Genomic DNA, 65,794 nt, shown 5'->3' on the forward strand with positions numbered 1-65,794 from the left:
AGACCTAGTTCTTCAGTTTACAAACAGCAGTCAGCAACCGCCAACCTTTTGACTAAGCTTGCTTTGTTATTTTGGGGGAAAATATTTCCTGAGCTGTACCTTCGATACTGCAACGAGTGATTTACCTTCAGGAAGAAGACTGTAAAATCTCGCCCAGGGTGAACACGTGTGCTTCCAGGTTCATCTTCTCCCAACACCTGTCTGCGACTCCTCCCACCAGAGTCTGAGAGGTGGTCCTGCATCCCCTTGGCCAGGGCCTCAGCAGTGGTCATTGCAGCTGCCATGCCAAGCCTCCCCAGCCGCTCTGGCCGCAACAAAAGTGACCTGTCCCGTCCTAGCTTTAACCACGGATCCTTGGGCCAAACAGGGAAACATAAAAAATGAATCTAATTAAGGGCAGGCATATCATAAACTCTATTTTTCCCTCTCACTGATAAAATTATCCAGGAAGATAAAATATAGAGTACATATAGTTCCAGTATTACCTACATGTCTTTGTCCTTACTACTGGAAAAAAAAAAAAAGAGATTTTTTCACTGCAGAATTTCACTAGTTGGTATTTAAGTATTAATAAAAGCAATATATAATTATAGCAAGAAAAGATGTGAAAGTATAAAACACACATTATTTAATTCTATTTAAAACAATTCTTTTAAGTTTAAAATTTTATGATAAATTGAAATTTCTCATTAATTGCTAATCACAAACTTTCATGTTTTGGACTATATAATATATTGGGGCTATTGATTATTGCTCCCTTTCTTTACAGGTACTATTAATTATCATTCAAATAAAAATTCTATTTCTTTCTGTTCCTATATAAATCTGACATTTACATTTGGTGAAAAGAGGGAAAAAAGGTCTCTTAAAATCTTCAAGTAAAACTTCAAAAACTTTTTCAGAAGCACGTTTAACACATCACAGTTTGCTCATAAGCACAAAATTTACAGTCAAAAGTTGCACATAAAGGGTTTATTTTAAATGTTTTAAGGATAGGATAGAGTTACATCATAATTATAAAAATTACTTACAGAATGAACAGATTTATATTGTTTATACTTCTAAATGCAGAGAACAGGGAACTGTCTACACATTGTATAAAATAAAATTAAAATTAAAAATGAATTCAAGCTTGAAAGATGAGGTCATTTACCTAATATTAAAATGCGAACACGAAGACCTCTGAACTATACACATTCGTTCGAACTGCACTAATGATGGAAAATACAAAAAGCGCAGCATTTCCAAGGAACCACAGACATTTTGACCATAATTATTTTCTGTTACAATAATTCCTGTTTTGTCTTTGGAGAACTGTCTTTTTTTTTTTTTTTTTTTAAGACAATCAGCTTCAACAATGTCTTCAGGCACTACAATTTGTGACAATCAAAACAGTCTTCTAATGGGTCCACAGCGTTCAGAGATTCAAGCCCAATGCACTTCAGGGTTTGGCACGTAAAACAATAATAGAAATGAAATCTGGTTTAGAAGCAACTGTGATTGTTTTAAGAATGCACAGTCCCTTCAAATGCTGCATGACATACACAACTGGAAAATCACCTTCGGTTGGCACTACATTTGCTTCACCAGTGCATCTTTATCCTACAACCACTGAAACAGCACAGTTAAGCAAATATACAGAAACTGAAACCAAATAAAAACAAAGATAGAAAACAAAAAACCTAAATATATTTAACATGCAATTTTAGTTAGTTACATTGAACATTCTACTTAGAATAGAGCATGCAAAAAAGGATGGTCTGCTTTTAAGGTTTTCCCTTGAAGCTTTACATGGCAGCCAGACATCACGCACGCACACACACACGACACAATAATACTATAGCAGGTCAATGAGAAAGGCCAATACATTTTATACAGAGATTCATGTCTTGTGTTGTCACAAGTCCCATGATAATTTTGGAAATTAATGTTGTATTCCTAGAACAAGGAACCAACATTCCGATACCAGGAAAATGCAAGCAATGCATGCAGATCTGAAACATGAGCCTAGACGAAGCCTGAAATACTCGGCTGGGGAGCAGAGTTAGTCATGGCATCAGGAAGTGTGGTTTAAGCCACCAAAAGAAAAAAGAATGGGAAAAAAAAAAGGAAAAAACAACAAAAAAAAGACCCCTTCCCCTTCCTTCAACCCTAAAGGCAATAAATGGAACAATGATTAAAATAATGATGATAATAAATCACGTCACATTCATCTAGAGAGATCATGTGGTATTAAAAGTTGCTAAAGGTACTTGCAGAAAAACCACAATGCAAGTCATTAAGTAATGCCAGAAATGTTTCAACTCAACTGACCCAACCCTCAGGATACCTCCAAAGGACTTTGTTTTTCAGTCTGAAGTCACTGTGTCCTGTTCATGCAGTGCACGCTGGACAACACACTCTCTGGGCCACATGTGTCCACTTGGGCACAGGGAGCTGGGCTCAACCTTGAGATTCACATGCAGGAACTCTTACAAGAGCCTCCAGGAGAACAGATGACAGATCTGTAGCATGACACTTGTTTCAAGCACAGGAGGAACATCTAAGACCTGGGTACCCACTACATGGAGAAGCTCACCCCTGGCTGCCCTCAGTGAGGCACTGGGCACGCTGGAGAGAACTGGGGTGCTGTATTTACATGGTGCGTGAGGTTACCACCCACCAGCACAACAAGGCACAGCCTTCCTGAAGGCAAAAATGGGCATCACACAAACCATGCAGAGCGCAGCCTTGAAACTACAGAATCTCTTAACATCAAGAACAGCCATGACAGACGTCACACAGACCTGGTGTTTGACTGAGATTCATATGCATTTAAGCTTTCTGCCCAAATCAGAGGTAAGATTTTCAATCTCCACAAGACTGGTTTCACATATCATCTTTCTCCTAGCTTTCAAACTGCCAGGGATCATCAAAAACAAAGTGATAGACTGATGTTCTGCTGCTAAATGAACCACTTTTGCAGTTCTATTTTAGTTAAAACAACCTTGCAGGAAAGGATTCAATGGCTAAGGGCTGCTATCAGTCACACCCACAAGCCTGTGCAGGTGACTGACCCTGATGTGGTAGGATCCACCAAATGGAATGAATCCACATCAACAGCATACCATGAGTAAGAACATACAGCACCACAAGAGGTGTCAGGAATTTAAGCTGTTATTTGTCTAGACATTCTTTGAGGGGAAAAGCCAAGGGGGAAAAGCCTTCTGACCATAATCATATATCAGTAATAACAGTAATAAAAATAAAGGTATCCCAGAGAACTTGTTAAAAGGCAACAACGTCATTCTTAAACTTACATTTCTAATATAAAAGCACTACGTTCTTCCAGGAACTTACCAAATACACATAAACCGCTGATATACTGTTGCCTTTTAAATCCATGTACTAAAATTCCAGATTACTAATTTGTACAAATAATGGACCAAATGTGCCATCCAAAATACACCTGCATTACACTATGTGGACCAAGTACCTGGGCTTTGCTTAAAAAGAAGTATTTATGATAAAAAATGTAAACAAATAATATACAAAGCTTAGAATTAAAGGCAGCCTTTTACCCAGATTTCTGTTTTGTAAAATTGTAATGTGGGTCATTAAATGTTCACAGGTGATTCATATTTGAATTTACAGTTTAAAGCCTCCAGACTGAAATGGTGCTCTGAACTTGACTTTCAAAATAAGCTGAATGTCCCAATGTGCTTCCTGTGCCCAAATTTAATTTTAAATAAACAGCAGTAATACACTGAATACACTAAATACAAATGGCTTGGGTCAGCACTCCTGTTAAACTGGAGAAAATTATGTAACCCCCACTCCAATCCACAAAGAAAGGACTGCCCATGAAGTGTGTGTGTGTGTGTCTGTGTGTCTGTGTATGTGTGTGTGTGCGCGTGCACACACATCTATGTGTATGTATATATACATTATATATGTATACACACAGATATAGATAGATAGGTAGATATAGATACATATATATCTCAAAAAAAGGCAATAACAAAAATACCAAACTATGCTTGCATTGTGGCAGCAGAATAACAGTGTTAAGCGTGAAGGGGAAAGTGGATAAGATCTACTACAGTTTTAAATGACTATGATACTAGCTTAACTTTTACCAGACTTGCCTGTAACTCCCTTCCAAACAGACAGACTTCTTTTAAGAGGAAGGAGTTCCTTACACAAAATGCTTTGTGTTCACATAAATCTGTACTATTCAGAACAAAACCAGTTCTGCTGGCAGAGATTGTGGGTTCGCAGGGACATTTAAGCTTTCATTAAACTGGAAAGCAATCAAGTCTTTATGTCTACAAATTATACATTTAATAGTTCCACAAATTTGGCAAAGTTCGTGATGACATCTAGGATGTTTTCACCAAATCGTAGACATAAATATGGAAATCATCATCAAACTTGATGAAATAGACAGACGGTTTGGCTTCTACTTGATGAATGACCATGCCAGTCCTTTTAGAGCCATCTTCTTTGGCATATTCCACTTGTTTGCCTACCAGGCTGTCCACAACTTCTCCTGGTTCCCTTTCTGCTGGAGGTGAATCATCTGTATTTAAAAGGGGGAGAAAAGAGAATTTAGAGTCAATTTTTAGATACACACCAACTCACATATCTATTTTAATAATTAAAAAAATTTTTTTTAATATCCTGAATTCATCTTGATTTTCTAGACCAAGAGTCAGCAAACTTTTCCTTCAAAGGCCAGACAATACATATGTTAGGCCTGAAGCCATACGGTCTCTGTACCAACTACTCAGCTGTATTGTTGTCACATGAGAGCAGCCACAGATGATATATAAATGAATGGTGTGGTTGTGTGCCAACAAAACTTTATTTACAAAAACAGTGTGCTGATCCCCAAGAGCTAGACATGTAAATGATTTTGAAAATCATAACCAGAAATTCCTTTGGCTTATATTTAGTTATAGCTATAATTACCTAAAGAGGGATGGACTAAAAGAAGGAAAGGGTCAAGAAAAGAACTAAATACAGTTGACCCTTGAACAACAGGGGTTTGAACTGCATGGGTCCACTTATACAGGGATTTTTTCCAATAGTAAATACACGATCTGCAGTTAGTTGAATCCACAGATGCAGAGGAACTGCAGAAACGAAGGGCTGCCCATAAGTCATATGCAGATTTTCAACTGCGCGGAGGATCAGTCTCCCCAACCCCCAAGCTTTCAAGAATCAACTGTAATTATACAACTTCTTTCTTTTTTAAAAAAATTTTATTGAAGTATAGTTGATTTACAATGTTGTGTTCTATAGCTTCTTAAAAATAAGGCTGTTTTACTTTGAAATAATTTCAAAGCAGATAATACCTACTGGGATTACTGAGAATGTGCCTAACTAAGTATTCCTGTCTTATCCTGTGAATCCTTAAAGCTTTTTTTCCCTCAACTTCATTTCATCACACATGGTCCTCTTAACCCAGTTTCAAAATAAAAGAGATTTCCTGTGCTATAAAAATAGGTGCTAAGTGAACTCCATCCTCAGACCAATTACAACTGAATCTCAGAGGATGGCTGAGGCACCTGAACTTTTTGAGAAGCCCCCAAGAAAATCTGAGTGTTGGAAAACACTGCCCGCCCTATGACCTAGCAAGAACTCTGTAAATTCTAGGAATACACATAAAATGAGAACAAATCACCACTGCCAACAATAAAGAAACAAAGTACAAAAAAGGGGAGCCAGGGGAAGGAGCTAGGCAGTTACAATTCTATTTTAAGAAACCCCTAACAGGTCCTGAATAACTCAAGCTCTTATCCATGTAGTAACAGAGAGCCTTCAAGTACGACAACCAGGTATCCTGGTTTGCCCAAGACAGTCAGTGCTTATGCCTGTAGTCCTGACACAATGGTTAGCAGTGCACCTTTTTATTTTCACATGTATCCTGGTTTGGATCATATCATGTATCTGTATTAACAGTAGTTTGCCTCTGTGATTATAATAAATTCTCTCATCGAATGGCATAATGTGAAACCTGCTATTCTGATCTCACACAACACAAACAAACCACCTGAGCATAGTGTTATCAGTTCTTTAAAAAAAGGAAGTAAAGAGGAAATCTAAGCTGAACTCTTCTTCAACAGTGCTCTTCCATCAAGCAGCAACATCATACCACACCACACTTTTGTGGCACCTCATGTGTACAAAGAAATTACAAACACATGATCGCCATACGTTTTACAGTAACCATAAGTGAAGAAGCCAAGGACTCAGAGGCCACTGCAGAGCTCTTTGTATCAGAACATCACAACAGCAACTAACAGCAAATAAACTTCCATACCACTCGAAAGAAAGGAGTGAGAGGATAAAGACGTGGTTGGTACAGGCAATGATTTAATCTGCAAATGACCTCATACTTTCTATTATCAAGTCAACAGTACTTGTTTTGGACATTTCTCTACAAAAAAGTTTAAAACTTCATATAGGTTGGAGGAAATGTTTTTATGGTATGCTCTCATATTTAAATTCCCGCCTATATAACACTTTCCATTACACATTTATAACAAATATACACGCACTTAAAAAAAAAAAATCTAAGAAGGCAGAAGTCAGGGCCAGATGAGCACATGAGTAGATTCAATGAGTGGCTTGTTCACAGGAAGAACCTTAAAAAAAAAAAAAAAAAAAAAAAAAAGGAACAGAGATGGTGTTACATTGCTAATATATCCAGTGTCTGTCAGTCGGCCATATCTGTCTAGGGCCAAGAATTCATGTGTTTGAGGAAAAGCTATTGAGTAGTTTAAAGAAAAAAAAAAAGGCTTATGCAAAAGTGAAATTAAGAAAATAATTTTATTCACAATAGCATCAAAAAGAATAAAATACTTAGGGCTATAAGAAATGCAAAAACGTATACTCTGAAAACTACAAAACGTTGATAGAAATGGAAAAAACTCAATAAATGAAAAAACATCCCATGCGCATGGGTCAATGGCTTAACTTAAGATGGCAATACGCCCCCGCCAAACTGATCTAGAGATTCAACGCAATACCTAACAGAATCCCAGCTGACTTTTTTGCAGAAATTGACAAGCTGATTCTAAAATTCATACGAAATTGCAAAGAACAGCCAAAACAATTCTGAAAAAGGAGGATTCACACTTCTTGATTTTAAAACTTATTATGAAGCAGTGTAATCAAGTGTGACACTGGCATAACTATAGACATATGGACAAATGGAATAGAACTCAAAGTCCAGAAATATCTCCATACCTCCATAGTCAAGTAATTTTTACCAAGGGTGCCAAAACCATTCAGTAGGAAAAAGAATAGTCTTTTCAAAAAGTGGTTTTCAGACAACTGGATTGCCACATGCAAAACAAAGAAGTTGGACATGACACATCATAAACAAATATTGACTCAAAATGTATCAAAGATCCAAGTAAGACCTACATGTAAGAGCTAAAACTGTAAGACTCTTAGAAGAAAACATAGGGGCAAATCTTCATAACCTTTGATTTGGCAAGGGTTTATTAGATATGACACCAAAAGCATGAGCAATAAAAGGAAAACTAGAAAAATAGGACTTCATCAAAATTTAAAACTTTTGTACTTCAAAGAATACTATCAAGAAACTGAAAAGACAACTCAGAGAATAAGAGAAAGTATCTGCAAGTCACATATCTGACAAGAGACTTATACCTATTGACTGTTACGACTCAATAACAGAAAGACAATGCAATTGAAAAACAGGCAAAGGATGTGAATAGATATTTCTCCAACAAGACACAAAAATGGCCAATAACACACGAAAAGATACTTGACATCTTTAGTCATCAAAAAAAATGAAAACCAAAACCACAATGAGATACCATTTCACTACCACTAGGATGGCTAGAATCAAGAAGTCAAGTAACAAGTGTTGGTAAGGATGTGGAGAAATCAGAACCCTCACACACTGTTGGTGAGAATGTAAAATGATGCAACCACTCTGAAAATCAGTCTGGCAGTTGCCTAAATGATTCAACCCAGAGTGATCACTATGCCTCATCAATTCCATTCCAAGGCATATACCCAAGAAAACTGAAAACAAATGTCCACTCAGAAACTTGTACACAATTCTTCATAATAACCAAAAAGAAGCAAAAAAATCCAAATATCCATCAACAGATGAATGAATAAACAAAATACAGTATATCCATACAATCGAGTTGTATTTGGTTATTAAAAGAAATGAAATACAGACACACGTTACAACATGGATGAGCCTTGAAAACATAAGCTGAGTGAAAGAAGCTAGTCACAAAGGACCCCACATTATATACACCATTCATATGAAAGTCCAAAGTCCAGAACAGGGAAAGTAAATTATTCTTGGCAAAAGGGTAAAAATTTCACAACCTATGCTTTGTGCATGACTAAAAGAATAACCACTTAACCCTAATAATTAAAATTGTTAAATGTATCTGCACAAGAGTTAATCAAATATCTTGCTCTAAAGATATCTGATTTATCAAATTATTTTTGAATTATCAAAATTAAAAGTTGTCAATCTATACTTACTAGAATCCGGCATAATGCGAAGGTCGCCTTCTTTATAATCATCTAAGAGCTGGTACATGTACAAGACAGGATCTTTTTCATAGGTGATGTAAAACCATGTGTTCATTATAGGGGCGCGTGCTAAGACCATTCCCCTCCACTCGTCTTTAGAGCCATCCTCGGTCTCAAACATGTGCTCCACTGCTTTGCCAATCATTGTGTCGGCTAGGTGTGCATCACTGATTCGAGATGTTGCTGGGGACAAAAAAGCAAACAATCGTTTACGTGAAAGAATCTGCTTTTTTCTTTTTTTTTTCTGAATTCATCTGTTCTTGGTACTGTACCTAATTAAAACTTTTAGTTTATTCAAGGTATAAAGTGTTTTTTTGTTATTGTTTAATAGATAATTATTTTTAAATTATGAGATAGAATTAGACTTACAGAAGAGTTCCAAAAATAATATTGTTCCCATATACCCTTTACCCACCTTGCCTTTTAAATATCTTATATAACCATTGACCATTTATGAAAACCAAGGTATTAACCTATTCAAGGCATAGGTTTTTACTCTTGCCCCTACAATCTATTTTTTACAGTAATCAGAGTAATATTTGTGGCCGTTATACCAGATTGTGTTGGTCATTTGCTTAAAATACTCCAGCACTTTCCTTTCATAATTTGAATAACGAACTGCTTCTCCAGATCCACAGCACATTGGCCATCATCCCCTGGCAGCCCTCTGCCCTCCTGCTCGTCACATACTGCTTGACTGCCTTACACCTCAGCAGCATGGGCATCTTTTCCTGGGATACCCTTGGGCTGACTATGGCCCCCACATCCTCGGGGGCTGGCTCTTCCTGAGCAGATGTCCTCCCAGAGGCTTTCCAGGACCACCCGGTGAAAATAGCCCCAACAATCAGTCACCTAACCAAGCTTGATTTCTTAAAGACATTTACCACTCTCTGCAGTTATCTTGTTTTACATGTTTGTTTACTTGCTTTTAGACTGCACAGTGATGAAAGCAAAGGCCTTTCCCATCTTGTTTCCAATACTGTGATCACAGGGGTTCAACATTTGTTGTATAAATTAATTATTTCAGAGGAAAGCAGGTTGTTCTAGATGGCCTGTGTGATTAGGAACACAGGCCTCCCTACTGGTGTATCAATAGCCCTCTGCAGCCCTGCTCTACATTAAAGACATAGGTGAAAAATTACAAGTTTCATTTTCTTTTTTAATATTGGGAAAATTATGGAGGAACCTACTGATTTTAAGGTTTATCCATTCCTCACATTTTAGACAATTATCTTTAAAAAAATTAGCACTTCTTACTCATGAGTCCTATTTTTGTCAAAGTTCAAAGGAACAAAGATTAGAATTTCTTGGTAAAGATACTGCTATCCAATTTTATCAGGACACTGTAAACACATACGGTAGTTTTCTTTGTTTAAGTATGCAATAATTACCCAAAATAACATAGAATTCCCCACTGTGCATGACACTATAGCAAAATCCCACTAGTTTTCTTCATACCAGAAGTTATCAAACTTTCTCATCTTAGGACTCCTTTACATTCTTAAAAGTTTTTGCGCATTTGTTTATATGGATGATAAATATCAGTACCAACTATTTTAGAAATTATAAATGACATATCTAAAAATATGTTAAAATACCTACAGAAACACATTTTTAATGAAAAATATTTTCTAACAAAAAATTAGTAAGAAATGTCTAGCTTTAAAAATGGACAGCTAGGGGCTTCCCTGGTGCCGCAGTGGTTGAGAGTCCGCCTGCCGATGCAGGGGACATGGGTGCGTGCCCCGGTCTGGGAAGATCCCACATGCCGCGGAGCGGCTGGGCCCGAGAGCCATGGCCGCTGGGCCTGCGCATCCGGAGCCTGTGCTCCACAATGGGAGAGGCCACAGCAGTGAGAGGCCCGTGTACCACCAAAAAAAAAAAAGGACAGCTAGAATCTCATATCTGTTTCAGCATTCAATCTGTTGTATGTACTTTTAGTTGGTGTATAAAATCACAAAGATATGCTGTTGAAAAAATATTTTATTAGTGTTCAGATAATTCTAGGTATTCTTCTATGATACCACATCAAAACTCAACAAGTGGTAGCTTTCCTTAAAGGTTAATTGCAATGTAGAATACGAAATCATTATCAATAAACTTCTGTCACACTATTAAATTAAAATTCATTTGTCTCCAGAATACATAAAGAACGCCTACAACTCTACAACAAACAAAACAAAAAAATCAAGTGACCTGATCAAAAAAGTGGGCAAAGGACTTGAACAGACATTTCTGCAAAAATGACATATGAACGGGCAAAAAGCATATGAAAGATTCTTAACATCACTAATCATCAGAGAAATGCAAATCAAAACCAACAGAAAATAACAAATATTGGTGAGGACGCGGAGAAATTGGAACCCTCGGGCACTGTTGGTGGGACTGTAAAATGTTAACAAACACTATGGAAAATATTACGTATGTAGGCTCCTCAGATAATTAAACACAAAATTACCATATGATTCAGAATTCCTGGTTAAATACTCAAAAGAACTGAAAGAAGGGCTCAAAGAGATATTTGTATACCCATGTTCACAGCAGCAGTATTCACAATAGCCAAAAGGTAGAAGGAACCCAAGTGTCCAATCATGGATGAATGGGGTTTGAAAAAATGTGGTATACACATGCAATGGAATATTATTCAGCCTTAGAAAGAAAGGAAATCCTATCACATGCTACAACATGGATGAATCTTGAGGACATTCTGCTAAAGGAAAGAATCTAGTCACAAAAAGACAAATACTACATGATTCTACTTATGATGTATCTAAAGTAATCAAATTCATAGAAACAGGATGGTGGGTGCCAGGGGCCAGTGGGAGGCAGAAAAGAGTAGCTGTTGTTTTAATGGGGAAAGAATTACAGACTTGCAAAATGAAAAATTTCTGGAAACCTATTCCATAACAATGTGAATATACTTAATGCCTCTGAACTGTACACTTAAAAATAATTATGGTAGTAAATTTAATGTTTTGTGTTTTTACCACAACGTAAAAAATCTGTCGGTCTTTGAATGGATCTTTCACCAATATATGATTTGGTAACATCATGCACTGCTCATATAGAAAATACTGTATTCACTGAGTTATGCAGATCTTCCAAATAGTGGGAAACTCCAGTGTATAACTGTGAAAGGATGAGAGTGAAAAAGGCAAATTATATCTTAAGATTTTTATGAAAATTAATTTTCACCTAATAAGCCTCCTGAATGGGCCTCTGGAAACCTCAAGGGTCCTCAGACTACACTTTGGGAACTGGTACTCTGTGACATCACATGCTTTTGGGTTGACTGACTTACTTTTCTCTCCATCTTTAGCTTAAGGAAAACAAAACTGTAACTTTAATGTACTGCCTTAAGCAAATCAGGAAAGACCATTTTCTTCCTACATGGAACATAAATGAAGTCCAAATAATTTTTCAGACTAAAGTATCATAGGGAATACCATAGTTAACTATTAATTAAATTAGGCATGTAACATATTGCTGCTTTGCACACAGGCCTTTGGATTTCCTTTTTTAAATTGCTTTTCTGTTTACAAAAGCAATCCATATCTACTGTTGGAAACAGAGATGGCCCAGAACTAGAAAGAAAAACATTAAGAAACCCTTAAATCCGATCACCAGAGATACTCATATATCTTCGGATATTTTGGTTTAGTCAAATCACTTTTTTATCAAGATAAAAGGTTTCTTTTGTCCTATGATGACAACAGAGCTAACACAGGTCATGTGGCAGAATGCAGTAAATTTCAAGTAAGCTAGCAGCCTTGCCCTTGAAGGGGTCAGAAACTAAAATTCTGGGTCAGAAAAAGAATGTATGATAATTACTGAGCACAAATAATTGATATAAAGGTGTGGATAATACTTTTTAAGCCCTGAAGGGAAGATTCTTCATTGTTAATTTCTAATGTGGAAAATGGACTGATGTCAAGATGAGGAGAAAAGAGGATGTGCTTCACGAGGAAGAATGTGTTCAGCTGAACTTAGACTAAAATGCCAAAGATTTACTATTACATAATTAGTTACCTTTGGTTAAAAATACAAATTTAAAGAAAGATTTCTGTGAAAACTGAACTATATTTATACAGGATGAATAAAGACAGTGTTTGCTATCTAAAGCAAGGATTAAAAAAATAACTTGCTGCTCTGGCAAAGTTAACTTGATGAGGAAGCACGTGTTCCAGGAACACAATGGCAAAAACAAAGGGGGAAAGGGGGGCTAGGTAAGCGCCTTCCCTTGACAATTTAATCCCAAATTTCTATCCTCCAAGTGCAGATCTGCTGAGGCTCTATTTGTAAATATATAGGCTTTTAAGGACAATTCCAAAAGCATAAACCAGATTCAAGCAATAGCAGCATCACTGTAGTAATAATAAGAAAACATTTCAAAGTAAATACTCTGAAGAAAGTAACAACTTGGGTGTATTCCGTTGATCTTAAAAATAAAATCATATTTTATTTTATTCTTAAAAATAAAACCAGTCATTATTATTTAACTGACACCTTATGCCTTAAGGAACCTAAGGTATCCAAGGCAAAACTGATTTGTATGACATTAAAAAAGCCATTCATTTCCCACAAACCTTGTACAAACGAACCCCAAAAATGTTGTAATAGAGTTCACATGTTTTGGTTGCTTAAATTTTGGCTGAAGGTACAATTATCACTTATATAATAATACACAATGATAAAAATTAACTTCACATAAAGATCCTAAAATAAATACATGAAATTTTTCTGAGCTATTATAATCTGATGAAATGAGCACATTGAATATTTGAGCTAATGAGAAATACTCTTACTCACCAGAGTCCAGATAAACTGAGCAAAATGTGGGAAATAATCATATTAGAAATTATTAGACTGTCGACTTCTTGGGGAACAATTTTATACATCTTTATATCCTTCACAGTTCCTTGAACTTTGGTTTTAGAACATTTGCTGAGCAGTTTTTGTGGTTTTAGGTGACTGATTTAAATGTGTATCAGAAGTACTTATGCTCCAATTAAAAAAAATACCAGTAATGCTAATAATCAAAAAGCATCCATTTCAATAATCATTTTTAAAGCTTATAACGCACAAACAGTAAAGAGAACTTACCAACTCTATCAGGGAGGACTTCAAGCGCAGAAACTCTTTCATCTTTATTAAGTTCTAGTCCATAAACACAGTCAAATCCATCGTATTTTATAAGATACAAAGAAGGATTTACAGGCACCTGGTCCAGAACGGTTCCTTTCCACTGGGTGATGGGGCCATTCCCCTCTTTCCACCCATGCTGAATCCTGCAGCCTACGATGTTCCGCCGGGGCTGGGAAACAGGTTTGCTCGGCCCCACACTGCTCCGATGTTTTCTGTATTCACACATATACACACGTAAGGTATCATCTCAAAAGTATGCACTCCTACCAACACAACTACTGCTAGCTAGCATGCTCCCATCACAGATGCTCCGGGTCCTATGCTAGCTAATGTTGCCACCACACTCGGGGTTCAGGTGGCTACAGGCAGCCATCTCCCAGTCCCACAGCCGTGCAGTGGTGGCTCGCAGGTGGGGCCTGTCTCTAGCAATAGAAGCTTCTTGTGCACCCTAACTGTGGACACGCAGAAAAACACAACTAGTCAATAGCAACTTAGCCTTAAAATTAAGTATCAGTTTTTCAGCTTTCTGAGTTTCCTTTAATTCAATCAACTCACAATTATCCAAATTAATCAAAGAAAGACAAGGGCTGACTACATGAAATAACCGCACATGCATATGGCTTTATAAAATAGAAATCCATTTCTCGTTAAAAAGAAACTCAATTTCACCCATTCTAATGCCCACATAATTTTGTCCCCACTGGCTTAAACAATAAGAATAAACTAGACATTTAACTTTTTCTTAAACTGGAGTCCAGGCTGGCTTCTATCCATGCATTTATACTATCATTACTTCTCTAGAAAACATAACCTTCAACACTTAAATTTGTAACAAATACTTAATGTAGTATGAAAAATTATTGAAGCAACACCAAACTACATTCTTTCTCAATTACAAACAATCGAAAAATCTACATACAATGTTTACAAGTAATACACCTGGCTCTCAATATCAGGGAAAAAATCTTCATTTCATGTAGAAATCCAGAGACAAGGGACAAGACTTGGCTTGAACGCAAGCTGAAGGCCAAAGCCATGCTGGCACATGGATGCTGCTATATGCCAAGAATGAAAAAATTTAGGGAGCAGAAGAGAACCCACTCATAAGAACCCAGAGCTTATGTGGGCATAAAGCTCTCATCTGGTAAACCACAAATAAAAGTGGTGAACAAATGGCATAAATACAAATAAACTTTTAAAAACAAGCAATTTATTGTAGCCTGTAATATTTAAAACTACAGTTTTATATATTTTAAGTAGACCAGCTTGGTAAACTTAGTGGTTTTGTGAAACAGAGAAACAGGTTACAACAAGATATTAAAGCTGTCTCAAGGAGGCCTAGAATCAGTTGACACAGTCCTTTACCTAAGCAAGATAGGGAACACCATTTGGGGAACACCTCAGAAGGAAAACTTCTCCAGTTGGACTGTAAAAGGGTTCAAAAGGTTATATGCAGGACATGAGACCAGAAAACGCTGTGTCTAACCCAGCCCTTAAGTCTCTGCAAACACCCAGCCAAATGGCCTTCCAGGAAAGGCAGAGCCCTGAACTGAGGACACATACTGAGAATAACATCCTGAGTAGGGTGAGGCCCATGGGTAAAGGAAAGATGAGGTTCAGATGCTTACAGGGTGGGCCCAAAGGAGGCTGACCTCAACAGGTATCACATAGGAGACTATACAGAGAAACTTGAGTATGCCATGGGAATACTGAAGAGCTCTGCAGCAAGGATAGCTGTCCTGGAATACTCTCACCCCTTCTCATGTACAAAAGTCTCGGGAGAGAACCATGGTGGCACCAATGGGCAACGGAGGCAAACCCAAAAATATGCCCACAAGGCAGATGGAAATTACCACCTAACATTATGCACATAACAGAGGCCATGAAAGAGGAACTTACATCAAAAACGTAAGAGCCCAGATGAGAGACAGTTACACAAGAGAAGATGTGAGAAAAATCAGACACAGTCAACAAACAAGCAGCAATTTGAAAACTTTTCAGAAATGAAGGCTAAACTAGAGGAACATGGAAGAAATTGACACCATGGGGCATTTAAGGAAAACAGATAATAAAAAAGAGACAGATGGGAACAGATGTGAAATTCCAACTTCCATGTAACAGAATCACCCAAAAGCTAAAATGAGAGGAACAGAAAGAATACTAAAATAATACAAGAAAAATATCCAGAAATAAAAGACTTAAATGTACACACATGCCCCTGGGAAAACTGACCCAGAACTACTGACACTAAGACAGTCTAGTGAAACAAACAAACTTTAAAGAAAATAACATCTCGTGGGCATCCAAGCAAAAGAACTGCATCATGTGTAAGGATAATCACATGTGTAAGGAAAAGAAAATCACACAGTGACACCGTGCGTGTGCCACCAGATAACCGAGTGACAAACTTAAGGTTCTCAGGAAAGGAAATGTGAGGTGAGGGTTTTACAGGCAGCCAAGAATTCTATACTGACCTCCAAGTAAAAGTATACAGATAAAACTGTGTGAACACATAAGAACGCGGGGAATACTGTTCTCACAAATGCTTCCTGAAGAAGTTAACAGTTGGCCATCCATATCCATGGGTTCCACATCCTCAGATTCAACCAAACATGGATAGAAAAATCCCAAAATTCCAAAAAGCAAAACTTGAATTTGCCATACGCAGGCAACAATTTACCTGTCATTTACATTGTATTTACATAGTGTTTACACTGTATTAGGTATTATGAGTAATCTAGAGATGATGTGAAGTATATGGGAGGACTTATGTGGGTTATGTGCAAATACTATGCCATTTTATATAGGGGACTTGAGCATCCATGGATTTTGGTATGGTGTGAAGGGTCCTGGAACCAATCCCCCTCGGACACCAAGGGACGACTGTACAGGACAGAGTTTCAGATAATCAGGAACGCCTGGGGACTTCCCTCGTGGTCCAGTGGCTAAAACTCCGTGCTTCCAATGCAGCAGGCCGGGGTTCGATTCCTGCTCAGGGAACTAGATCCCACATGCCACACCTAAAGATCCCACATGCCGCAACTAAGGCTTGCTGCAGCCAAATAAATAAATATTAAGAGGGAGAAAAAGAAAGAACACTTAGAAAAGTTTCAGCACAGAGCTGATAGTAAGCAATGAATATCTCTTACTATAGAACAAACACAGGAACAAGAGAAATAGAGTAGTATTTAACTATTACCTGCTCTGAAAATACAGTTAACACTACTCTGAAAAGGGGAATGAAAGAAGAATACGTAAAGTATAAGAAGCTCACCAAGCAAAAGAATATTACTTGGAACAAAGTACCTGATATTAAATGGAGAGAGAAAGGAGAAAAGCAAGAGCTAAATTCAATATTGTTCATAGTAAGGAACCAATCTATATAACCTTAAATGAATTAATAAGATTAATTTTAAAGGACTTCAGTATAAAACTTAGTGGAGAGGAAAAAACCTTAATAACATATTATCGAGTCTGTAACTTGTAACTACTACTAATACTCAAACCCGAAAGAAAGTGAACCTCAAGACCTTTTCATAATCCCTGAAAATGTGCCACTACATCCAACTGGCCCTCTGTAGGGATATGGCTGGTGAAGGTGATTACATTCCTCCTTTAGAATACAAGAATCTTTGCTAGCATTATGTTTTTCTTCAAATAGACAATTACCTATCTTCTTTTGATCTTTAGGCAAAAGTCCTTGTGTTTCATCCTGTGTACAGAATCAGGCTTTCTTCACAGCAAAGGCAGAGGTTGGTTCCCAAAACTCACTGAAGAAAGAATTCAGTCATATGCACCATTTTGTAATTCACACAGACATTCCATTATTACTACCAAAATTATAAGCAAATTCAGCATCTTCACCAGTGTGATGGTTAATTTTAATGTGTCAGGTTGGCTGGGCCACAGTATTCAGGTATCTAAATCAAGCATTAGATGTTTTCTGTGAAGGTATTTTTCTACATGAAACTAAAATGTAAATCAACAGACAGACTGCCTTCCATAACATAGTTGGGCCCCATCCAATCAGTTAAAGGTATTAAGAAAGAGTGTTCGCCCCCCACAAAGAGGCAATTCTACCTTCAGACTCAAGCGGCAACATCAGCTCTTCCCTGGATCTCCAGTCTCTCTATGCACGCACCATTGGTGCTGTTTCTCTGGAAAACACTGACTACAAACAGAAAAGATTCCATCCTAGATTCAGAGGCATGAAATTTTCTACTACTATGATTCTCAACAAAACCAATATAAACTTAGCCATTGATAGCAGGAAAGGGCAACTGGAAGACTCAGAGCAGTGATTTTCTAGTTCAGTCACTCATCCTTTCTATACTCATTAGTGGCATTCTTCTGGAACCGCAACTGCTTCTGAAGAGGGAGACGCTTGATGCTTTCTAATCACATTTCAGAACAAGCAGTTTTTATCCTGGTCACCTCCAGTGGTACAGTACACAAGGCTCTCCTCCATCTTCTGAACAACACAAGGGACTCAAATCTAGCCAGCAAGCATCCCTATTCAAAGTGGCTCCTATATCCTTTAATTCTGAAGAAACACAATCCCTCCTTTTTGCATGGATTTTATTTCCTCACTTTCTTTAAGGGAACTTTAATCATTAATTTTTAAAAATATTTATTTATTTTTGGCTGTATTGGGTCTTCGTTGTTGTGAGCGGGCTTTCCCTACTTGCGGTGAGCGGGAGCTGCTCTTCATTGCGGTGCGCGGGCTTCTCATTGCGGTGGCTTCTCTTGCTGCGGAGCACGGGCTCTAGGCGCACAGGCTGCAGTAGTTGTGGCACGCAGGCTCAGTAGTTGTGGCGCACGGGCTTAGTTGCTCCGCGGCATGTGGGATCTTCCCAGACCAGGGCTCAAACCCATGTCCCCTGCATTGGCAGGTGGGTTCTTAACCACTGCGCCACCAGGGAAGCCCTTAATCATTAACTTTTGCTGTGGTAAATAATATGCTTGGTCTATTCTAACATTTTGCTTTGTGTTTCTGTTTGCAATGCTTTGTCTCATTTCCTCACCCCTTTCTTCGTTTACCTATACAGCTAGGATGAGCAAGGTTTCTTTGCACCAAATAAAGCTTCTAATGGAAGCTGTAGGAATCTATAGATCTTATTTCTAAACTTACAGCAATTACTTCTAACTTCCTAAATATCCTATTTAAATTCCCTGACAGTCCAGTGGTTAGGACTCCATGCTTTCACTGCTGAGGGTGCGGGTTCGATGCCTGGTCAGGGAGCTTCCCACAAGCCACATGGCTCGGCCAAAAAAAAAAAAAAAATCCTATTTAAACTTACAATTTTCTATTAAAATTTACAATTAATCAAAACCTATACTATCCCTTCCCCGGTCCAAGCAAGACTAAAAGTAACAAAAAAATTCTTAGTAAAAGAAGGAAAGAATTTTAAAAACAAACACCTTAGCACCTAGTAACCCCTTCCTGGCCACTTTCACCACACTGCTGAAATTCAGTCTTTTGTTCCAAACTGTTATTTATCTTGCTACTATCTTAAAAATAATTTTAAAAAAACATTTCCTTATTTAGAAGTAAACAAGAGGATTTTTGTTGCTTTCTGCAACATTTATATTTTTCTCACGTACTGGGTTGGCCAGAGAGTTCGTTCGGGTTTTCCCGTAAACCTGAACTTTTTGGCCAACCCAATATATTTGGTCTTTCTAGACATGTCCTCTGGTAAGTCAGATAGGGTTAACAAATGCAAACTCCAAATTCTTGCAAGCCTCAAAATATTATTTTGTTCTCATCCTTGACTTGCTTAGGTATACAAGGCAGGCTCAGATTCCTTTTCCCCTCAGTACCTTTATTGCAAAAAGGTATTTTCATTGTCTTCTACCTTCCAGAGTTGAGAGATACCAGATGCCAATCTGATCCTTGCTCCTTTGAGGGTAACCCATCTTCCTCTTCAAGTTGCTTTTAGAATTTTGTTACTGGATTCTGAAATGTTACCAGGACTTGTGACATATGTTTCTAATTATCCCTCACTAGCACTTGGTCAATCTCTTGAATTAGGTAAAACAGGCTTGAATTTCAGTCTATCTATTGAATACCTTACATAATATTTTTAATTTCTATGAACTGATTATTTCTTTATCTTGAATGATTTTTCTTTTTAATGAACACACCTTCTGATATCTGAGGATAATTTTCACTTTTCCTGATTCCTTGTGAAATTCTGGGTTTAGCCTTGTCTTTGTTGAGTCTGCTGCTGTCTGAGTGGCAGCTTTCTTAACACTTGCAGAATCCTGGTTAGCTGCCCTGTTCCATGTATGACTTTCTTTGGTGCTATCAGTGTTCCTCAGGTGCCTGATGATCCTTGGTGTTCACACTTCAGATGCAAGGAAAGATTAAGTGGTATCTGTAGCTGAGATGTATTTCTTCAGCCAAGTCAGGGTCCCTGGTGTCTGAGTATTAAGTACAGGTTCTGATAAAGCAGCCAGGACCCAGGGAATTGTGAAGCAGCTGAGACTGAGTAGCAACTTCAAGTCAGGGGAGGTAAGGTGAGCATCTACTGCTTAATGGTTTCTCACCCATAATGATTCAGACGACTGCAGCCAGTCTTTGCTCTCCCTGACCTGAATAGATTCTAGGGGTCTAGTTTGAACATTTAACTTTTTCAACTTTTTGGAGGTCTTCCTTTGCAGCTGAAAGTGGTTGGGAGTTCCTTGGCTTAGCTGAGTTTTTATATAAATCTATTCCCATCTGCTGTATATCTTGCAGAGATTTCTCAGTGTTCTGGTCTGCTGGTAGGATGATCTTTCTACACCAATAACAAAAACTGCAAATTTAATGCAAATTACAATGAAGTACTATTTTCTAACTGCTTACAGAATAAATACAACCCTCCTAGTGAACAATCTGGCAATCCACTGTCCCAGTAATTCCAGGTCTAGGAATTTATCAAAAGAAAACAGTGGACAAGCACAAAGCTACAGCTACAGTGAAGTTCTGAGCAGTGTTCATACCAGGGAAAACTGGAAATAAAAAATGTTCAATAGGTCTCACTGAATTAATAAGTAATAGTGTATCTATATGATGAAATAACTACATAGCTATTAAAATCACAGAAAAAACATGACATTTTATTCCTTGGCTTGTAGACACATCACTCCAATCTCTGTCTTCACATAGCCTTTTCCCCTATAAGTCTGTGTCCAAATTTTCTTCTTATAAAGACACCAGTCATTGAATTGGGGGACCTCCGTAATCCAGTATGACCTCATCCTAACTTGATCACATCTGCAAAGACCCTATATCCAAATAAGATTACAGTCAGTTTCCAGGTGGACACGAATTTTGAAGGACATTATTCAACTCAGTACATACACCCCTCAGAGTCGTTGCAAGGAATAAATGAAATAATGTTTCCAAAGCACTTAGTACTGTGCATGGCAGGGCACACAGTAGGACACACAATTATCCATACAGATATGCAGAAAAAACCTTTTAAAACATACATTAAATTATTAACAGGTGTGATCTCTGGATGATGGCATTAAAAATAATTAAGTTTTCTTCCTCTGAATTTACCTGTGTTTTCAAATTTTTCTGACTTAAGTATTTTACTTTCATAGGCAGATAAAACACAATTTTTAATTACTCTTAATGCAATGGATGTCCTAATTCTGCAATAAACTATATATAAAAACAGATTTATACATATTAGTGTTATCAATTCCAAATTTTATTTCTGTTGCCTTTTTTTTACATCATTTCACTAGTTCTAAAAGAAGAATTCAAGGAGATCTAATATAGATATCATTTCTGCCCAATTTATTTAATAAACAACTTAATTTGATCGAAAGGAGGAGGTAAAAAAGAATGAATGGATGGGACTTCCCTGGTGGTCCAGTGATTGGGACTCTGCGCTTCCAAGGCAGGGGGAACGGGTTTGATCGCTGGTGAGGGAACTAGGATCTCACATGCCGCGTGGCGCGGCAAAAAAAAAAAAAAAAAAAAAGAATGGATGCCTCAACGAATACTAAAGACAAAAACAGTAATTAGAATAATATACTACTTTTTAAAATCATCAGTCAAGCTTTCCAATTATTGCACCTTGAATGCCTAAACTGTTCAAATACCCTTGCAGCCGAAGTTTACAAAGAAGAATGTTTAAAAATATTTTTAAACGTATGTTAAAATATTAAATATTATTTAATATTAAGAGTGTAGAAATATGTAAGTTTTTGATAAACTGATTTAAGCTCTTCCAACTATAACATCTACTAGAAGACAAGGTTTAGAACTTCCCTAAATTACAAGAAATATACTAAGAGTATCTAATATTGGGCAAAATGTTGATAATTGCTGAAGCTGGATGATAGGAATTCGGGATTTATTATACTACTTTATTTTTGTGTGTATTTGAAATTTTCCGTACTAGAAAAGTTAAGAATTATATATTAAACAAACTCTAACATTTTACTTTAATTTCTAATTGCTAATTCAGATTCAAAAATCAGTAAGAAAAACTTTAAGGGGGGACTTCCCTGGTGACGCAGTGGTTAAGAATCCGCCTGCCAATGCAGGTGACATGGGTTTGAGCCCGGGGCCACAAAGATCCCACATGCCGCGGAGCAACTAAGCCCGTGCACCACAACTACTGAGCCTGTGCTCTAGAGCCCGTGAGCCATGACTACTGAAGCCCGCGCACCCAGAGCCCATGCTCTGCAACAAGAGAAGCCACCGCAATGAGAAGCCCGCACACCACAACAGAGTAGTCCCTGCTCACCGCCACTTAGAGAAAGCCCACGCGCAGCAACGAAGACCCAACGCAGCCAAAAATAAATAAATAATTATATACATAAAGAAAAAACTTTAATAAAAATTAAAGCTTACTTACATGAGTTGAAATAGTATATATAAAAGCAAACAGTAAGAATATGTCAGATTACTGGAAGAAGATATAAAAAGAACACAAACACACGTGTGTCATCTCTGGACAGTTCAATCTAAGAATAGTACAGGGAATTCCCTGGTGGTCCAGTGGTTAGGACTCCTCACTTCCACTGCTGAGGGCCCGGGTTCAATCCCTGGTTGGAGAATTAAGATCCCACAAGCCACACAGCATGAACAACAACAAAATTTTTTTAATAAATAAATAAGAGCAGTACAAATAAGGATGTGAGATTAATGATTTAAAGCAATGAACTTTTAAAATTTAAAATAACAGTTCCTTTAATATGGTGATGTTGTTTTATGTTCTCCCTGGATATATTATTTTTAACAGCCTTAGTCTCTGGTATTTTCTTTGGGAAAAAAGTCTAAAATGTTTTTAACTATCATTTACTAGGTAGTCAATAAACAGCAATACTGTAAACAAATACCAAGACACTTCATTCAACTGAAGACATATGGAATTACATAGCCAAGGGCAAATAAAAAGCTGCATCCCTTCAAGATCCAAACAATTCAAGGATAAAAGCAGAGAAACAAGAATTAAACATCTATAATCACTTTCCTTGTTTCTTATCTCCAGAAGCTATAAATGGCTTTTCTTGTAGTTTCAATGGGAGAAAATGGTGACCAAGTACACAGCATCCAATCATCCTTCATTGCTGTAATTTTGTGTACTCATTTCCAAACAACTTGACTTAGTTATCTAATGTGCTTTAAGATATCAGCTCTGTTAATGGTCTAGGCCAGTGCTTCTCAAACTTTGGCATGCATTGAATCACCTAGAGAGCTTTTGAAAAAAGATACCCAAGCCCTGCCCCAGAGACTCTGGGCTCCATTCCGCAGGTCTGGAGAGGGACCAAAGACTTTCTAACAAGCTTCCAAGTGCTACTGCTGCTGGCACCAGACCTTTGTTAGTAGAGCTGATCCAGAAAAAACACTAATTTCTATCCATCCATGTGCCCAAAAAAGATAAACTGAGAGTGCAGAAGATATTTCTGTACTTTGCTCAATACTTTAAATAAGTTCTCAATGTACCATTCCAATTACTTGGTCATCAAGAAAAGAATTCCTAAGAACAAACTAGTGGTTACCAATAGGGAAAGGGAAGTGGGAGGGGAAAAATAGGGATAGGAGATTAGGAGGTACAAACTACTATGTATAAAATAAATAAACTACAAGGATATATTGTACAGCACAGGGAATATAGCCAATATTTTATAATAACTATAAATGGAGTATAATCATTAAAAATTGTGAATCACTATGTTGTATACCTAAAGCTCACATAATATAAATCAACTATACCCCAATTAAAAATAAATCTGTTTTAAGACCTTTCATCTTTTATCTAGACTCCCTTATTGACTTAAGTTGACTACTGTTTCTCATCAGTAAATATCTTACTTTTATAGTCAATATTTAAAGGCACCATACTTCTTCAAGTTAAATTTTCAACCATTACAATTCTACTATGAACCAGTAAATGACTGCCACACACCATGTACTTTGCTGTATGAATTAATTACTGACCTCTTTCCTTATTTTATTTAGTATTGTGAGATAAAAGCAGTTTCCTTACTTTATGTTCCAGCAGATTTCAAAAGAAACTATTAAGGCAAATAATTATCTTTCTGCAAAATGCACACCAGCAAGTCGAGAGAGAAAAAACTGCTTCTCTAGTACTTGTTGCTTGATAAAAGTTCTACAGCTGATACGGTCATTCCCAGCTTAAACTGGCAATATAAAAACAAGATGGAGAAAGTCAAGTTTTCCATCCAAATCACTATGGTTTTTTCATTATTTTGTCTACACAGTGTACACCCTGAGGATATCAGAGATGTCCATGGCAAACATCCAAATGCCTCAAGGGTCTTCCAAAGCACTAGTCACTTTCACTGGTGTTAATAACAGTTACTGGCAAATTGATTAAAAAGTATTACATATTTGACCAATTTAAGATTGTCAATACCATGGATCATTTAGATGCTTGCTCCAACTGTTATCTAGTCTGTGTGTTTAGGACAGAAATAATATATTTTTCAGATATGAGACAACAAAACATACAGTTCAGGAAATAGAATGTGGTAGTTAATATGGGCTTTAAAATCAGACTGTCCTATTTCTGAATCCTAGCTCAGTCACTTCTTATATGTATGACCTCAGACAAGTTACTTAATCTCTCTGTGCACGGAAGAATTCATGGTCCCTACCTGACAGGGATGCCATGAACACTAAATGAGACTACACCAGGGACACAAGGAGGAGGATCATAGTGACAGTTTTGGTTGGTGACTAGTATTGGTATCTTATAAAATGAAAGGAAAACATTCCCTGGAAATCCTCAACTTAGCATGTAATAGCTCCTGATCCATTTTCTAAATGTACATTAGTAGGAAATACACCAAAGCCCAGTCATACCTTCCAACAGTACCCTGAAATGTAAATCTATCCACTATTCCAATTAGGAAGAAAAGAGCCAGATTTACATTTGAAAACTAAAACAAAGAATCACTGTAGCTAAATTCACCTTACATGTCCCCCAACTACACTTCCCTTCAAGATGTAACTTCAGTGCAGATTTCCCAAATAACCTCCTGGGAAGCCAGGAAAGGCTTGTCCACCAGCTTGTCCCCCAAACACACCAAGGATCCTAGCCCGCAAGAAGTACAAAAGTTTGTTTCTATTTACTTTAAAAAATGAGAACAAGACTCAGCTACACAACGTTTCTGGGTGCAGAGGTACTGCTCCAAGCACTGGAGACCTGATTACCCGAATCCCCTAGCACCCACGGGGACGGGAGGTGCCGTTCTCAGGACGGTGGCTCTGCCAGCATTTGTTTCCTGGGAGCTCCTGTGACTCTCTCAAGCAAGCAGAGGCGTCTGCACATGGAGTTATTATTGCTCAGTCTCCCTATTCCAACACGGGAAGCGAGAGGAGGCATGACCACGGGTCAGTGGCTGCACATGAGGAGTCCCGAGTGCCTTACTTTCTGGAGAGCCACAATGGGGGCAGGCAAGGAGAGTGAGGCTCCAGTTCTGCTTTCCTATATTTGTTTGCTATAAACACCTCATCTGTAGAAAGGATTCTATGATAAAAAGCTGAAAACCTTGTTGTTCTAGTCCAACACCATGACTTTACATGAGTTAAGCAGAGCACATGAGGGAACTTGGTAAGGCCCACAGCTGAGCCAGTGGGGCTTCCCACTCCAAGGCCAGCCTCTCCAACAGCCATTATTCCCACTCACCCTTCCAAGGACAACTATTAACACCTTTCACTTGTGAAATGTGGAAACTTTTCAGTTTTTTTCCATCCCACCCATCTTCAAATTTGCACTGAGATTAGAAAAAATAGGAAAATGACTGATAACTTTTCCTTTCATTTCAACTTCTCCCTTTTAATATGTTCAAAATGTCTACCCTTTAAGTGAGACAAGCACACCTCATATTAAAGCACTAGATCAAGTTCCCTGCATCATACAACATACAGGATGAGAAACCTTTTAGCTGTACACATATGAACTTCAAAAATTGAACAGGTAGGTATTCAAGCCTTGTGTTTTAGGGGAAAAAAGATGAAGAGTTCTGGTTTTGCAAAGTTAATGTGTAATTTACTTTCATTTCCCACTGTATTTAAGGTTTTTTTCATTACCTTCTATTTGTGCCAAGAGGTGGTGTACCATTTATGGTAATGATATGATAATTAGTGGAGATATATTACATAAATTATCAGATTACTAGATATGGCAGAAGATGTGAAGGTGATGGGCAAATAAATGAAATTTGAGAAACGCTTTATCAAACCTCAGGACTTGCCTTATCTTCATATTTTTACTTTCCAAGTCATTTCTTAAACTGAATATCACAAATATTTACATTACATATACAAGTATTCATTTAAATAGAGACATATTTAGTTTAATCACCAACAATTACTGAAAGGCACCTTTATTCATCCAAACCTTCCACAAAAGCCCAGAGGACTCACACTCTTTGACCACTACAGTGCGGTGACCAAGAGGTACAAGCATTTCAATATGAGTAATTTGAAAATAATTGCTATGGGGAGAGTCTTAGGAGGTGCTAGGGTCAAGGAGAGTCTTCCATATTTAACAATCCATGATTAAGACTCATACAATCATAACTGATTTGTTAGAGAGGGTTCCATGGTGCAGTAGCCGTCACTACTGCACAGTAGTGGATACTGTGGATACTTGTAAAATCTATTAAATAAAATACAGTACCAGTGGATATTGTTATTTAAGATAGTATCTCAATTTTCTTTTTGGACATAACTACATTACACACAAAAGAAGATTTCAGGGAGGAAAAAAGTTGCTTCTACTCTCTAGTACCTATAGAATTTAGGATTTATAACACATTTGTCACTTAAAATTATCTTTCAACATACTTATGCTTTCTCTAAATTACAAGCTCCTCATTCATTTGAAAATCTTATAAAGAAGTGAGTGTGCCTGGCAGAGTGCTAGCCAGGTCCTCAATGCACAGGGATTAGATAGAATACCACTACTCAGCATGCAGCAAGGCTATATGTGACGCTGGCTGCTGTGAGGCAAGACCTGCTTATACAGGGAGAGAGCCTCACATAGATGACCTCATATCTCATGTAACCAAAGGCCACAATTTGCTATCTAAAAAGGCAAGTTTCAGAATTGCTTACTTGTGGGATGTCCGTTTCTTCATCATGCTTGCAGATACACCAGCATGGCCTAAAAGAGAAGTGAGTATGAGTCAACGAAAACTGAATAAAAAATAGTTCAAACTCAGGAAAAAGTTAACTTATGAAAAACTGCTATATAAAGTATGAAGTTAAAATAAACCACAAGAGAATTCCCTGGTGGTTTACGGTTAGGACTCTGCGTTTCCACTGCCGAGGGTCCAGGTTTGATACCTGTTTGGGGAACTAGGATCCCACAAACCACAAGCCGTGGCCAAAAAACCCCACAAACAGCCAACATGTAACAAAACCATTTGTTTACTTATCTTTTAAATAGGAGATATAAGGGATTCTGGGAAGATAAAATGACAGACACAGCAGTTTATCTCCCTAAATCAGCCATAAAACACAAAACCAAAATCACACGGACAAAAACTTCAACAAAAAATGACAATCCTAGTCATAAAGAACTAAAAGGTACAGAACTTGTCTTCCTGCCACAAACAACTAGAAAATGGGACAAGAGATATGACACATCTGGATCCAAATATCAGGACAACAGGCAGCAGAGGACTATGGAACCAGGGAGCAGAAAACCCATGCAGAGGTCCCCACACCAACCAAGTGCATCCCGATAACAACTTGTGGATGGGTGGTTCATGAAGGGAAAACCAAGAACACTGTGGTTCTGCTACACTGAGAGTCAGATGGGAATTGCGGAGGAAGAGGTGGCTGGGAGTTGTGGATCTGAGTGCTGGCAAGGAGAGAGATCTCAGAGGGAGCTCCAAACATCTGGAAGGGGAGGGGTGGTCTTAAGTCTGGCTAGATATTAACCTGCAAAGGCATGAGGGTTGTTCAAAGTCCATCTAGCCACCTCTTTGAACACACAGGGCAGTCAGTAAAAACCATAAAAAGATAATCCGTTAACCAGAAGGATGAAGTAGCCCTAAGAATAAAAGCTGCTATAGACCTATCCTAGCACCTGCTTGCCAAAACAAACTCCAATATTCATTAAAGGACATCAATAAAACCCAGTGCTCCACAACACACTTCAAATGTCCAACACCCCAACTAAAATTATTAGACCTGTGGAAAAGCGGCAGACTGTAACCCCATAACCAAGCGGGTTATTACCAAAACGATGTAATTAGCAGGCAAGGATGTTAAAAGAACTATTAACAACTATGCTCAAATAGCTAAAGGAAGACAAAAACACTTAAAATAGAAAAATGGGGGTGGGGTGGGGAGAAGAGAATAAATAAATGAAACTGGTGAAAAATACATGATCCAAAATGAAAGAAAAAAAAAATCACTGGATATGATTAATAGCAGATTAGACCCCACAGATAAAAAGACCAGTGAATGTGAGACATGGCAGTAGAACATATCTAAAACAGAACACAAAGGAAAAAACTGGGGGAAACAAACAGCCTCAGTGACTTGTAGGACAATATCAACTAGCCAAACATAAATGAAATGCACTCCATGAAAGAGAGGACCAAGGGGTGAAGGAAGAAAAAGTCTGACAAAAATAATGGCAGAAAGTTTTCCAGATGTGGTAAGTACATAACCATGGAGCCAACAAGCTCAATGAAGCCAAAGTAAGGTAAAGACAAAGGAAAAAACCACACCAAGGCACATCCTAATCAAATTTCTGAAAACCAATGATAAATAAAATATTTTAAGCAGACAAAGAATAAAGACACCTTAAATTTAGGGAAACAGAAAATACTAGCTCCAGATTTGTTGTCAGAAACAATGTAAGCCAGAAAACAGTGGAATAAATCTTTAAGGTGCTGCTAAGATAAACAAAATAACCTACCTGTGGATTCAGAATACTACAGATAGCAAAAATCTTTCCAACCCCAACAATATTGATAATTTCATTAAACATAGTCTAAATGAATCAATTAAGAGACCATATAAAGAAGGAAGAGACGATTATTAACATCAGACAAAGTAACTTCAGGACAAAGTTATCAGGGATCAAAAAGGACATTCCAAAATGATGAAAGGATCAATCAAGAAGCCATACCAGGGAGTTCCCTGGTGGTCCAGTGGTTAGGACTCCAAGATCTCACTGCCGAGGGTCTGGGTTCAACCGCTGGTGGGAGAACGAAGACGCCACAAGCTGTGAGGGTGCGGCCAAAAAACCAAAACAAAACAAAAAAAGGGAAGCCATAACAATCTTAAATGTATATGAACCTAATTATAGAATACTGAAATATATGGATTTCCCTGGTGGTGCAATGGTTAAGAATCCGCCTGCCAATGCAGAGGTCACGGGTTCGATCCCTGGTCCGGGAAGATCCCACATGCCGCAGAGCAACTAAGCTCATGTGCCACAACTACTGAGCCTGTACTCTTGAGCCCACATGCTGCAACTACTGAAGCCTGTACACCTAGAGCCCATGCTCCACAAGAGAAGCCACCATGAGAAGCCCGTGTACCACAACAAAGAGTATCCCTCACTCTCTGCAACTAGAGAAAGCCTGCGCACAGCAACGAAGACCTAACGCAGCCAAAAATAAATAAATAAAGAACACTGAAATATATAAAGCAAAAACTGACAGAATTCACAAGGAAAAGTGACATACTCATAATTATATTTAAAAATATGAACGCTTCTCAGTAATTGATATAACAAGTGGCTAGGAATATCAGAAAGGATATAAAAGACCTGAACATCACAAACAGCCAACTAGGCTTAGTTGACATTTACAGAATGCCAATCCAATATTGTCAAAATAAAGATCTTTTCCAAGTTCACATGGGACATTAACCCAGATACACCATATGCTACTCAGAATACAAACCCTCAGTACACTTAAAATAACGTGAAATCATACAAAGTATGTCCTCTAACTATATCAGAATCAAGTCAGAAATAAATAACAAGGTATTTGGAAACACCCCAGTATTTGCAAATTAAACAACAATCTTCTAAAACTTCATGGTTCAAACACAAAATCACAAAGAAAATTCAAATATTTTGAATAAAAATATGAAAATGAAAACAATCTATCAATATCTGTGGAATGATGCAAAAGCATGCTTACTATATTGATCAAAATTCACGCTAAGTAACAAGATCCACCTGGGTGGAGGAAGAATGCTTCTGGGTTTTCTGCAAAGTTCTCTCTCCTTGGCTTTACATTAAGACATGCAATTTTTAGACATAAATTTCTGTACTTACATAACATTTACAATTCTAAGAAGTTAAATGAAAAAGGAGATATATGGTCAATTGCTCTGTGTAAGATTGTCCATTCTACTTCATAGATAAAAACAGTGAGACATTACCCCAATTGCTTAGAGAGCCATTCTCCCCCACTTTCACCTAGCATGCTTATATATATACAGTGCACGAAGTGGGCAGCTCATACATGAAGATAAGATACAGACTGAACAGAGAGCAAATCTATCCAGAGCATCCCTGGAACATCCCTAGGCTTACAACAGATGCGTATAACGATATAAAAAAATGCAAAAGTAGACGTGAAAATACAGGATTTGATCAAGATCTACTGGAATTGTACCTGGTGTCAGGATCCCCTCCTTCCCTTCACCACTAACTATACAAGGAAAGGGCAGCTGACGTTAGCATTTGGTACACCCCCGGCCTAACACCCACGCGGCTCCCTGCATCCTAGACACTTAACAGGCCCCAGACATCGCCACACTCCCCACAAAGCTGACTTTCCCATTTAGATGAGTACCGTGACAAAAACAATCTTCTGATCAATCAAGAAAAGGTAAGCCGTTTGTAATTAATCCTTAATTCTTAAGTATGAATGGACAATGATCAATAGTCAAACAAAACAAAAAAACAAAAAACCCAGTGGTATGAGAAAGATAAAAATAAGCATCACTGTTTGTAGTTCCAAGACCTACGAAGATTAAATAAAAGAACTGGTATCCTCAGGAAAACTGAAGATACTATAGCCATAAAATGGGAACAAGTGGCTATAAAAAGGGACAACAAGAGCTCTTGAAAATTAAAATAAATGAAGAGAGAGAACTTTCCACTTCCAGTCCGGCATGTTAGGAGCTTGGAAGTTATCACTCTGTCCTAACAAGAGCTGAACAAGCTGAAAAATCAACAACTCTTCTTAGATTGGTGAGAGAAGTGAGGTTACAAGGAATCACTGTCCCCAAAATTGGAGACACAGACAAGCAGATACAGAGAATCACAATTCATGGTAGCAGAATCCTCTGCAGGAACCAGTACCTGGGTAGGAAAACCTGAAAGGCAATTGACTAACTGCTAGAGGCTTGATGTGGACAAGTTTGAAAAATAAAAACTCCAGGGGACCTAGTCATGGGAAGGAAGGGGCTCCACATTTTTTTAAGTTTTACCTCCAGAAGCACCATCAAGTTCTCACAGTGAAGAGCAGAGAAAAACCCCCTTATGCTTTCAGCAGAGGGAAGGGAGAAGTACCCTTTTTGAAATACACCAAAGTATTATGTTCTTAACAAGGCCTGCCCTTGAGAGAAACTATTTTATTGGAGGCTTACTGTATCAGGGCCTAAGTGACCAGAGGGAAGGGAAATACCCAACTCCAACTCTCTAGCTGTCCCCTGGTGTGACAGGTATTTCAAGGCTCAGCCCCCTAGCCACCCTGTAGGACACAAGAGGGGAGGAAACTGAGGAGCACAAGTGAAGGTCACAGCCCGGTGAGGCAGACTCACTGAAGACTAAAACCTCATCACAGAACTACATAGTGTATCTCTCCCTCCCACACCACACCACCATATCACTTAAGGCTCATTTACCAGAGCTCCTTTTACCCAGAATATCATGTCTGGCTTTCATCAAAAACTGTGAGGCACAGTTTGAAGAGACAGAGCAAATACCAGAATCAGACTCAGATATGGCAGTGATGCTGGAATTATCCAACTGAGAACTTAAAATAACTATGAATAACATGCCAAGGGCTCTGAGTGGCTGAACCACACTGACTCTTCTTTGTCAACTCCATCTTAGGCCCTCAGTCCCACCCCCTCTCCCCTTTCTGCATGACTGAGCTTTAGCTTACTCACAAGAAATGCACCCAAAGCAGGTAAGTTTCCTATCAACTTTTACCCTTGCCTTCACCTGATATGAAAACTGGGAGAGTATCTTTTGCTGATGCAGATGGTTAGTGGACATGAGACCCCTGAGGGGGGGAGGAAAAACCCCAGTCCCATCTGTGTGGGTGTGCTTCTCCCTTAGTAATCAGATTCCATTTTTAGCTTTGTCTCCTTTAAATCCCCCTATACTCCTTTTGGTGGTACGGAGTGCAGCTGCAAACACCTATGGATGGTCGTCCAGCTGATCCTGACTGTGTATAAGTCACCCCACAATAAACTTCATAATCGCACTTTATGACTGCTTCACTTTGTAGTCTCAAAGACTAAAAAAATTAAAGAACCATATAAATGGACAGATATTCCATGTTCATGGATAGGAAAAACCAACACTGTCAAGATGTCAGCTCTTCCCAACTTGATCTGTAGATTAAACGCAATCCCAATCAAAATCCTAGCAAGTTATTTTGTGGTTATCAACAAACTGACTCTAAAGTTTTTATGGAGAGGCAAAAGACACAAATAGCCAACAGGATATTGAAGCAGAAAAACAAAACTGGAGGACTGACATTACCTGACTTCAAGACTTGCTATATAACTACACTAATCATGACAGTGTGGTATTGGTGAAAGAACAAAGAGATCAATGGAACAGAATAAAGAGCCCACAAATAGTCACCCATAAATACAGTTAACTGTTCTTTGACAAATGAGCAAAGGCAATAAAATGGAGAAAAGACAGTGTTTTCAACAAATGGTGCTGGAACAACTGGACATCCGCATGTAGAAAAATGAATTTAGACACAGACCTTATATCCACCACAAAAATGAACTCAAAACAGATCACAGGCCTAAAAGTAAAACAAAAAACTATCAACTATAAAACTCCTAAAAGGTAACATAGGAGAAAATCTAGATAACCTCAGTTATGTTGAGAACCTTTTAGATACAATGCCAAAGGCAAAATCCATGAAAGAAATAATTGATAAGTTGGACTTAATTAAAATTTAAATCTTTTGCTCTGTGAAAGACACTGTCAAGACGATAAGAACATATTTGGGAAAGACATATCTGATAAAGTACTGTTATCCATAACATAAAGAGAACTTTTAAAATTCAGCAATAAGAAAACAAACTGATTAAACAACTTTTAAAAATTGAACCAAAAGGGCTTCCCTGGTGGCGCAGTGGTTGAGAGTCCACCTGCCGATGCAGGGGACACGGGTTCGTGCCCCGGTCCGGGAAGATCCCACATGCCGCGGAGCGGCTGCGCCCGTGAGCCATGGCCGCTGAGCCCGCGTCCGGAGCCTGTTGCTCCGCAACGGGAGAGGCCACAACAGTGAGAAGCCCGCGTACCACAAAAAACAAAACAAAACAAAACAAAAAATTGAACCAAAAACCTTTACACCTCACCAAAGATACAGAGATGGCAAATAAAAGTATAAAAAGATGGTCTATATTATAAGTCATCAGGGAAATACAAACTCAAAACAATGAGATACCACTAAACACACCTATCAGAATGGTGAAAATCCAAAATATGTATTGATAACACCAAATGCTGGAGAGGATGTGGAGCAACTGGAATTCTCATTCACTGTCGGTGGGAATCCAAATTTGTAAGTTTCTCACAAAACTCTTACCATATAATCCAGCAATTATCCTCCCTGGCACTTATCCAAAGGAGGTGAAAACTTACATCCACATAAAAGCCTGCACATGGATGTTCATAGGAGCTTTATACATAATTGCCAAAACTTGGAAGCAAGCAACAAGATGCCCTTCAGAAGGTGAACGGATAAATAACTGGTACTATATTCAGACAACAGAATATTATTCAGTGCTGAAAAAAAAAGCTATCAAGCCATGAAAAGACATGAAGGAATTTTATGACTCCAACTATATGATATTCTGGGAAAGGCAGAACTATGGAGACAATAAAAGGTCAGTGGTTGCCAAGGGTTAAGGCGGAGGTAGGGATGAATAGTTGGAACACAGGATTTTCAAGGCAGTGAACCCATTCTGTATGATACTATAATGGTGGATTTGTGTCATTATGCATTTGTCAAGACCCACAGAACATACAACACCAAGAGTGAACACTAAGGTAAACTACAGATTTAGGATGATGCTGATGTGTCAATGTAGTACCTGCATTGTTAACACATATATAATTGAGTGTGGGATGCTGCTACTGGGGAACACTGGGGAGAGATGGGGGGTATATGAGAAATCACTGTACCCTCCGCTCAATTTTGCTATAACTTAAAACTGCTCTACAAAAATAGTCTATTTTTTTTAATTCTTTAAAAAAAATAAAGAGGTACTAGACTTATTCTTTGACCATCAACACTGGGCTAGACAACAAGAGGTAAGTGATGCCTTCAAAACTGAGGTAAAATTATTTTGAATACAGAGCTCGTAACCAGATAAATTACCAACTGGCATTTACAGTCATGTACGGGCTCAAAATTTAAACCTTAAACAAATCTTCTCTCAGAATTATTGGAGGATACTCCAGAAATTGAGAGAAAAGCACTGTAAACACAGAGGATCTGAGAAACCATGTTAGAAGTTCAGCGCAGCTTCTGAGAAGTAGGCTAAGAGACCCATACAGATGGGAGCAAGAGACAAGGGACTCAAGGAAGATTTTCTCCAAGAAGCTGACTCCACACAACAGAGAGTATAAGATAAATTACTCATACCACAGACAAAAGTTAATATCTCTGACATTAAAAGAGCTTCTGAAAGTAGAGAAGAAAAAATGGGTAAGATAAGAACAGAAAAAGGCCAAAGAGGCATTTACAAGTAACACAAGATATGCAGCCTCACGCATACAACTACAGAGATACCATTCCCACCCATCAGATGGACAAAAATCTACACTGCTGACAACATACAACGCTGGTGAGACTCTGTGAGAAACACATATTACTTGCTAGTAGGAATGCAAAACGGTACAGAGCCCATTGAGGGGAATCTGGTGACATCTCACAGAATTACATACACATTTAAGATCTGATTCAGTTCTACCTCTAGAAATCTATCCTAATGGCATTGGCAAGACAAATGGACAAGGCTATTCATTGCAGTTATTATTTCTAATAGCAGAAGAGTAGAAACAACCTAAATGTCCAAATAACTGACTACTGAACAAACTAATTTGGTACATCTGCACAATGGAATACCGTTCAGCTGTAAAGAATCATGAGCAATTTCTCTACATACTGCTAAGAAGAGGTCACCTATACATACTGTTAAGTGGAAAAAGCAAATAACAGAAGAGTAGGTAGGTGTGTATATATTCACTGGGCACCAATGTCAGTTAGTTGTCAATGGTGGGTTATATCACCCATCTGAGGATCACAGATTTTCCAGTGGAAAACAGAACAAGACCCTTTATTAGGGAGCTGCATCTATTTGTTGACTGAAATGAGAAAAAAAGCCTAATTTACAAAATAAACTGTTCAATGACTCACCAAACCACTACTTAAATTGTACTAAACCATGACAGGCAAGTAAAACTATATACACTCAAACTGTTTTAACAAGCTAATTCAGACACATGTTCCAAAATAACCAACTTTTGACTTAACTTTGCATGGACTCAGATGTTCCAAGGATAAAGACCAATGTCTGTTCCAGCAACTCATTTGGATTAAAAATACCAATCCCCCTACACACCACACTCATTGCCTCCAATCCTATTAACTCACTCATTCCTCCCCTGTGAGCACCTTTCCCTCTTGTGAAATTTCCCTGGGAGGCTGTCAAGGTGACAGTCTCCCTGTTGATCAGCAATTTTAATTAGCCTGGCTTTACATGACCAGCAGTCGTCTCTGGGGGTGCCACTTCAACAAACAGGGACAATTTTACTGCTTCTTTAGCATTCTAAGTTTTGGCTAAAATGGTACTTACTGCTTCTATCATGATTACTACATAAGTACTGAACTTTTGAGCCAAGTAATGCAGAAATGCAACAAACAGAAAAAGAGTATTAAATACTCTCATCATACAAGCAGGAAATCTGAAAATCCATCTCTAAAGAAAACATTCACAAGAGAAAACATTCACAAATAGAGACGAAAAGCAAAGAGACACTAAGACAATCATAAGAGGTAGAGCTAATTCAAGAAAGGCTTTTTAAAAATGCAACTTACAGGGGCTTCCCTGGTGGCACAGTGGTTAAGAATCCACCTGCCAATGCAGGGGACACGGGTTCGAGCCCTGGTCTGGGAAGATCCCACATGTCGTGGAGCAACTAAGCCCATGTGCCACAACTACTGAGCCTGCGCTCTAGAGCCTATGATCCACAATTACTGCGCCCGCATGCCACAACTAGTGAAGCCCACGCACCTAGAGCCTGTGCTCCACAACAAGAGAAGCCATTGCAATGACAAGCCTACACACCGCAACGAAGAGTAGCCGCTGCTCGCCGCAACTAGAGAAAGCCCGCACGCAGCAACAAAGACCCAATGCAGCCAAAAATAAATAAATTACAAAAAATAAAAAAAATAAGTTTCTAGAGAAGAGGGAAAAAAACCACTGGACACATACAAAGGTTCAGAAATGAAAATGGCATACAACTTCCCCAAATAGCAACACTGGATCTCAAAGACAATGAATGGAGCAATGCCTGGAAAATTCTGAAAGAAAAAGTTATTTCCAACCTAGAATCTCTTCCCTGCCAAATATAAAGCATGAGAGTAGAATAACAACAATGTTGATACAAAGTCCAAAAAAACTTCCATCTTCTATGTGCATTTTTAAAAATTCTTATTAGAGACAATTTCAGGAAATCTGAGAAGTGGAAAGTAAAGAATATGAATGAATCACTATACATTCCACTTGCAGCTTTAACAATCAACTCATTCACTGCCTACTCTTGAAACTTTTGAAGACGTACATGCTTTACCCAGGAAAGAGTACACACTAAGAGACAAAATGCATGGGAACCAGGAGGAAAGGAGAATCTAACATACAAAAGAGGAAAAAGAAATTCCAAGGATGACAATGTTGCAGCAGGTCGAGAGAATAATCAACAGATGAGAAAAGGACAGAAGGCACTAGGAAAAAATCCTCTAAGAAAAACACGGACAGATGGATTTGGCATGCAGGAAATTATACTGAGAGGAGCTTTATAAAGCTGTTGGAGGGTTTAAGAGACTTCAACTTGCAAAGAAACTTAAACAAATAGAAAAAAAACTAAAGCAATCACTAAACTCCAGGAAAAATGTGCAAAAAAAAATAATCATACTGCATTACTTGGCTCAAAAGTTCAGTACTTATGTAGTAATCATGATAGAAACAGTAAGTACCATTTTAGCCAAAACTTAGAAGGCTAAAGAAGTAGTAAAATTGTTCCTGTTTGCAGATGACATGATGCTATATATAGAAAGTCCTAAAAGATGCTACCAGGAAACTAGTAGAACTCATCAATGAATTTGACAGTTGCTGGATACAAAATTAATATACAGAAATCGTTTGCATTTGTATACACTAAAAACAAAATATCAGAAAGAAATTAAGGAAACAATCCCATTAACCACTGCATCAAAAAGAATGTATCTAGAAATTTACCCACCTAAGGAGGCAAAAGACCTGTACTCCAAAGACTGTAAGACACTGATGAAAGAAATTGAAGACAAAAGATATACTGTGTTCTTGGAATGGAAGAATCAATATTGTTAAAATGACCATACTACCCAAGGCAATCTACAGATTCAATGCAATGCCTATCAAATTACCAATGGCCTTTTTCACATAACTGCAACAAAAAATTTTATTTGTATGGAAACACAGAAGACTGCCAATAGCCAAAACAGTCTTGAGAAAGGAGAACAGAGCTGGAGGAATCATGCTCCCTGACTTCAGACTGTACTACAAAGCTACAGTAATCAAAACAGTACGGTACTGAAACAAAAACCGACATAGAGATCAATGGAACATGATAAAAAGCCCAGAAATAAACCCACGCACTGATGGTCAATTAATCTACGACAAAGGAGGCAAGAGTATACAGTGGAAAAAAGACAGTCTCTTCAATAAGTAGTGCTGAGAAAACTGGACAGCTAAATGTAAAACAATGGAATTAGAACATTCTCTAACACCATATACAAAAATAAACTCAACTGGATTAAAGACCTAAATGTAAGACTGGATACTATAAAACTCCTAGAGGAAAACATAGGCAGAACACTCTTTGACATAAATCACAGCAATATTTTTTTGGATCTGTCTCTTATGGTAATGGAAATAAAAGCAAAAATAAACAAATGGGACCTAATTAAACTTAAAAGCTTTTGCATAGCAAAGGAAACCATAAACAAAATGAAAAAAGACAATCTACGGACTGGGAGAAAATTGCTGCAAATGATGCTACTGACAAGGGATTAATTTTCAAAATACACAAATAGTTCATACAGCTTAATATCAAAAAAAAAACCAATCAAAAAATGGGCAGGGCTTCCCTGGTGGCACAGTGGTTGAGAATCTGCCTGCTAATGCAGGGGACACAGGTTCGAGCCCCGGTCTGGGAGGATCCCACATGCTGCGGAGCAACTAGGCCCGTTAGCCACAACTATTGAGCCTGTGCGTCTGGAGCCTGTGCTCCACAACAAGACGCCGCGATAGTGAGAGGCCTGCGCACTGCAATGAAGAGTGGTCCTTGCTTGCTACAACTAGAGAAAGCCCTCGCACAGAAATGAAGACCCAACACAGCAAAAATAAATAGTTAATAAACTCCTACCCCCAACATCTAAAAAAAAAAAAAAAAAAAGGGCAGAAGACCTCAACAGACATTTCTCCAAAGATGACATACAGATGGGCAACAGGCACATTAAAAGAGGCTCAACATGCATTAATTAGAGAACTGCAAATCAAAAGTACAATGAGGTATCACCTCACACCAGTCAGAATGGCTATCATCAGAAAGTCTACAAATAATAAATGCTGGAGAGGGTGTGGAGAAAGGAGAAAAAGGAACCCTCCCTACACTGTTGGTGGGAATGTAAACTGGTACAGCCACTATGGAGAACAGTATAGAGGTTCCTTAAAAAACTAAAAACAGAGCTACCATATGATACTGCAACCCATGCACCCCAATATTTGTAGCAGCACTAATTATAATAGCCAAGACGTGGAAGTAACCTAAATATCCGTCAACAGATGAACGGATAAAGAAGATGTGGTATGTATACACAAAGGAATATTACTCAGCCATAAAAAAATAAATGAAATAATGCCATCTGCAGCTACATGTATGGACCTAGAGATTATCATACTAACTGAAGCAAAGAAAAGTATCATATGCTATCACTTATATGTGGAATCTAAAAAAATGACACAAATGAACTTATTTACAAAACAGAAATAGACTCACAGACATAGAAGACAAACTTATGATTACCAAAGGAGACATAATGGGGGAGGGGGATAAATTAGGAGTTTGGGCTTAACATATACACACTACTATATATAAAATAGGTAAACAACAAGAACCTATTGTATAGCAGATAGAATGATACTCAGTATCTTTTTTTAAAAAAAATCTCATTTATCTGTCTGTCTGTCTATCTGTCTGTCTGTCTATGCCAGGTCTTAGTTGCGGCAGTTGGGATCTTCGTTGCAGCACACGGGATCCTTAGTTGTGTCAGGCGGGATCTTTTAGTTGTGGCATGCAAACTCTTAGTTGCAGCATGTGGGATCTAGTTTCCTGACCGGGGATCGAACCCAGGCCTCCTGCACTGGGTGCGTGTAGTCTTAGCCACTGGACCACCAGGGAAGTCCCAATATAATCAGTATCTTGTTAATAACCTATAATGGAAAAGAATCTGAAAAATAATACATACATATGTACATGTATACATACACAACTGAATCTGTTTGTTGTATACCTGAAACTAACCCAACATTGTAAATTAACTTTACTTCAATAAAAAAATTAAATATTGACTTTATTATTAAAAAAAAAAGGTTAACAGGAGAAAAAAGATGTTACGTGAAAAAGCCGTCATCCTCCACAGGTTTCAATACATATCTAAATTTTTCAGATCAAGAGAAATTTGTGTACTCATTTACAAATTTTGAAGGTAAACATCAAAATGAATGGAGTGCCTACTTTTTGATATAAGTCTTCGGCACTACTTGACATTTCACCCATGAATTTTTATTGATTTGATAAAAGTAAAATCAAGGTTTTAAAAATATTTGAATATAGCAAAAATAGTTGTTAATCTGAGTATTAGGCACATGGATATCTATTACTACCATTCCCTGTACCTATCAGTATAATGTCATAAAAGGAGAAAATTTGCAACCTTTGGTAAACTAGTAAAAATGGAGGCTAACTTTACAGGAAAAAAAAAATATGAAAAAAGCTTTATTGTAAAAAAGGACTTGCTGCCCAACGTCATTAGGTATATATAAACTACCACTTTAGTAACCAATTAAATTCCAACATATTTATATAAATAAACCTAAGTTATTTTAAAAATAGAAATCCCTGGAACTTCCCTGGTGGCACAGTGGTTAAGAATCTGCCTGCCAATGCAGGGGACATGGGTTCGAGCCCTGGTCCAGGAAGATCCCACATGCCGCAGAGCAACTAAGCCCATGTGCCACAACTACTGAGCCTGCACCCTACAGGAGCCCATGAGCCACAGCTACGGAGCCCATGTGCCACAACTACTGAAACCTGTGCACCTAGAGCCCATGCTCCTCAACAAGTGAAGCCACCACAATAAGAAGCCCGCACACCACAAAGAAGAGTAGCCCCTGCTCGCTGCAACTAGAGAAAGCCCGTGCGCAGCAACAAAGACCCAACGCAGCAAAAATTAAATAATTAATTAATTAAAAAAAAAGAAATCCCTAATATGTTGAACTTGGTACATAAAGAGAATGTAGAAAATTCAATTTTCAAATTTTTATTGATCACTCACACCCTAATGTCAAGCACTGTCAGGTATTAGGAATTGCTCACTGTGGTGGTTTTAAAACATGACCACAATTCTCTGACACTTCTCCCATGGAGCAGAGTACATGCCCACTCCCTTGAACCTGGGCAGACCTCTGAGACTGCTTCAATGAACAAAATGCAACAGAAGTGAACCTGTATGACTTCCAAGGCTCCAAGAGAAGAGACCATGCCACTGTGCCTGTTTCTCTTGGGATACTTGCTCTGGGAGCCTTCATGTAGTAAGTCCAGCTACACAATGGCCCACAGAGGAAGAGAAACATCCTAGGAGCCTTATCCACTGAAGGCCCCCACTTTAGCCTTTCAGATGGCACCAGACTAAGGGCATAGCTGAGCCACCATATCAACTCTGCAATGCCTATTTGGGCTTCTTGCTGCATGAGAAAAAGAAACCCCCTTTGTGTGTGAATTTTCTTTATTTGTAAATGGGCACATTTGTTACTGATACAGGGATTTAAAAGTAACAAAGCCTTTGTCTATGTTAACAGGGAAAATGATTAAGACTAGTTTATAAGTAATACTGATCAAGGGATCAGTATCTCTCTAAAATAGAGTATAATACACAACAGTGAAAAACAATAAATGACCCCAGGGTTTCATATGTTAAAATATTCAACAATAGGCTGATTAGAATTTACAGAGTACCTACTTTGTCTTTAGCACTATGCCATATGCTCTAAAAAATATCAAAGAGTAAGAAAATATAAGATCAAAGAACTGGCTAGGATCAGACAATCTCTCCCTTAACAGTAACATCTCTTGGTTTAGCTCCTTCAATTACTTATACCATACTACACATCACTTTAATCAATTCTCTCTCCTAAGGATATGACTAAATCAGTGAAGAAAATAGGAGTGCTGAATTTAGAATGGTGTGCATAAAAAGAACTTGAGGGTACGAATTACTATTTCAAATGACAGAAACATGGGGTGTTCACTGATCAACAAAAACTTGACAGCAATTTTTGCAACTAATGAGATGGAATAAATATTTCGTTACAAACAGTATGATCAACAAAAAAAAATGCTTTTTGCAGAGCAGCTATAATGTGCCAGGCACCTACCTAAACACCTGACAACATAAACACATTTATTCTTCATAATAACCCCAACAGATACATACCATAACAGTCCCATTGTTTAGATGAGAAAAACCAAGGCTTAAGAAGATACAAAATGCACCAATGTTTATACAGCTAATAAAAGAGCAGGACAGAGCTGATGAGCCGGTTGGAATTTAAATAGTAACCTCTCAGGTGACTTATACTTCAGTCAGTCACCACTACTGCAAGTTAATCTTACTGACAAATATTTAACAGTTAAATCAATATTATCTTTACAAGAGAGGAACTAAAATCAAAGAGAAAAGAGAAACTTAAAAATCTTAATCCCTGTGGCTCTTCTACAAAGGAATTCCAAACACTACAGTTAATAAATATAATAAATTCTAAATCACATAGCAACCACTCGTAAGATTAATAGTAATTTTCCTAGCAGAATTCTCAGATTCATTTATCAAAGAACCTTAATATGTTATGACAGGTTTTTTCCAATATTCAAATGTATTTCTGGAATGGAGAAAAACATAAATCTTAAAGAAAATACTACTTACCTATTTTATTTTGTAGCCTATAAGATTTTTAACCTTTGTTTTTAAGGTGGACAAAAATCATGCAAAGTCTAAACTTCTAGTATCGGCTGTGTGCCACAAAAATAAAAATTAATTTCTATTAAATATTCATTTCATTTCCATACATTTCATTCCAGTAAAGTTCTTTCAAATAAATACACAAAAAACTGAGCTTACCTTTTTCCCTATAAATATCCTAAATCTCACTAAATCTAATACTCAGCTAGTCATCTCACTTTCACATCTTCTTTCAAAAACAAATGATAAATCCTTTGTTTACTATAATCCTACAAGTATTTACAATTCACTTGCTGTATTTACTGGACGTCTATAACTTACTGCAAGAGACCACAGGAAAAAAAAATTAATATGATCCCTACCTTTCAAAAACCTAAACCTGTTTCTTTCACATGTGTATGTGTTTAAAATACTGGAAATCACAAAGCTTTAGGAATAGCAAACCACTAGGAATTACATGAGAGCATTTCTCATTTTTACAACTGTTTTAAATTTATTGTACTAAAGTGTAGAACTGCACTGCCTACCTGCATCAGCTCTGGACCGCTGGCCAGGTGTCTTCCCGAATGGGGTCTTCATTCATCTGTATTTAAGTGAGCAGCAGAGCTGCTGGACTAGGGTGAAAATTCAGTATGCTCCAATTTGAAAGTTTTCACAGAATTTCAATGTTCTTGTTAATCCATCATCCCAAGCGCCTTTTTTTTATAAGTTCAGCAAAAATACGTGAAATCCTAAGTACTCTGTAAGACAGTGAAATAATAGTTCATTACTAGAGCATCACAAAAGCAAACTACTCCAAGTAAGCCATCAAACATGACAAATTTTAAACGTAACATCAGCTAAAATACACTTTGCCAGGAAGCAATTAACTTTACTTCCTCAGACCTCGGTGCCAAGGACAACACAGAGAAGCAGGAGAAAAGGAGGTACTAGACCCCTCAACAAGGAAAAGTGCAGTTCCTCACGGGTCAACTGAACATAATACAGCATCTGGCTTCCGGCTTCCCCCATTGTATCCCAACCCATTTTGCTGGCAGCCAATCCATTTTGCTGGCAAAAGTCAGAAAAGGGTAGACACTGGCATGTCAGAAAAGATTTAGACTGGCAGGTCCCATATTCTTGATGGGACACAAAAAGACCCAGCAAGGCACTGGAGCGGGCAACAGAGGTGTGGCAGGTGCATGGTGGAACAACAGCTGGAGGGTGAGGCAGCACTGGAAGCTACTTCAAGTCTGAGCGACAGCTAGAGGTATGGTCAGTAAACCAGCAGCCTTGGGCAAAAGAAGGGATTACAGCCAATAAGACTTTGCAGTTCCCTTTCTGCTCCCAAGCTTCAGGAAACCAGAGCGGAAGATCCAATAACTCTGGAGGAGCCTCAAAGAAATTTCCATACCCATGCAAAAAAGTCAGTTTATCATTTAATTGAAATTTGGGTCTAGTTTACAGTCCACGTAGTAAAACATATATGGAAATGTATTCTCATAAAACACAAAAATATCCACCACAAATTTCACTGAACCACATGACTACGTTCAGTTCTCGTTGTTAGTCATCATGTCTACATCGTACAGCCATGCATTCACAGGTTTAAGAATTGAAGGGAATGAATTTTCTAGAGACTAAACTTCAACAAAATAGTTAAAATAATTAAAAAGCCTAAATAACAAGGGAGAGAGGAATCATTTCAACTGGTAAAAATGCTTAACTATATAGAACTTCAAGGGAAATTTAAAAACAAATGGCTTTTATAATTCATTTAATGAATATTCAGAATGCCTACTGTTTGAAGCTTAGGTAGGAGGGGAGAGACAGTACATAAATAAGTAAGGAAAAGAGACAGTATTTCAAGTGGCAATAAGTTATACAGGCATCCCTCAGAGATATTGAGGGTTCAGTTCCAGACCACCACAATAAAGCAAATATTGCAATAAAGTGAGTCACACTAATTTTTTGGTTTCCAATGCATATAAAAGTTATGTTCATATTATACTGTACTCTATTAAGTTTGCAGTAGCATTACACCTGAAGAAAACTATGTACATACCTTGATTTAGAAATACTTTATTGCTAAAGATGCTATCATCTGCCAATGCCAGGTTGCCACAAACCTTCAATAAAACAAGGTATATGCCTGTACAGAAAAAACATGGAAGCAGCAGCTTTTCTGAAGGTGACTTTTCCCACGCAAGGTTCATGTGCTCTTCCTAGGAGCTACAACCAGCCTGCCTCCCCACCCACTGAGGTAAGGAAATGAAGTCTAGGCTGTCATGACAACAAAGTCGAGGCTGTCATGACAACAAAGACGTATACTTGTCTTTCCCAAGGCCACCCAACAGACATGTAAGCCTCGCATCACTCTACCTCTTTCAGCACCAGAAATCTCACTTCCCCATTCAATTCTTCCCACTCTGATGTATCTTTCCCTACTGGAACCCTACAGCCCTCTTCCCCCATCTGCCCAAACCTTTCTGCTGCCTTCTGAAAGGCAGTCTGTCTGTAGCAAAAGTCTATCTAGGGTCCCCTCCATCCAGCAGCTCTCTCCAAACTGGTTGTTTGTGTTCCCCAAACAACCTTACTTACACAATCTCTCCTACCCCAACACCCCAACGTGGAGGCACGTGCCATAGCACTAGTAATAACAGGCCCCCCTTTTCGTTGCAGTCATCCACCTATTAATCCTCTAGTCATCTGCACACACTCTTGAAGATCTTACTTGTTTTCCATCACATTCTTGGCAACATATGATCCTTGAACAATGTGCTCCCTTGGTTCTCTGACATCCTCACTTCAAACTACCTACCCAACTCCAACCAACTATCTCCACAGCCACAATCTCAACCTTCTCATCACCAATGACTACAATACCTCTGGAATCTTTGTTTCAAGCATCTCACACTCAAAACCACCTCTGATCATTCCACTTTTCCTACACCAGAAGTTTCACTCCAACAATTCTTTGATGGAACCACTACCTCCAAACTACAGCTTGACCTTTATCTTCCTTGGGGACTAACTTCCCTCATTACTCAGCTTAGATTCCACAGATGGTCAACCACTAGAGTGACTCCCTTGCTTTTCTCTTCCTGTCACTTTCTGGCAAAACCCTAACCCAACTCCTTTCCTACTGCACCCACAATTTCAGCCATTAAATGGGGCTGAAAAACTTCCAAATTTATAATCTCATATCTCAAGTGGGCATTTGACAATACCAAGCCCATCCTCGGCAGATAAGGTTCCTTTCTGCTAGTTAGACAGAAGCAAACAGAAGAGAACTACTCATCTTCCCACCACAAATTCACCAGCTGGTTGGTAGCCTCTGCTACTATAATAACAGATAAACTGTGTTTAAATTCAACCCTTTCATATGTTTTAACAATCCCATCTCTATCTTCTCTATCAATTTCTGTTCTCATCGGTATACAATAAATAATGCAGTATTTCCCAATTTTAAAAACATCCCATGACTCTGCTCCTTTTCTCTGACACTCTTTACAAAGCTGCTTCAAAGACTGAAGAATATTTTAATCTACACAAGTATCAATGTTTAACTTAATAAATCAACTCGGTTCTATAACATGAAAATTTTAGCTTACTGATGGTCTAAAGAGTATGTACCCATCTCACTAGCAGATTTAAGCTTATCTTGGTATGATTTTTCTACTGCTTACCACTTCATTAAAATTTTCAGGTTGAAATTGTTATAATACTTTTTAAAAAGTATAAGACACAGATTGAAAAAAAGAGTTGCAGAAGGGAAGGATATAGGAGCTTTTTGAATAATATAAGAAAACAAAATTCCAGATAAAAGTCCTTCCCCATTTTTGAGTTGCAATTACTATTCCAACTGCTTGATCTTATCTTAAATCCTGAGACAGCACAATCTCATTTCTAAGATAGCAGGAGTCATAATTTTTTTCAAATATTACACAAAATGTTGTCAAATGGAGCTTAAATTGAAGCCAATAAAAAAGATAGCTCTGTATTCAGGACTAAACCCAACAGACTGCTAACACCATTCGTGAAAGGCTGTTAAAAAATAATGTTGCACAGTACCAAAGAATCACCCCAAATTACCTGTTGATTATAAATGCTTCTTGACAATGGAGGGATCAAACAATTCAACACCACTAATTGTGAGCCAACCACACTTTAGAGGCTTCCAGATGTGATGTGATGCAAGGTACATCACATCATTATAAAACATTCTTGCCAAAAATGCTTTATCTAAATCTACTTGAGACTCTAGACCTAATTCCCAGTTTTTAAGAAATACAGGTGATACAAGAGAATGTGAGAAGTTTCTACAAGACAAATGGAATACACTCCTTAAAAGGTCAATGTCATAAGAAAAAAAGGTAGACATACTGCTCTAGATTAAAAGAGACTAAAAGCAGACAGCAAGCAAACCCTGAATGAATGGTTTGGAGGGGAAAAAGCTATAGAAGACATTAAGTCTGGGGAAATTTAAATAGGGTCTATATAGTACATGACACATTATGGAATTATAATTAACCTTTAAAAGCACAATAATGACACTGTAGTTATACATGAGAATATATTTATTCTTAGGAAATACATGCTGAAATTTCTACAGGTAGGCTGAATTAGTGTCTGCAAGTGAATTTCAAATAGTTCATGGAAAGAAAGTGATACATACACAAACAATAAAGTGAAAATGACAAAATATTAATTTTTGAATCTATACAAAGAACATACTAATGTTATTCTCTTAACTTTTATTTCAATTTAAAATTTTTCATAAAGAAAGTTGGGGAAAAGAAGATCCTGGATTTATTTCCCTTTGCTATAAGTCCATCTGTATTAAATATAATTAACTATCCAAGCATGCAATTTTGCTAAACAATCTTTAAAACATGTCATGAATTTAGTTTCGAAACTCAAAATATTTCTGTAACCAGCTGAAAGGGGATCACAAGATTCTCACAATTTCACAAACAAGTGTCCCCAAGCACATGCTGTGTGTCACACACTGCTATACATGCATCAACTCAGACTCTATACAACCACCATAAGGCACACACTATACTTGTTCCATTTTGGAAATTAAAACCCTACGGCACCGGGACTTCCCTGGTGGGGCAGTGGTTAAGAATCCGCCTGCCAATGAAGGGGACACGGGTTTGAACCCTGGTCCGGGAAGATCTCACATGCCGTGGAGCAACTAAGCCCATGAGCCACAACTAATGAGCCTGCACTCTAGAGCCCGCGAGCTACAACTACTGAGCCCGCACACCACAACTTCTGAAGCCTGCGCACCTAGAGCCCGTGCTCCGTAACAAGAGAAGCTACCACAACAAGAAGCCCGCGCACCTCATGAACAGTAGCCCCGGCTCACTGCAACTAGAGAAAGCCCGTGTGCAGCAATGAAGACCCAAAGCAGCCAAATATAAATAAATTCATATATAAAAAAACCCCTACAGCACCTTTGTTATACAGCAGAAACTAACACAACATTGTGAAGCAATTATACTCCAATAAAGATGTTAAAAAAATAAATAATAAAAACCTACGGCACCGAAATTAAAATGCACGTGGACATACAGACTACAAGTAGCATAGCTGAGATAAATTTCTTATTTTAAAAATAAACACAGGGACTTCCCTCGTGGTCCAGTGGTTAAAACTCTGTGCTTCCACTGCAGGGGGCACAGGTTCGATCCCTGGTAGGGGAACTAAGATTCCACACGCATGCTGCAAGTAAGACCTGGAGCAGCCTAAATAAATAAATAAATAAATAAATTTTTTTTTAAAAGTTACATATCAAAATATTTGCTGCCAGCTGCTATCACCAAACAGTGCTATTTATAAAAAGAAAATAAATTTCTAAAACTGCTTAAGCAAAAGTGCCATGTTCCAAAGAAATCTCAACACTAGTGGAAAAGTACAAACCGCTAAACACACCAAGTGTTAAGCTGAAGTTTGGGCTGCCAACAAGTGTCTTACAGTTGTCGTCACAAAGGGTTCGAAGTGTGGGGAGGAATGTATGCTATCACAAATATTTATGTGAAAAATGACATATGGCTAAAATCTGAATAGCACCTGAATATTAAACAAGAAATAATTTTCTTAATTTCTTAATTATGATATTGTAGTTACAAAAAAATCCTTATTTTTAAAAGTATCATGATGTCTGCAATTTACTGCAACTTTCAAATGGCTTAACAACAAAAAATGTGAGTATAACAAAATGTCAGCAAATGAATCTCAATGGAAAACATACAGGTATAACTCAGCTATCGGTTTAACTTTTCAGTGCATAGGAAGTTTCATTTTAAAAGTTTGGGGAGGGCTTCCCTGGTGGCGCAGTGGTTGAGAGTCCGCCTGCCGATGCAGGGGACACAGGTTCGTGTCCCAGTCCGGGAAGATCCCACATGCCGCGGAGCGGCTGGGCCCGTGAGCCATGGCCGCTGAGCCTGCACGTCCGGAGCCTGTGCTCTGCAACGGGAGAAGCCACAACAGTGAGAGGCCCACGTACCGCAAAAAAAATAAAATAAAATAAAAAAATTAAAAGTTTGGGGAAAACAACAGCAGAGAGAGAAGAACAGCAAAATTTGGAATTGGTGGCAACAACACAGATTTACTGTAGGTACTCCAAAGTCTGTAGCTTATTTCCTAAGATGTGATTTTTAAAAATAGATTAAGAAAAGGTGGTAGGGCTTCCCTGGTGGCGCAATGGTTAAGAATCTGCCTGCCAATGCAGGGGACACGGGTCAAGCCCTCGTCTGGGAAGATCCCACATGCCGCGGAGCAACTAAGCCCATGTGCCACAAATACTGAGCCTGTGCTCTGGAACCCGTGAGCCACAACTACTGAGCCCACGTGCCACAACTACTGAAGCCTGCGCACCTAGACCCTGTGCTCCACAACAAGAGAAGTCAGTGCAATGAGAAGCCCACGTACCGCAACCAACAGTAGCCCCCACTCGCCACAACTAGAGAAAGCCCGCACGCAGCAACGAAGACCTAATGCAACCAAAAATAAATAAATAAAATAAATTTTTAAAAAATTATATAAAAAAAAAGGTGGCAAAATATTTGCAATTCCTGAATCTGGATGGTGAGTATACAGATGTTCGACTGCGTTTCAACTTTTCTGTATACTTGAAAATGTTCACAATAAAATGTTAAGAGAGAAAAAGGGTCAATAGTTTTAGATTCTATAAATCTGGAAAGAAAAAACATTGTATTACAACTCAGAACCTTCCTAAGTACCCAAAAGAATTTACCAGAAAGCCCAGTCACAAATGTTTCAATGGATGGCATGTAAAAACAGTGCTCTAGAGGTCTCCAGCATAGGCTGTCCCTTTGGCTAAAACCTCAAGATTAAAATGAAGGGCTGTTTGAACACAGCATTGTTAATTACCCAGTGTTTGGCTATAGTACATACCAAGTGTATATCTGAAGGCCTTCAGGGCCACAAACTCTCATATCAATATAAACAAAATTATTAAACAGCCTAAATCACGAGACACCCAACCACCAAGTTCTAACATAGGAGCTCTTAAGGATGGACAAAATTCACAAGTATCATGAATTTGGATGAGGGAAAAATTCTATCTTCATTTTCCTAACTTTCACCTGAATTATACAGCAAGCACTTCCTTCCATCATGAGCATATGAAACCACATTATTTTACCAGTATCCCTGACTTTCTCAACAACAGAAATCACAGATTTTTCCACCCCACTGCATTTATTACAGATCTCAAAACAGCTTTTAAGCTCATCAATTACTTCGGGATTTTTTTTTTTTTTTTTTTTGGCTTCATTGGGTCTTTGTGGCTGCGTGCGGGCTTTTCTCTGGTTGCGGCAAGCGAGGGCTACTCTTCCTTGAGGTGCGCGGGTTTCTCATTGCGGTGGCTTCTCTTATTGTGGAGCATGGGCTCTAGGCACGCGGGCTTCAGTAGTTGTGGCTCGTGGGCTCTAGAGCGCAGGCTCAGTAGTTGTGGCGCACGGGCTTAGCTGCTCCACGGTATGTGGGATCTTCCCAGACCAGGGATTGAACCCGTGTCCCCTGAGGTGGATTCTTAACCACTGCGCCACCAGGGAAGCCCTCATCAACTACTTCTAAATTAAGTTATGAGGCCTGCCACGGAACAAGACATGACCGGAGTGGATCAGCCATCAGGGCATTAGTCATCAAACTGTGACAACAGAATTGCTGACTGTTGTAAAACAAAGAGTTTGGCTGGACCTTGCCCCCTCCCCACCCCCGTTCCTGGGAAGTACCTTCTAAATCGTTGGAATGTCCTAAATGACTGGAGTGTTTGTGATTTATGGTGGGTCCCTAGATAGTTTGTGCTAACAAGATGACTCAGGATGGGGCTGGCCACACCAAAAAGACCAACCACGGGATTAGAGGATTGGAGCTTTGAATCCCGATAGCCCAACTTTCAGGGAGGGAAGCTAAAGACCGAGCTCAACCTCATGGCCAATGATTCAATCAGCCATGCTCACATAACGAAACCCCAATAAACACTCTGGACATAGAAGCCAGAGAGAGCTTCCCTGGTCAACAATACTCTAACTCCATGCACCATTACATATCCATGTGCAGGTCAGTGATACTCCTGACTCCACAGAAGAAAACTAGAAGATTCCTATTCAAACCCTTCCAGACCTTGTCCTGTGTGCTTCTTCTTTTGGATGGTCATGGATTTGGATCCTTTTCTGCTATAATGAAACTGTATCATAAGTATAGCATTTTCCTGAGTTCTGTGAGTTGTTCTAGTAAATTATCAAACATGAGGTCACGAGGACCCCCGAATTCGTAGCCAGGTGGTCAGAAACGTGGGTGGCCTGTGGACCACCAAGTTTATTGTTGGTGTCTGTAGTGAGGGCAGTTTTATGGAGGACAGTGGTTCGGCCTATAAAGTCTGACCTCACTCTGGGTAGCTAGTGTGTCAGGATTACAGTGCTGTGACACACAGATCTACTATGCTCTCTTGTATTCCCTATCATCAATTATTTGTTGATCAATATGTGAAAGGAGAGAAAAGACCACCTCAATTTACTTTTTGATAAACATCAAGAGCTGTCACTTTAGTACCTTAAAATATGAAATTGTTTCTGTATGTCTTATCTGTCACTTAACATATTAACAAAAAAAGCCATATTACTAAATTAACATTGTTTTCATATTTTAATAACTATTTAAATATAACATTTCTTCTTTGCTTCCTTGTATTTTATTCACTGTATTCAGAAACATTCTGAGAAGGTATCCACAGGTTTCACCAGACTGAGAAAACGTCCGTGGCACAACAACCCCTGCCTAAAACCACTGGCAAAAAGCAACCCTGAATCTTTGATGTGTCTTTAAAGGCCACCTGCAGGAATCAATGTAAAGAATGGACAATCCTGGTAGTGATGGATTGGTAATTTAGACCACTCTCCTGAAAGCTAGAATATCAAAATAAAATCTAAAAGAACACCCTTAACAAAAACTATTGGGAAGCAGGGTTTCTTATAGAAAAGGTTATTTCCAGGTGAGGGGGAGGAAATATATGAAGAGCCTGGAACATCTTGCCATACCAGAAGCCAGGAAGCTATCAAGGTCAGGAAGATCACTGGAATGGTGTCACAGAGACAAAGGGGGATCTTTTACACTATTTTCTTGACTATTGTACAATTCACCCTCCACATCTGTGGGTTCCACATCAACAGATTCAACCTACCTCAGATCAAAGATATTCAGGGGGGGCTTCCCTGGTGGCGCAGTGGTTGAGAGTCCGCCTGCCGATGCAGGGGACATGGGTTCGTGCCCCGGTCCGGGAAGATCCCACATGCCGCGGAGCGGCTGGGCCCGTGAGCCGTGGCCGCTAAGCCTGCGCGTCCGGAGCCTGTGCTCCGCAGCGGGAGAGGCCACAGCAGTGAGAGGCCCGCGTACCGCAAAAAAATAAACAAAACAAAACAAAACAAACAAAAATACTCAGGGGAAAAAAAATTCCAGAAAGTTCCTGAAAGCACTGGCAACTATTTACACAGCTTTTACATTGCATTTACAACCATTTATGCAATATTTATGTTGTATTAGATATTATAAATAATTTAGAAATGACAAAGTATATGGGAAGATGTGCATAGGTTATATGCAAAAAACTACGTCGTTCTATGTAAGGGACTTGATTTTGGTATCTATGGATTTTGGTATCCTCTGGGGATACTAGAACCAATCCCCAGCAGATATCGAGGAACGACCGTATATGACTGAAAACTTCCGTGACAAAAACATGAACACACACAGTGACACATACACTAACCATATGCTTGAAGGCGTCAAAGAACTTGAAGATAGCAGTGCTTCCAGAGGCAGGACCTAGAGTGGTAGGTAAACCCCACATATGCAAACACTTTTCTCCCTGAGAGTAACTGCCAAGTGTTAAGGGGCAGCTAGAGGCTAACAACTTTGCAAGGTGAGGGGCCAAAGACCAGAACCCAGGGACTACCAAAGGAAGGAGGGGGCTGGTGAACCCACGTCTCTATGACATGGAATCCTGAATTGCTCTTGGGAGCTGGGGGAATGGTAAGAAGTCCAGCCGCAACTCCTCTTTACCCTAAAACTTAGCAGAGGTGATCCCAAGCTGCCAGCTCCCTCAGACGTCTGGCAGAGCAAGCATAAATCCTGTCTAGGAATATCATCCTGACCCCAAATTATCTCAAACACTTTAAAAAATGTAATCTACTACATGTGCAACCATGCAAGTTAGCCCAGAAAGAGACAAAATAAAATCTAGCAGAAATGACAGATAAACAACAAAAAAAAGCAGACCCACTGGGCTACTAGGTGTTGCAGTTACAAAATCATACTTTATAGTAAGCTACAGGAAGGTTACAGGAATAAATTATTAAATGAAAAATAAAATAGCTGTGACTATTATGTTCAGAGATAGAAAAATAAGATATAAAACTTTGGTAGAAAACTATCACAGAACCAGATTTTCCAGAAGTGAAAAAATACAATAAACTCAATGGATAGATTATCAATAGGCTGGTCTCGTTAAAAATTAGTGAACAAAGAGAGATCAGAAGAAATACCCAGGACGAAGCATGCAAAGGGTAAGAGACTGGGAACGCCTCACATGCATTTAAATGGAGTAGAGGGTAGGGGGGACAGGGCAGCAGAAATACTTTAAAAGATAATGGCTGCAAACTTCTCAAAAGAATAGAAAACATTACCACAGATTCAGTAAGACCTATAAACACAAAATATAAATAAAAAGAAATATATACCTAGACACATCATAAAAACTGTTGAAAACCAAAGACCAAAAAAAAAAAACCATAAAAGCCTGAAGTAAAAAAGATAGATCCCATCCATGACAGCAAATATTAAACTGACAGTTTACTTTAAGAAAAAAAATGAAAGCTGAAAATCTAATAACTTCTTTCAACACCTTAGAAGAAAACTGACAAGTCAGAACTCTATACATATCAAAAATATCCCTCAAAAGGGAAAATCAATTTGAGATATTTTTAGACTAACACATACTCAAAGAATTCACTATTAGGAGTCACACAACAGGGGAGAAATAAAGAATGTTCTTCAGGCAGAAGGAAAATGGAATTGGAATTGGATTGGACTGGAATTATAACAAGGAACGAAGAGCAATGAAAAGGGTAAATCTAAATGGCTACTACTGTACAAATTAATGTCCTAAGATAAAATATACACAGAATTAAAATAGCACAAACTGTGCTACGTAAGTGAAACTAATATAAATGGAGTTTAAGTGTCCAGGAAGAGGGGGAAACAACCAAATATTAGATTTTGACAAGTCAAAGATGCATGTTTTAAGTAACCTTGAGGTTAGCAGAGGAAAAAAAAAAAAAAGGCATTCAAAGAAAGCCAAGAAAGGAGTAAAAGACACATAAAACAGGTACAATAAACAGAAAGCACTTATTAAGACAACATACTCAAACCCAACTATGTCAACAGTTGGGTTAAATTTAAATATCAATAGACTAAACACTCCAATTATGAGAAATGTTGTCTGACTAGATTTTTTAAATCCCAGCTATATACTGCTGACAACAGAAACGTCCAAAACATAGTACAAAGACTGAAAGTACAAGGTTAAAAAAAAAGATATACACTGCACCTGCTAATCAGAGAAAAGATAATGCAACTACATTAATATTAAGCTAATCAACCTTTACCTCTAATAACACTTTTGCCTTAAGGAAAGACAATTATTTTAAAAGACTCAACTGGTAAAGAAAATACACAATGCTAAACATTGTATGCACCTAGTAACATAGCCACAAAATAGATAAAGCAAAAATTATCGCAAGTAAGGAGAAACAGACAAATGCAAAATATGAGTATTAATACATTTCTCTTGGTAACCAATACAACCAGCAAACGAAAAGGAAAAAAGGATGTAGAAGAATTTAACACAATTAACCAAGTTAAACTAACAAATATAGAACACTGCATCTAACAAAGACAGAAGCACATTCTTTCCAAGCACACACAGGACATTTACAAAAAGTGATCATATGTTGGACCATAAAGCAAGCTTCAAAAAATTTCATAAGCTTTTAATTACATAGTATTATGACCACAATGGAATGAAGACAGAAATCAGAAAAAAACAAATACAGCACAGAAGATTCTTAGAGCAGTGAAACTATTCTGTATGACACTATAATGTCGGATACATATTATAAATGTCAAAACCCACAGTATATAGAACACCAAGAGTGAACCCTATGTGAACTATGGACTTTGGATGATAATGATTTGTCAATGTAGGTTCACCCATTCTAACAAATGTACAATCTGGTGCAGGATGCTGCTAATGGGGGAGGCTGTGCTTGTGTGGGATAAGGGGGTACAGGGGAACTCTGTACTTTCTACTCAGTTTTGCTGTGAACCTAAAGCTGTTCTTAAAAATAAAGTGTATTTAAAACAAAAAAAAAGTTTATCTGACAAGATAGGTTAATGAGTATGCTATGGTTACAAACCACCCTAGAAATCTTAGCTGCTTAAGATGAAGAAAATTCCCACTCCCACCCATTCCCTCCCCCTCTTTTCCCCACCCTTGCCCTCTCCCCCACCCTCTGCTCTCTGTTTGCTCTACACCAGCGGTCCCCAACCTTTTTGGCACCAGGGACCAGTTTCATGGAAGACAATTCTTCCATGGATGGGGGTGGGGGGATGGCTCAGGCAGTAATGCAAGTGATGGGGAGCAGCAGATGAAGCTTCGCTCACTCGCCTCCTGCTGTGCAGCCCGGTTCCTAACAGGCCACAGACGGGTACCTGTCCGCAGCCTGGGGGTTGGGGACCCCTGCTGTAGCTGGAATAGAAACTGATAGGTATATCCACACTGGAAGTTTGGCATTATCTACTAATACCAGACATAGGCATAATATATGACCCAACAATTCTACTCCTAAGTCTACCCAACAAAAAAGCATACAAGAAACATGCACCTGAATGTTCACAGCATGTCTGCTCACATGAGCCCCGTGACAGTCAAGGAAATGAGCCTGTTGCATCACCTAACATGGGGAGCTGCTCTGTTCTGAATCCATCATCACCATTCCCCCAGCCCAACATTTTCCACAGGCTGTTCTAGCCAATGACTGGCCATAGGCAGGATGCTAAAGCAGGTCCATTCCTGCAGGAGAAGGAACTCCTCTGACCCCAACTTTGGCTGGAGGACATGTCACTGGCCTTGCTTAAACTTTCTTAGAACTGCACTGAAGTCTGAAGACTTATCGTACCAAACGTTCCCTCCAACCTCTTCCTCCTCTACATACATCAGTCCTGCAAGGGGCTGTTGGCTTTCTCACAAGTATTTCTCCCAATACAGCAAAATCTAATCCCAACTTGTTGTCTTCTTGTCCGTGGGGGACCTTAACAGGCTCAAATTGGGAACAACCCAATATTTATCAACAGAAGAATGAACTACTACCATGGATAATACATGAATAAATCATTAGATGAATAAACAAACTACAACTATACATGACCGAGTGAATGAAATTAATGACAAAATGAGTAGAGTTCCACGGTTGGTATGTCACAAACCATGGATCTGTAACTACTTCTGTACTTTCAGTACATTTCACCAAAAAAAAAAGAAAAAGAAAAAAAGAAAAATCAAAAAGGCAAGACTCTGAAAAGTCAACTATCCTTAAACCAAAGGGGAATTTGCTACTTACTATTAACTCAGATTAAGAAGCTACCCATATGCACTAATATGTATAAAATAGATAATAAGAACCTGCTATATAAAAATAAAATTCAAAAATTCAAAAAAAAATAAATTAAAAAAAAGCTGCCAGACTGTTTACATGGAGCCCTCCTCCCCCTTCCTTCATCATTCTCACATCCCTCAGAGGTAACCACAGTTAAAAGGCTGCTGTGAATCTAATGACATATGCAAATTCTTAAAGCATAGTAAGTATAGATATACAAACATCTTAAAACACATACATGCACACACAAAGTTCTACAACTTGCTTCTCTTACTAAACATTACACTTTCCATGCAGTATAGGAAATTTTTTCCTCTTATTTTTATTTCCCTCTTATTTTTAATAGTGACAGAACATTCCAGAGTATGGACATAAAGATCACTTACTTTACTGTTAACTTCAATATTAGACAGATGTTTCTCATTTTTCACTACCACAAACACCACTATAATGAAAAATCTTACACATACAGGTTTGTACATTTGTGCAAATACATCTATACCATAAATTCCTAGCAGTGGAATTGCTAGGCCGAACAGAGTACAGGCATTTTATATTGTTTCAATGACGCCACCTTCCAAAAAGAGTCCACCAAATTATAGTCCCACAAGTCATATAAAGGCTAATGTATTTAAAGGCTAATGTATTTTAGATGAACCCTACTTTATGGACTAAAGCTTGTGGTGAAGAGTAATTATGAACGGAAAGTACATAAAATTGATTTTATCTTTCACTGAGTCAATTTAAGGAAAAATTTCAGAGGGTTACACAAAAATACCAGAGTAACCAAAAAATTACCAGTAGTTACAACCCAGAGATTGATTCTAAATTAAAAAGACCATTTAATAGACCTGACAACCCAGGATCCAACTGTCACCACAGCATTTACAGATCCCAGTTCAGTGCCAGCAGATCCCACTGTGATTTCTGATCTACAGAGAAGAGTGACCAGAGTTCTCAAGGATACTGGGGCTTATCGTACCAAATGTTCAGATGTCTTGCAGGTGTCTTATGGCTGTGGGATAAGGCCTGAGTTGTGAACCTTCCCAGGAAGGGTAAGTCTTTCATGACAAATTCACTCCAATACTCCAATCTCCCTAAGCCTTTGGATACCTTCCTCTACAGTATACCAAGGTAGTTCTGGCATCTCAACTCCACTTAGTACAGGTCACCCTTCGGTTTGTTTCAGGCAATCAACCAAGCAGAGCCCTTTCTAAGCCCTCAAGCTATAACACTGAATCCAGACTCTCTCCTTATGGGTCCACATCAATAAATTTGGCCTAACCCAACTTTACGTTCCCTTCACCTTCAACTCACACCCTTAACATCCATTCCCATAAATATTCCCCAGGTTCCTATTTCTCTCATGGCAAACTAGACAATCTTTTGGAGGGTAGGCCTACCTCTTCATGGGTCACAATTTGCACCTCACCCTTTGGGGCCTCCTGGGATGATCCTAGGGGAAGCCAAATGCAGGTTTTTCAGGCAAAGGGAGATTAAGTTCAGGGAAGGGATGGAAAGGTTGCTTCTACAGGGAAAGGTAGCCCAGCAGAATTTAGGTGTTCAAGGTCTCCAGCTACATCAGAATCTGACCATATGCCGCTAATCCAATTTTCAGGATCCCATTCCTTACCAACCAATGTTTTCACTTACAAACGGGGAATTCAATTTGCAGTTCTAGGGCAGTTGTAGAAACTTTCAGGTCCCTTGTGTGGAACCTGACCTGGTAATTTAAAACCCTGAACTCATCGTTTTGCTTTGCAACGTTTTCACTTGGCTAGGCTAAATCGCGTTCCCCAAGATTTCCACTCCCATTTGTTTCTAGATTGGGTGGGCCACAAGAGAGACTACTGTGCAGCACGCGGAGGGAGCAAGTGAAGGGGCACACATCTGGTAGGACATCTGCAGCCTGCACCCACTGAACTCCCCATTTGCTTCAATGATGCGAGGCTGCAACAACTACTCTACCTTCCCCCAGGCTCCCTGAGTCTCCGCCTCCTGGGCCAAGTGTGTGTGGTTACCTCCATGACAAAGGGCCAGCTCTTTCGGGATATCCACACAACCAAGGTCAGAGGCAACAGAACTGACACAGCTTTCCATCTGTCTTGCTGTGTCTTCCAGTCTGGGTTCTCCCCCACTGTACATCCACCTTCCCTTCTCGAATGCCTGTCCTATGGACTGCAAACTCCAGCATCAGGCACACAGACAACAGTCTTATCAATGAGTTGCATCATCAGCTCCTATACTGTGTTAACTGAGATCCCTGAATAAGACTGTCTGACAGACCCCTGTGCAACAGACCACACATTTAACCACACAGCCTCAACTTGCCCTTGGACAATTCTAGTTACTGCCCAGGGAATTTGAGCACTCACAACCCAAGTACTGAACTAAGGACTAGAAAAGTAATTATGGACAAAACAAGAAGAATCTCTACTTTAATGAAGCTCAGCCTTTTTGAGAAAACAAAAATCCATTAAATCATGCGAACAAATGTAACCCTGTAATTTTGATAAGCACCAGGAAGGACAACAATGTCCCTAATAGAAGAACTTGACTTCAGTAAAGTCAAGAAAACTGCTAGTTACTGTAGCAAGTGGTGGATATATCGAAGTTCCCTATTCTACCTTTATTATAAAATGTGCAAACTCACACAAAACGAATTTCATAAAAAAGTGATGCCTGAGACAAGCTCTAAATGAAACTAGGAATAACTGAAACCCGGACGGAAAAGCATTCCAGGAAGAGGGAAAGAACAAATGCCACACTCCCTGGTGGCGGAGATGATGATGGGCACGGGAGATGTGAGAAGGACCTGCATGGCTGGAGCAAGGAAAGCAAAGGGAGATGTGGTACAGGTGAGGTCAAGGCCCCGAAGTTTAAGAAATATGCACACCCTTAAGGCCACGTTTTGAAGTTCTGTCCTTAAAGCAACAGGAAGCCACTGAGGGTTTTACGTAAAAGGTGACATAATCAGATCTGCTTTTTTAAAAGGTAATTTCTGACACTAACAAATTACAAACACATTTACCTTTTACCCAACAATCTCACTATCTTGAAACTATACCTGCACAAATACAAAACAATACATCCACAAGGTTATTCACAGCAATGGAATATAAACAACCCAAGTATTTATGATTAGGAAATGAACTACAAGCACAAAAGAATGGAAAAGAGTGTATACGAAGTGACCTCTAGAATATATTAAGTAAAAAGGAAGAAACAACAGTGTACACAAACTTCTTTTTAAGAAAGGCAGGTAAAAAACATACTTGTGATTAAATTTGCAAAAATAAAACAGTGGAAAAATAAACCAGAAACTAATAAAAGTGGGGCAGGAGGGGTACAGTGCAGGGATAGGAAGAAAAGGGAGAATGTGAACATACCTTAGTAATGCAGCTTTGATTCTGGAACTATATAAATGTTTTACACACTGAAAAAATACATTAAAACATTAAAGAAATCCTTAAAAGTTAAAGATTTCATTCAAATAAACCAAACTAATGATCAAATTGGTTACAAAATCAGAGGGAAAATGTTTTCAAATGATTTTATAATTCAGATTGTCAACTGTACATCCTTGCATGGATACATTTTTAAAACAAGGAGAATAAAATACAAACCTACAATCACTCTACTGTTATTAACGTTTTCAAACTACTATATTTATACTGTAGGATAAAGGAAAGTAACTACTGTTGCTAAGAATGCAAATTTTTAACATTAGAGAAGAAAGGATAAAGCCAAAGTAAAAACCCTATAAAGTTAAATGTGAATTGGAAATATCAACACAAAATCAAAATTTATTATTTCCCAAGCCTATCCAATGAAAGCAAGGGCATCTCAGTAGCAGTAAGGACACACAGCACCAGATTTTGTTATCTAAATTCCACTGCCTGATAAAAAGAGCTAAAACAACTGGCTGATAGATATTGGGCAGGAAAAGCACAAAGTGAATCTAAGACATCTTGTAACATGAGCAAGAAACAGTTCAAAGATTAATGGGGTTGCATCCAAGGGAAGAGAACTAGTTTGAAAGGACCAAGCCATGCCCAAATTAGAACAAGCTGAGGGAAAAGAATGATGACTACTTGTTTAAAACACACCAAATACATAAAATTCCTTGGGTCCACAGTGATCCTGAAAGAGAGAAAGCAAAAAGAAACAACAAATCAACCCTGTACATAGGAAAAAGAACATTCTTATCCTGTGTCAGGACCTAAAACTCACACTAGGAATATTAACTTAGATATATGATTAGTTAATATACAGGTAGATATACAGGTCATACATACGTGTAAGTATATAGATCATCTATAGATAAATACGTGGATCATTTGCAGACAGGTCCAAAAATTAAACCTAGGTTATAAGGATATAACTATAAGCAAGCTGAACAACAAATATAAACAAACAAATATAATCTAAGTTTAAAAAGTTGTCATGCTTTATTACTACAATCTAAAAACATCTAAAATGGTATGAAAATGCTTTATTAACCTCTTCATTTACTCTCTCAACATTTGGATAAAACAATATCCATGATGAATGGATCCTTCCTCCCTCTACCACCCACCACCCACCCCCCAAAAAGTCAACACACTTAACATTCTAGGGACTCCAGACAAATTGCCCCTGCTTCAAATGACTTCATCTGCCTTCTTGAACAGGCTACACTCTTTAAACTAGAGCTCCTACACTGGCAGATTCCTCCAATGCTCCTTTCATACGGTTTAATGCCTTTCAATGGCTCCCCTCACCTTTAGGATAAACACCAACCACCTTAATGAGATATGTACAATTATTTAAAATCTGGCCCCAAATTCATCCCTAGACAGACTGGCCATGCCAATTATAAGTGGTGTCAGCAGTGGTATGATCAATACCCACAGAGAACTTATGATGTCCAGGGACCCTAGGAATCAGTCACACAGGAGTAACCGATAATACAGGGCAAACTTTTGGTTGTAATTCAAATCCAGAATGATCTCAAACACTCTCTTCAGGACTCTGCTCCTGCTGTCCCTCCATCTAGACTTTTTTCCTCTCCTAATCTATATTCTTAACCCTGCTGGAACATCACCTTCTCTTCCCAGATATCAAAAGCATAGAATTTCCTCATCTTATGTATGGGTATCTTCCCTACCAAGCTGTAAGGTCTCTGAGGGCACATCTTTATATATTATGTCCATACACGACTTACGGCAATTTTAAGGCCATATAATAAGCACCCAGTAGAGATTTAATTAAAAATTTAATTGGGACTTCCCTGGTGGCGCACTGGTTAAGAATCCGCCTGCCAATGCAGGGGACACGGGTTTGAGCCCGGGTCTGGGAAGATCCCATGTGCCGCGGAGCAAGTACGCCCATGTGCCACATCTACTGAACCTGCGCTCTAGAGCCTGTGAGCCACAACTACTGAGCCCACGTGCCACAACTACTGAAGCCTGCGCACCTAGAGCCCGTGCTCCACAACAAAAGAAGCCACTGCAATGAGAAGCCCGTGCACTGCAACAAAGAGTGGCCCCTCCTCGCCGCGAGAAAGCCCACGTGCAGCAACGAAGACCCAACGCAGCCAATAAATAAATAAATGTATAAAAAAAATTTAATTGAAGACGAGCACAACTAAGCAACCTGATGTTGAAAAAAAAATGGTAATAACTATAGCAAAGTTCAAAAGCAGGATGGAGAAGGAAATCAACAATGACTGGCACCAGCTGCTGAACTTCAGGAACTGTACTGGGAACTCTACAATTGCATTTAATTCTCATAATAGCTTTATATGATAGGTTTCATCCTATAGGATGAAACCTAGGTTTCATCACAGGTTTAAGCTTTTTAAGAAAGCTTAAAAAGGCTATGTGATGAATCATGTATGTAGCTTTGAACCAGTAAGGAGTGTGGCTGGATTTCAACCCAGACTCTTCTGAGCTGAAGGCCATCTCCATGTCCAACTCCAGAGCTCTTATCCTTTGCACAATTGATTCCCTGCTTCCAATTTCTTTTCATTCAAGGAAAAGAGAAAGAAAACACAATTAAGCATCTAATAAATATAAGAAAATATTTACATGATATATGTTAACTGTTCTTTCTCAGCAAATTAGAATCCTGCTAATAGCTAATTCAAAAGAAATATCCAACAGCATTATTTTTAATCTCTAAAATAATCCACAACAATTCTTCAGGAACAACAGTATCCTTTTTATGTGTTTCCAACATACCGGCGGAAAAAATGCTAACAATTAAGGAGTGCAGCCAGTGGAGTTTAACTGTATGCAATCAGGTAAGTCATTGGGAAGTGAGAACACTACATAATTAAATTTCTTCTAGTTAAGACCTCAAATTAATAACTCATAATTATACACTATCAGTGCGATAAGAGCCAAATCTGAGGTACTCTTTCCCATAGGATGCACAGGCACACACAAATCACATCAACCTCCCAGTCCACAATTTACAGGAGTGGTACCATTACCGGTAAGGACACCAATGACCAACGTTTCACCATTACCTGGATTTCAAGAGTGTTACTAGATATTACACGAAAAACAAAACAAGAAGGGATCTGGGGCCAAATATGGAAAACAGTGCTGGTACTATTTCTCAGAGCCCTTAACCTGATAATGTGAATTGTGACCCTTGGGGAGAAGGAAAAGGACAAAGCAATGTTTCCCAAACTAAGGTAACCAAGAACCGTTTTGTTTTTCCTGTAGCATTTCTTAGCACTAGTATTACCAAGAATACCACCTTAAACACTGCTTCAGATATATATTCCAAAACTAAGTAAATACTGTTACTGTGGTCTGGATTGGTAAATAAAGGTACTGTCAGAAACAGTACTATCAAAATTCTGGGGCCAATAGAAAACCTTAAAAAAAAGAATGCTAGGGGCTTCCCTGGTGGCACAGTGGTTGAGAGTCCGCCTGCCGATGCAGGGTACAAGGGTTCGTGTCCCGGGCCAGGAGGATCCCACATGCCGCGGAGCGGCTGGTCCCATGAGCCATGGCCGCTGAGCCTGCGCGGCTGGAGCCTGTGCTCCACAACGGGAGAGGCCACAGCAGTGAGAGGCCCGCGTACCACAAAAAAACAAAAAGAATGCTAAGTTAATCATAGAGATGACTGAGGGCCTCTTTTCCTTACCCATTTCACAGCATTTTAAAATAACCATTTTGCATTTTGTGGGACTTTTGGTGGTCCAGTGGGTAAGACTCCGCATTCCCAATGCAGGGGGCCCGGGTTCGATCCCTGGGTGGGGAACTAGATCCTGCACGCATGCCGCAACTAAGAGTTCGCATGCCACAAGTAAAGATCCTGTGTGTGGCAACTAAGACCCGGCACAGTCAAAATAAACAAATAAATAAATACTAAAAAAAATAAAGTAACCATTTTGCTACTCGAGTCAAAATAAAGAAATTCTATTTTATTTCTCACAAGAAACACACATCTACTACCCATAATTTTGACAAACATATTTAGCAACTCTTACATTTAATTATCAAGTCTGATAATAAAGGTTCTGTAATCCAGTAGCTACTACAACTTTTTGGTATTTGCCCATTAACCAAGGTTGGGGGGATGGGGGAGAAGCCTCCTCATTTCACTCGACCCCCATCTGAAATTTCACAGCCTCTGAAAGTTCACAACCTTTAAGAATGTTCACAAACTCAATCTGTCCTTGTATACATCCTCAAGTGTAGGTTTAGTTTTCACTTCCTAACAAAAGCTGTGTAGAAAGCAATTACTGTACTCTCCATCAATGCTTTCAGACCGCGGAGTTCCTTCCAGAAAATTCCAACAGAAGTTATATAGGAATTCGCATTTTGGTAGGTATGTCGTCTCTGGCACAAGTCACGTTATACAGTGTAATCCGTTAACACTTAAATGTATTTGGTGTTGCTTTTTAACGTACAGCAAAATCCGTATTTGCTACTCCAACATGCATGGAAAATCCTCTCCAAAACCAGGAATCTCAATCCACAAATCATAAATAGCAAATAAACGTAAAGCAAATGCGTAAACAGATTTGGGGTGCCTATTTCGTGGCATTTATTGCTGAAGCCATCACTAAAATCTAACCCGGTAGAGTCGAGGACGCATCCGCAGTTGGAAAGATGAACAGAGCCAAACCGAAGGCACTGCGCAGTTTCCGAGCCGTGCAATTAATCTCAGCAAATGCTTGCGGAATGCGTTCAAGGTCACTCGTGATGAAAAAGAAAAGTGTGTGTGTGAGTGTGGGTGTGCAGAAACCCCGCCGTCCGCCAGTCCCGCGCAGAGCTGACCAGGGCGCGCGGACAGGCAGCCAAGGGGGCGGTGGAAATTAGGCGGGGGGTGTTACGGGGAGCCCCGAAAAACCACCTTCTCCACGAAGCCTACTGCTGCAGGACCCAGGGCAGCCGCCGGGGAGGCTACGCCGTCGTAGGTACACAGCCCTGGGTGGGAGACCAGCGCCAGGCCTCAGGGGGGTCCCGAACCCGGAAAACCCCCTCCCCTTTCTGAGGTCTCGGTGCAGAGCCCCTCTCTGTCTCACGCTCCGGGAGGCAGTCCCCATTCCCTCCCCC

General features: G+C 38.8%; 1 protein-coding gene across 1 annotated transcript; it reads right to left on the reverse strand.

The window, feature by feature from the left end:
- Window positions 1-1,296: 1,296 nt before the first annotated feature.
- Window positions 1,297-60,669, reverse strand: SPIN1 (spindlin 1). Its single transcript, XM_029203127.1, has 6 exons — window positions 60,623-60,669; window positions 43,533-43,745; window positions 27,317-27,365; window positions 13,681-13,934; window positions 8,527-8,760; window positions 1,297-4,561 (listed from the first exon to the last, which is right to left on the reverse strand). The coding sequence occupies exons 2-6, from the start codon at window positions 43,582-43,584 to the stop codon at window positions 4,362-4,364; spliced, it is 789 nt and encodes a 262-aa protein (XP_029058960.1). The 5' UTR covers window positions 43,585-43,745; window positions 60,623-60,669; the 3' UTR covers window positions 1,297-4,361.
- Window positions 60,670-65,794: the final 5,125 nt, after the last annotated feature.

Source organism: Monodon monoceros, unplaced genomic scaffold, assembly GCF_005190385.1.
Source record: "Monodon monoceros isolate NGI ecotype Baffin Bay Population unplaced genomic scaffold, NGI_Narwhal_1 Super_Scaffold_5, whole genome shotgun sequence".
In the NCBI taxonomy this organism is placed as follows: Eukaryota; Metazoa; Chordata; class Mammalia; order Artiodactyla; family Monodontidae; genus Monodon; species Monodon monoceros.

Excerpts from the sequence above, each read along its gene's own strand:
- SPIN1 (XM_029203127.1), bottom strand. The coding sequence starts at position 43,584 with ATGAAGACCCCATTCGGGAAGACACCTGGCCAGCGGTCCAGAGCTGAT. Across the intron at positions 27,366-43,532 it reads GCGGTCCAGAGCTGATGCAG|GCCATGCTGGTGTATCTGCA; the intron begins GTAGGCAGTGCA and ends CTTCTCTTTTAG. Across the intron at positions 4,562-8,526 it reads TCGCATTATGCCGGATTCTA|ATGATTCACCTCCAGCAGAA; the intron begins GTAAGTATAGAT and ends TTTTAAATACAG.